General features: G+C 38.7%; 1 protein-coding gene across 1 annotated transcript; it reads right to left on the bottom strand.

Annotated features, from left to right (window-relative positions):
* Positions 1-33,666: 33,666 nt before the first annotated feature.
* On the bottom strand, positions 33,667-69,450 carry PHF6 (PHD finger protein 6). The gene is made up of 11 exons (XM_072626528.1): positions 69,197-69,450; positions 64,728-64,911; positions 64,423-64,524; positions 52,591-52,724; positions 52,283-52,326; positions 46,082-46,251; positions 45,779-45,922; positions 44,956-45,060; positions 42,056-42,189; positions 37,153-37,282; positions 33,667-36,858 (listed from the first exon to the last, which is right to left on the bottom strand). Exons 2-10 carry the CDS (start codon positions 64,863-64,865, stop codon positions 37,153-37,155), a joined length of 1,101 nt encoding a protein of 366 aa, XP_072482629.1. The 5' UTR covers positions 64,866-64,911; positions 69,197-69,450; the 3' UTR covers positions 33,667-36,858.
* Positions 69,451-72,089: the final 2,639 nt, after the last annotated feature.

The raw sequence follows: 72,089 nt of genomic DNA, 5'->3' as shown, positions 1-72,089 counted from the left end.
TTTTCTTATCTTTGCTATCCCCTTACGCTATCATCCTCTGTCTCTCCTCCTTTTTATCCACTATCACACTCCTAGAAGGGGTCATCTATACACATTGCCTTTACTTCTTCACCACCCACTCTCTTTTATACCCCTTGAAATCTGACTCCTTGCCAACTCCTATGAAACTTCTCTCTCCAAGGTTATCAACCATCCCTTAATGACTAAATCTGGTGACTTCTTTTATTTTTCTTTAGTCTTTTTGATTTCTCTATGGCTTTCGACATTGTTGATCATTCTCTTCTGGATACTTTCCCCTCTCTTAGTTTTTTTGACACCACTGTTTTCTGGTTTTCCTTCTACCTATATGACAGTTCCTTCTTAGTCTTTTCTGGGGAATCATCATCTATCTCTCTCCCCCTTGGTGTAGATATCCCACAAGGTTCTGTTTGGGGTCCTTTTCTCATCTCTCTCCCTTGGTGACCTCATCAGTGATCATTTCTATGCTTATGATTCCTATATCTATATATCCAGCCCCAATGTCACTCCTGCACACCAGTCTTATATCCCCAACTGCCTGCTGGATGTCTCCACCTAGATTGTCCTGTTGACAATGTAACAAGTTCCAAACAAAACTGGATATCTTCTGCCCCCAAATCTATCCCTCCTCCAAACTCTCCTATTTCTTTTGAGGGCCTCACTATCTTCTTTTATTCATAACCTTAGAGTCATCCTTGACTTTTTACTCTTTCTGACCCCTCCCATCCAATTAGTTATCAAGTCTTGTCACTCTACCCTTGAACTATCTCTTTAAAAATTTGAGTGGGATTTTATTTTTTCCAAATACATGTAAAGACAATTTTTAACATTCATTTTTAATAAAAATTTAACTTCCGAATTTTCTACCTTCCTACCTACCCTCTCCCTTCCCTAAGATGGTAAGCAATTTGATATAGGTTATATATGTGCAATCATGTAAAACCTATTTACATATTAGTCATATGGTGAAAGAAGAAACAGTTTGCAAAACAATTACAGTTTGCAAAAAGAAAAAACCATGAAAAAATAAAGAAAGTGAAAATAGTATATTTTGATCTGCTTTCAGACTCCATCAGTTTTTTCTCTGGATGTGGATAGCATTTTCAATCATGAATCTTTTGGAATTGTCTTAGATCATTGTAGTGTTGAGAAGGGTTATGTCAATCAAATAATGTTTATTGTATACAATGTTCTCCTGGTTCTGCTTATTTCACTGTGTATCACTTAATGTCAGTCTTGCCAGGTTTTTCTGAAATCCACCAGCTTATCATTTCTTATAGCACAGTAATATTCCATTACATTCATATGCGCTGACGTTTTCAGCCATTCCCCAATTGATGAGCATCCCCTCAATTTCCAATTCTTTCTTTGCAACATGTCTTGCAACGATTCTCTTTCCTACATTTACATGGTCCCCCACACTACTTCAGATCCTCCTCATCACTTGCCAGGACTATTTCAATAGCTCCATAATTGGCTTCCCTGTTTCCATTCCTTCACCCCTCCAATCTATCCTCTCCATAACTGCCAAAATAAGTTTTCTAAGTCATAGCTCCGGCCATATCAGTCCACTGCTCAAATATCAAGGGGCTCCCTGTCGCCTCTAGGATAAAATACCAACTCCTCAGGCTGGCATTTAAAATCCTCCACAGGACTTCATGCCAAGATAGTTGCCTGAATGGGAGGCAGTCCACTCAGCTTCCACATAGCTATTCCAGCAAAACCCTCACATTACTACCAGACAGAAAAAATGATCAGGAAATCCATGAAGAAACTGCAGATAAGTGATTTCCTCCACCCTAGAACTGAATAAAAAGCCAGTCAAAAGCCCATGGGCAATGAGAAAGTTGTCTTCAGCAAAACCAGCAGTGGAGTTGGTAAAGCAATGTCTCACAGCAGGATCAGAGAAAGCTAGAGACTTGCGTGGCTTACAAGGATCTGTGTCTTTCCCCTGTGAAAGCCACAGGGAGGTCAGAAAGACCCAGGGAGATCAGACAACCTCAAGGTGAGGATCTTGGAAGTCCCACGGGAATGGAGATGACTAGAGCAGTGTGACAGTACTCAAAACAGAAGGGCAGCCCAGGTCAAAGGACTCTGATTAGCATTATGTTCTGAGATGCCAGAGTGTTCCCTGAAGGATCCAAAACCTCAGGTTCCTTTTGATTTGGATTTCTCTTATTATTACTAGTTTGCAGCATTCCTTCATATAGTTGTTAATAGTCATTTAGTAAGCACTTACAATGTGCCAGGCACTGTGCTAAGTACTGGGCATGCAAAAGAAGCAAAAAGAGACAGTTTCTGCCCTCAGGGAGCTTACATTCCATTTGGGGAAGACAACATATAAAAGGGGAGCAGAGAAGGGGGAAAGTACTTTTAGGGATATAGTAGAGAAAGTTTTGAGAGTCAGGAGTGGAGCTGAAGTTTTTAAAATGGAAGTTCTTGGAGAACCAGTCAGAGGAAGGAGTGACCGAGGCAAAGTATATCTCTAGTTTGAGAAGGCCAGAAGAGGAGTGAACTTCAAGGCTGACCACATGCTGAGAAAATGAACAATGTTATAGCTGTCCATAATATCTTCTATCTAAGTTAGAGCCTCCTTTTAGCAGTCTGACTTTCTGATAAAACTGCACAAAAGGGTTTTATAACCTTAAAAATTTTGATTTCCGTGGGAGCAGCAGTGAGGAGGACTCAGCAGAGACAAGGGGCCTCCTTGTGTTGCCTCCCTCCCTGTTCATTCTTCTTTTGATACTGTTTATTCATATCATTTGACCACTTATCTATTGGAGAGTAGCTTTTGGTCTTATATATTTCTATTATTTGCTTCTATATCTTGGATACTAAACCCTTATTTGAGAAATTTAGTACAAAGATTTTTCCCTCTTATCTGCTTTGCTTCTTGTCCTACATGTATTGATTTTGTTGGTGCAGATGCTTCACATTTTCACACAGGGCAGGGCATTCATTGCCACCAATAACGAGACAGTCCCATACCAACGGGCTTCAGGACAGAGGTCACATTCAATTTATCTTTTGTAATTGCTTCTATCTCTTATTTTTAGGAATATGTCTCCTGCCCATAGCTGTGAAAGATATATAATCTGCTTGCTTATGGTATGACTCCAATATTCAGGTTCGATTAGCCAGTGAGCGTCTATTAAACGTCTACTGTGTGCCTGTGAGGCTGCTGACTGTGCACAGCCCTGCCTCACTTAACTCCAATTCACTTTCAAGTCAAAACGTCACTTTTCTGATGTCATTGGTCCTCTTCAAGAATGAAGGACAAGCAACTATGTGCCAGGCACTGTGCTTAGAGCTGGGAATACAACAAAAAGCAAAAGACAGCCCCTGCCCTCAGGGGGAGTGCACATGCAAGAAACTATGCACAAACAGGCTATAAGTAGGATAAATTGAAAATAATCAACAGAGGGAAGGCATTAGAATTAAAGGGGATAGGAAAAGACTTCCTATGGAGTTGAGTATACATTTTAAATTTATTGTGGAGGAATTGAGGACTTTCAAGCATTCTTGCTGAAAAAAACTAGAGTTGAGTAGGAACTTTGAAAGGCAAGTACAAATACATATTTATCTAGAAAGCTAATTTTTTTTTTAGCAATTGAAAGAACTGTATAATGATGTAGTCCTAACATTCTAATAGGGGAGAAGAAATAACTGTCCTTTCAAAACCTTAATATCTTCAATGGATAATGAATGAGTCAAATAAGAAAAAATAGAGGTGGAGGGAAGAAGGGAAAGGAATTGATTCTGACCTGAACATTTGTGGAGAGGAAAGAGAAGGGAAGGTAGAAAGAATATAGTAGTGTGAAAAGGAGGAAGGAAGGGGTGAAATATTTGTGAAATGCATAGCACAGTGTCTGATGCTTAGTAGGTGCTTAATAAAGGCTTGTTCCCTTCCACAAACTTTCTATCTCTCCCCCAGTCTTATTTTTTATAATCAGGTTACATGAGAAGAAGAGTATAGCAATATGGAGGAAGGGGTAGAGGGAACAGGAATCAGGTGGACCTCACTTATCTGAAGAGGACAAAGAAAGCTAGAATTGTTATGGAAATACATCAAACAAGCAGGGATAAAGATGAAGTACTAAGAGAAGATAATATTGGAGAGGGGATAATCACAAGCAAAACAAACTTCCTGATCCTGAAGAGGGGTGGATTAAAAGGAAAAAGAAAAAGAAAAGAACTAGATTCTAAAGGGATAGACTTAGATGGAAGAAGATCGGAAAAAATATGAGAGAATAGCTGAAAAAATTATGGTACATGAATGTAATGGAATGTTACTGAGTCATCAGAAATGATGAAAGAGATCATTTCAGAGCATTCTGAAAAAGAAAAGAAAGCACATATAGGATAGTTTGAAAGTAGTGTGTGGATTTAATATATACTTATTTATAGTAAAATATATGAAATGGAGATTTACAGTTTCACATACAGTTCTATTTTTCTGTTCTGTTGTGTACATGAAAATGCTCTTTTTATGAAAGAGGACATTTAGGTGCAGAATAAAAAGACCCTCCGCAATTTTGCTAGAATTTACTTTTCCAGCCTTATTTCATATTAGTCCCCTTTGCTAATTCTGTGAATTATTAGCTGTCTCTGAGAGTCAACATCCCATTTTCCCCTTTCCCACCTTGTGCATTCACATAAGTTATAGAATTTGCCGTCTCCTCATCTCTGCCTTTCAGAACCCTTCATCATTCAAGATGGCAGTTTGGATGCCATCCTTTGTGAAGACTTTCTTGATCCTGATGGTATCTCCCTCCCTAAATTACTTTTTATTTATCTGTGTATATGCTCTAAACCTTCCCCATTCCTACTAGAATGTAATCTCTTTGAGGAACGACATTGTTCCATTTTTAAATTTGTACTGCCAGTGCCAGTATAGGCATTGCATTTAATAGACACATAAGACATTTTGGATTGAATTGTTCAGTAGCAGAATCAGGATCCTTGGACTCCTCTTTTCCAGGGCTAATGTAAGGAAAGTGCTTTAGAAATAGGTCTGACTATTCCTAAAGATGAAGCTATTTATTTAGCCTCCTTTACTTAGGACCAAAAAAAATATAAAGGTCACTTTCACTATAAGAGATGATGGATCAGTCCCAAGTATTCCCATCCCCCTCCTAGGCAGTCAGCTGTCTCTGTCAAATCGAAGCCCTGCCAGATGTGGTCCTTGATAAAGTCACTAGATCTCTTAGCAGCTGCCACATGCATATTATTTGCCAAGTTTCATATGACACTCCTGAGACCCTAAGACCAAGCAGAATATATCAAGTAAACTGAGTAAAGAAGCCTATGGCAAATGTTCAGAAAAGTACAATTCCAAGCATGAAATACAAAATGTCTAACTGATTTTTATGTCCATTTAAACACATGTTGGACTATGAAAGACTGAAAAAGCAAAGGATCATAGATATATTCTCCATTGGTTTCTTCTCTTTTCATCTGCCATCTTGTGCATATACTGATATTCATATGCATGGAAATGTTGACAATTTCCCATAGATTCAAGTTACAGATGTTCTTAAGCTGCCTTTCTTTTCTGACCTGGATCTTCATCACCTTGTTCCGGCTCTCAATCTTGAGAAGGAAGAGTGCCACTTCAATACCAGTCTGAGTAGAAGCTATCCCACATGCTCAGTTCATAACATCTACAAAATAGATGTCTTCTGGCCCAATCTTGAACCTTTATAGCAATACCTTCTACAACACCCTTTACAGGTGATCATTCAGTCTTTGCTTGATCCCATTCAGTGATGGGGAACTCACTACTCAGTGAGGCATTCCATTTCATTGCTGAACAGTTCTTCCTTATATCTGCTTGCCTGTAATCCAGTAGTCCTAATTCTGTTTACAGGATAAGTCTAACTCCTCTTTCCTTTGAAGACCTCCCTGTAGTTGTCTTTTTGTCAGGTTACACAATTTATTCCACCATTCATCACAGGGCAAGATTTCCAGACCTCTCACCACTGGGATGCTTTCATTTGGACGTGCTTGAGGTTGTCACTTAAATACTTCAAGGATCTATGATGTTGGGGTGGGCACCCTCTCCACCAAAACAGATCACAAACCTTCTGTAACAAGGGTTTTTAACCTTTTTTTGTGACATGAACCTCTCTGTCAGTCTGCCTGGTGAAGCCTGTGGACCTCTTCTTAGAATCATGTTTTTAAATGCAGAAAATAAAATTTATAGGATTACAGAAGAAGCCAATTATATCAAAATACAGTTATCAAAATATTAAAAAAGATATGACCACAGACCTTGGGTTAAGAATCCCTGTTCTATAACCTGGTTGATGGTGTTTAGAAGCTATCATGGTTGAAAAAACCAATTTGTCTTTCATTTTTGTCTTTGGATTTCCAGAGACAGGCAGGCAACACACCTGGCCAATAGTAGGTGCTTTTTTGGGTCCTACTCTACTTGGTTCAAAGTGATATGAGTACCCTAGCTCCACTTTCTTTTTTTTTAAATTGAATTATTTTATTTGTTTTCAGTGTTCGACAATCACTTTCATATATCTTAGATTTTTTTCCACTCCCTCCCTCTTATTCCCCCCTCCTTCCCCACTCCCTCCCTGAGATGGCATACAATCTTATATAGGTTCTACACATACATTCCTATTAAATGTGTGTTGCAGAGAAGAATTAAAATGAATGGGGGAAACCATAAAACTAAACAAAACATAACATAATGCAAAAGAAAATGGTCTGTTTCTGTCTGCTATCCAATTCCATAGTTCTTTCTCTGGATATGGAAAGTGTTTTGCCTCAAGAGTCCATTGGAAATGTCTCAAGTCCATGCATTTCAATGAAGTACTAAGTCTATCAGAAAATTTCCTTGCATACTGTGGTTGTTGTTGTGTACAAAGTTCTCCTGGTTCTACTTCTTTCACTCAGCATAAGTTCATATAAGTCTTTCCAGGCTTCTCTGAAGTCTTCCTGTTCATCATTTCTTATAGCACAATAGTATTCCATGACATTCATATACCACAACTTGTTCAGTCATTCCCCAATGCATGGGCATCCCCTTGATTTCCAGTTTTTGGCCACCACAAAGAGAGCTGTTATAAATATTTTTGTACATGTGGGTCCCTTTCTCATTTCTATGATCTCTTTGGGATAGAGTCTCAGAAGTGATATTGCTGGGTCAAAGGATATGAACAGGGAATTTTCAGATTAAGAAATTAAAGCTATCTATAATCATAAGAAAAGTGCTCTAAATCACTATTCATTAGAGAGATGCAAATCAAAACAACTCTGAGGTACCACATCACATCTATCAGATTGGCTAACATGACAAAACAGGAAGATGATAAATGTTGGAGAAGATGTGGGAGAGGTGGAATACTAATTCATTGTTGGTGGAGTTGTAAGCTGATTACAAGGGTTACAAAAATGTGCATACCCTCTAGCCCCACTTTCTCTGAACAAGGCTGGCCTTGTTTGCCCTTTGGGGGCTAGGGGTGCTCATGTGGGATCAGGGTGTTTCCTTTCTAACACTATCCTCTTGAGGCCCTATTCTGATGTGTCTGCCTTATTGTTAACCACTAGTGAGTAGTGTCAGTTTCATTTGACCAATGTACTTCAAAGAAATAACAATAACAGATATACAAACACTTCTTCACCAATACTTTGGGGGTATACTCTTCCCTATACCATCTCAGTCACGAAGGACAATGTGCTCAGACTTAACATTGTTCTCATAGCACTGGTCCCACCAAAATCACATCAAAATTCAGTATTGTTGCTGGATGAGCTCTTGCCTCAGCTATCACTGGACTGGGTCCCAACATTTGTTCCTTACTCTTCAGGCCCCCAAACTAGACACACTGGCTGTAAACTCTAGTATGCACTCTAATCCTGGATCTCTCCTGACTTTTCAAAACTCGCAAGGAGGTTGTAGCCTCCAATCTCCATCTAAAAAGAACAAACACTGAGGAAAAGAGCTGTGGTCCATATTCACATGTTGGCTTAGGCTGGGGAAGGCCTTCTTCCTTTACGGTATTGCCCCTCTTTTCTCACTAGACATGAAGAAGACAGACCAAAAGGAGAGGCAGGTTCTGTTTGACTAATGTCTTTTGAATGCATCCCAGTTCTGCCTACACAACTGTACCCACTTAAAGAGGCTCCTTTTTTTTTTTTTATCACATGATTAGAGGACTGAAACGAGTTACAGAAAGTCTACTCCAAAGACCATGTGAGGAAGGACTATGCTAATGTCCAGTCCTGTTCCAAAAAGATTTCCATGATCTGACAAAAAGAACATATTCATGTTTGGTTGGCATGCATAGGTTTTATTTAAACATACGAGGAGATAGAAATGTTAGTCTCCAGATGACACTAAGCTGTAATAACTGCTCCGAAAAGCTCCCCTGGCCCTAGGACCCTTTTAAATCCCAGCTATGTTATTGTTGGTGCCAGGAATCTGCTCTACAAGGGTTGGATCTTTTATTAGAGTTGAGGAACTTGCCCTTTTGGAAGGGTATACAGCTAAATAGGGATTCTACACTAAGCATCACATGCAAAGGAGGCTTAGCTTGAGCTCAACCTGATGCAGGTGGTGTTAATCCCACAGCATTTTCTCTGCCCTGGGTTCAACTACCAGGCATGTTCTAAGGCTTGGGAAATATGGGGAAACTGCCATGGCTCCCAACCTGCACCTACTTCTACAACATCCCTTAACAGATCTTTAATTGAAGTGTTCCTTAGTGAAATAAAAAAAAAACAAGGGCCTGAAAAATTCAAGAAACATGAATTTGTGTCTTGTTTCATACCAAGGACTATAGGTTCGTCAGTTCACTTTTTAGTACCTTGGCTCTTCTGTGGAACTGGAGAGGGAGAACCTGACAAAAATGTTTTTGTGAACTGGTTTTTGATACAGAGCATTTACAAAGAGTTAACCAGGAGATTTAGGCATAAAATTGAACTGTGGAAGGACCAAGGAGAAAAGGGTTAAGGTTTTCCTACATGGAAATTTACAATATCACCTTCGCTTTTGATCATTATGTTTTGATTCTTTTTTTTCTTACTATATTCATTTGAACATATATATACGATTTATTTTTCAATTTTCAACATTCACTTCCACATGAATTTGAACTCCAAATTTTCTTCCCGTGTCTCCCCACCCCTCACCCCAGGACAGCATGTACCCCAATCCACCCCTTCTTCTAGTCTGTCCTCCTTATCACCCCCCACTTCTTCTACCCCCCTCCCCTCTATTTTTCTGTAGGGCAAAATAGATTTCTATACCCCATTGCTTGTACATCTTATTTATAAGTTGCATTCAAAAATAATTTTTTTAAAACAATTTTTAACAATCATTTTTAAAGCTTTGAGTTCCATATTCTCTCCCTTCCTCCCTCCCCAGCCACCCTCATTGAGAAAGCAAGCAATTCAATATAGGTCATGCATGTGTAGCCATGCAAAATACTTTCACAACAGCTATGCTACAAAAGACTGACCGCATTTCCCTCTGTCCTGTCCTGCCCTCCATTTATTCCATTCTCTCCTTTGAACTGTCCCCCAATAATAGTGTTTGCTTCTGATTATCCAATTATCCCCAATTTGCTGTCCCTTCTATTATCTACCCTCTCCTATCCCCTTCCGCTCTGCCTTTCTGCAGGGTAAAATAGATTTCCATACCCAACTGAGTGTGTGTTATTCCCTCTTTAAGCCAAATTCCATGAGAGTAAGACTCACTTATTCCCTTTCCTCTCCACCCTCTTCCACTCCATTGTAAAAGCACTTTCTTGCCTCTTTTATGTGAGATGATTTGCAACATTCTATCTCTCCCTTTCTCTTACTCCTAGTACATTTCACTCAACAGTAAATTTTACTTTTTAGGTATTCTCCCTTTATATTCAGCTCACCCTTTGCCCTCTGTCTATGCGTGTGTGTGTGTGTGTATACACACACACATACACATACACACATATACATATACACACATACACACCTACACATATACACATATACATACCCACATACATACATAGCTATACACACCTACACACACGCATGCACACACACACATACATATATATATATATATACATTCCCTCTAGCTTAATACTGAGAAAGGTCTCATGAGATACAAATATCATCTTTCCATGTAGGAATGTAAACAGTTCAACTTTAATGAGTTCCTTGTGGCTTCTCTTTCCTGTGTACCGTTTTATGTTTCTCTTGATTCTTGTATTTGAAAGTCAAAATTTCTATTCAGTTCTGGTCTTTTCAACAAGAATTCTTGGAAGTTCTCTATTTCATTGAAATTCCATTTTCCCCCTCAAGTATTATACTCAGTTTTGCTGGGTAGGTGATTCTTGGTTTTAATCCTACCTCCTTTGACCTCTGGAATATTATATTCCAAGCCCTTCAATCCCTTAGTGTAGAAGCTGCTAAATTCTGTATTATCCTGATTTTACTTCCACAATACTTGAATTATTTCTTTCTGGCTGCTTGTAGTATTTTCTCCTTGACCTGGGAACTCTGGAACGTGGTTACCATATTCCTAGGACTTCTCCTTTTGGGGTCTCTTTCAGGAGGTGATTGGTGGATTCTTTCCATTTCTGTTTTACCCTCTGGTTCTGGAATATCAGGGCAGTTTTCCTTGATAATTTCTTTTTCTTTTTTTAAAAAATTTATTTATTTATTTAACTTTTCAACATTCATTTCTACAAAATTTTGGGTTCCAAATTTTCTCCCCATTTCTCCCCTCCCCCACCCCAAAATGCCAAGCATTCTAATTGCCCCTATCACTAATCTGCCCTCTCTTCTAACATCCCTCCCTTCCCTTACCCCCATCTTCTCTTTTGTCCTGTAAGGCAAGATAATTTTCTATACCCCATTACCTGTATTTCTTATTTCCTAGTTGCAAGAACAATACTCAACAGTTGTTCCTAAAACTTTGACTTCCAACTTCTCCCCATCCCTCCCTCCCCACCCATTCCCTTTGGGAAGGCAGGCAATTAAATATAGGCCATATCTGTGTAGTTTTGCAAATGACTTCTATAATAGTCGTGTTGTGTATGACTAACTATAATTCCCTCCATCCTATCCTGCCCCCCATTGCTTCGATTCTCTCTTTTGATCCTGTCCCTCCCCAACAGTGCTCCCTCCTCCCACTGCCCTCCCTTCTATCATCCCCCCCCACCCTGCTGATCCCCTTCTCCCCCACTTTCCTGTATTGTAAGATTGGTTTTCATATCAAAATGAGTGTTCATTTTATTCCTTCCTTTAGTGGAATGTGATGAGAGTAAACTTCATGTTTTTCTCTCACCTCCCCTCTTTTTCCCTCCACTAAAAAGTCTTTTGTTTGCCTCTTTTATGAGAGATAATTTGCCCCATTCCATTTCTCCCTTTCTCCTCCCAATATATTTCTCTCTCACTGCTTAATTTCATTTTTTAAAGATATGATCCCATCCTATTCAATTCACCCTGTGCTCTCTCTCTCTCTCTGTCTGTGTGTATGTGTGTGTGTGTGTGTGTGTGTGTGTGTGTGTGTGTAATCCCACCAACTACCCAGATACTGAAAAAAGTTTCAAGAGTTACAAATATTGTCTTTCCATGTAGGAATGTAAACAGTTCAACTTTAGTAAGTCCCTTATGATTTCTCTTTGCTGTTTACCCTTTCACACTTTTCTTGATTCTTGTGTTTGAAGGTAAATTTTCTTTTCAGCTCTGGTCTTTTCATCAAGAATGTTTAAAAGTCCTCTATTTCATTGAAAGACCAATTTTTCCCCTGAAGTATTATACTCAGTTTTGCTGGGTAGGTGATTCTTGGTTCTAGTCCTAGTTCCTTTGACTTCTGGAATATCATATTCCATGCCCTTCGATCCCTTAATGTAGAAGCTGCTAGATCTTGTGTTATCCTGATTATACTTCCACAATACTTGAATTGTTTCTTTCTAGCTGCTTGCAATATTTTCTCCTTGACCTGGGAACTCTGGAATTTGGCCACAATGTTCCTAGGAGTTTCTCTTTTTGGATCTCTTTCAGCAGGTGATTGGTGGATTATTTCAATATTTATTTTGCCCTCTGGTTCTAGAATCTCAGAGCAGTTTTCCTTGATAATTTCATGAAAGATGATGTCTAGGCTCTTTTTTTGATCATGGCTTTCAGGTAGGCCCATAATTTTTAAATTGTCTCTCCTGGATCTATTTTCCAGGTCAGTTGTTTTTCCAATGAGATATTTCACATTATCTTCCATTTTTTCATTCTTTTGGTTTTGTTTTGTGATTTCTTGGTTTCTCATAAAGTCATTAGCCTCCATCTGTTCCATTCTAATTTTGAAAGAACTACTTTTTTCAGTGAGCTTTTGAACCTCCTTTTCCATTTGGCTAATTCTGCTTTTGAAAGCATTCTTCTCCTCATTGGCTTTTTGAACTTCTTTTGCCAATTGAGTTAGCCTATTTTTCAAGGTGTTATTTTCTTCAGCATTTTTTTGGGTCTCCTTTATCAAGGTGTTGACCTGCTTTTCATGCTTTTCTTGCATGTCTCTCATTTCTCTTCGCAGTTTTTCCTCTACCTCTCTAACTTGATTTTCAAAATCCTTTTTGAGCTCTTCCATGGCCTGAGCCCATTGAATATTTATTTTGGATGTTTGGGATACAGAAGTCTTGACTTTTATGTCTTTCCCTGATGGTAAGCATTGTTCTTCCTCATTGGAAAGGATGGGAGGAGATATCTGTTCACCAAGAAAGTAACCTTTTATGGTCTTATTTTTTTCCCCTTTTTTGGGCATTTTCCCAACCAGTTACTTGACTTTTGGGTCCTTTGTCAAGGTAGGGTATACTCTGGGGACCTGTAAGATATCAATTCTTCCAAGGTGGCACAATCAAGTATGTATTGGTCCAGGCGCAGGGAAAGATTTTTGTGCCCAGAATCTTAGCAGCATTTCCTCTCCTCCTGACCTCCTGGAGGCACCTGACCTCCAGTTCCACCAAGCTAGCACTGGGGGGGTGGGATTCAGTCAAGCTTCGGGGCAGGTCCTCCATTCAGTGCGAGACAAAGACCAGCTGCCTCAGGGTGTCTACACAGAGTTGAGGTAAGACTTAGCTCTTCAGTGCCCCCAGGGGTTTTTACAATCCAACAATGGTATCAGGCTGCTGTAGAGGCTGCCCTGAGAACTCCTGCCCTCTGCCTGATGTGAAGGCCCTTCTCCCTTCCTGGCCAGCTGAATAAATCCTGTCACTGACCTTTGGCACCTGTGGGTTGAGGGATCTGTGGACCCTCTGCTGCTGGGACTGGGGATTCTGCGACTGGAGATTCTGCGACTGGAGATTCCACCCTGGAGGGCTGTTCATGAGCCATGTGGGCCAAGGCTGGGCTGGGCTCCTCACTCTGAGCTCAGCGTTTGGTGCAACTGACGTTTCCTGTGGGTCTTTCAGGTCACCTTGGACTGGAAATCTCCTCCACTCTGCTGTCCTCCACTTCTGATGCTTCAAAATTTGTTGAGAGTCCCTCTCTACAGGTATTTTATGGGCTGTGTGGGGGCAGCCTCTGTATGTGTGTCTTTCTACTCCACCATCTTGGCTTTGCCCTTTCCTTGATAATTTCTTGAAAGATTATGTCTAGGTTCTTTTTTTTGATCATGGTTTTCAGGTAGACCAATAATTTTTAAATTGTTTCTCCTGGATCTATTTTCCAGGTCAGTTGTTTTTCCAATGAGATCTTTTACATTGTCTTCTATTTTGTTCATTCTTTTGGTTTTGTTTTACAATTTCTTGATTTCTCATGAAGTCATTAACTTCCATATGCTCCATTCTAATTTTTAAAGAACTATTTTTCTTCAGTGAGCTTTTGGACCTCCTTTTCTATCTGGCTAATTCTTATTTTTAAGGCATTCTTCTCCTCATTGGCTTTTTGGATCTCTTTTGCCATTTGGGTTAGTCTATTTTTCAAGGTGTTATTTTCTTCAGCATTTTTTTGGGTCTCCTTTAGCAAGGTGTTGACCCACTTTTCATGATTTTCTTGCATCGCTCTCATTTCTCTTCCCAATTTTTCCTCCATCACTCTTACTTGATTTTCAAAATCCTTTTTGAGGTCTTCCATGACCTGAGACCATTGCATACTTATTTTGGAGGTTTTGGATGCTGAAACCTTGACTTCCTCTGATGGTTTACATTGTTCTTCCTCATCCAAAAGGATGGAAGAAAATACCTTTTCACCAAGAGAGTAACCTTCTATAGTCTTATTTTTCCCCCTTTTTGGGCATTTTCTGAGCCAATTACTTGACTTTTCAGTCCTTTGGCAAGTGGAGGGTATACCACTCCAGGCTTCAGAGATTTTTTTGTAGCGGTTCTCTAAGATATCTCTAGGGACCTCTAAGCTCTCAGTTCCTTCAAAGTGGCATAGTCAAGGGAGAGATGTTTACTCCTCTCCTGGCCTGTGCTCTGGTCTGTGAGCAACCACAAGCACTCTTTCCTGACCTGGAACTGCGAGTAGGATTCCCTCTCCATAGCTGTCACCAGCTCTGCCATGCCAGTGCTCCTCCTCACCCCAGGACTGCTACTCAGGACTGAGTCCCAGATCAACCACTTGATTACCCCACCTTTTGTAGGTTGAGAGCTCCAGAAGTGACTGCTGCTGTGGCAGTGGTTGCAGTTGCCCTGCGGCTGGACCATACTCCCCTCTCACACAGGTGAAAGGGCTTTCTCACTGATGTTTGAAGCTGTCTTTGGTGCTTGTGGGTTGAGAAATCTGGAAACCGCAGCTGCCTGTGATTCAGCACCTTGAAACCTCTCCAGTCCTGTCTGTGCTGGTCCACTCTGAGCCTGGTGCAATTGACCCTTCCTGTCAGCCTTCCAGGTTGTCTTGGGCTGGAAATCTGTTTCACTCTGTCATTTTGTGGCTTCTGTGGCTCTAGAATTTGTTTAGAGTCATTTTTAACAGCTATTTTAAGAGCTTTTGGGGGGAGAGCTCTAGCAGGTCCATGCTTCTACTCCGCCATCTTGGTTCTGCCCCCTTGCATTATGTTTTAATTCTTAAAAAAAAGATGGCTTTCCATTTCTTAAAAAAAAATTCCCCCCCCCTAAATTTGCCACCTAGTAGCATTACATGTTGAGGAAGCACTTAGGAAATATAATTTGCCTCCAGATTTTATATGTGGTAAGTACTCAGCCTTCAAGGTCTTATGCTTTTGTCCTTTTTTGGTGAACAATTAATTGTGTTGCTGTTTGTGCCAAATTATATATATTCAGCGTTCGCTAGAATACTCAAAAGCATCTATCTGTGTCTAAGTTTGGAACCATGGTTGGGACTAAGTTCCACAGAAGAATTTTAAAACATCAATTTTCATATCAGTGATAATTTTCTTTCTTGTACAATGATGGATACTGTCTTAGGATGTCCAAAAATTAATAGCAAAGGACAAACTGTTCCAAGATGTTTACAAAACATTTCAGGGTTGAGTATCATTTTATAAAAATAAGAATAGCTCTAGCAATTTATATGGCATTTTAAGGTTTGCTGAGTACTTTACATATGTTATTTCATTCGATTCTCCCAACAACTCTATGAGGGATGAGCTATTATTATCCCACATTTTCACAGATGAAGAAACTGAGGCATAGACAGGTTTATTGACTTGCCCAGGATCACATAGGTAGTAGATGTCTGAGGCAGATTTTAACTCCAATCTTTCTGATTTGCTTTATAACTAGAGTTTCAATCCTAAAGCACAATTTAACATTTCCTATATATTTCCCTTACAAACTTTTGTTTTTTAGACAAATTTATAGAGTTGTTGTCCTAAGAGTTTTTAACCTGGGCTCCTTGAACTTGTTTAAAAAATATTTTGATGAATGTATTTTAATGTATTGTAACTGCTTTTCTTTGTAATCCTATGTGTTTTATTTTATGCAATTAGAAACCTTATTCTGAGAAGGGGTCTGGAGGCACCCCGAGACTGCCAGAGAGGGCTAAGACTCTAAAAACGGTTAAAGACCTCAGCCTTAAAACCTTAAGGGGTCAAAAGAGGGATTATTTGGTAATTTGATGTCTGTTCTTTATACTAACTGAGCAATACAGAATTTGACATTTGTTGAGCAGCTAAAATTTCCTTGAGAAGTAGGTCTACACAGATCATGTTTGTGTGTGTGTGTGTGTGTGTGTGGTTTTGTGTATCATATTTTGATTTGTTATATGATTTCTTCCATTTATTTTAGTTCGACTACATAACATGACAATAGTGAAAATGTACTCAATAGGAAAGTATATGTAGAACCTATACAGAATTGTATGCTGTCATGGGGAGGGAGGGGGGCAGTGGGGAGTAGGTGTGGGGGGGATAAAATGTTAATTTTATGGCAGTGATTGTAAAACATTAAAAAATAATAATAATAAAATAAATTTTTTTTTTTAAAAAAAGAGAAGTAGGTCTCCAAATGGAGTCTGCATTTTTATACTCCATAGGAGGAAGAGGTCACTCCCACGTGCCCCAGACTGCATATTGCAGGCATTGTCTGAGCCTCCTGTTTTTGCCCTGCATTCTCCCTATCAGAAATGAATCGAAATCTAATCTTCCTCTTTCCCACAATTGCTCTCTCAAACCCTGTCACCCCTTGGCCTGCTCCCTCCTTGCCTTTTGGACAGTGGGAAGGAGATGAAATGCCTGAGAAAAACCCTGCTAAACTGTAAGGCTTTTTGCAAGCTGTTTCTTCTTTCACAACATGATTAATATGGAAATAGGTTTTACATGATTGCACTTATATGACCTATATAAAATTGCTTACCATCTTGGGGAAGAGGGAGGGAAGGGAGAAAATTTGGAACTCAAAATTTTATAAAAATGAATGTTAAAAATTGTCTCTACATGTAATTGGAAAAAAGACAATACCATCACTCAGTGAAAAAAATTAAAAACTGTTAGAGGACTGTTGGTGAGATTTTTGAACAGAGTACAAAAATCTTAGCCCCTTTCCCAGCAAATGTTAAAAAAATACTCTTCTTTCTTCAGTTCCCTAACAAAGAATCCATGGAGACGAGGGCTCAAAGAAATGTTTTCAGTTAATGCTAAATCAAAACTCAATTTATAACCTGTGCCTGCTATGCAGAACTTAAAAATAGGCCTCTTCATTGAGGGTGTAGTGGAAAGAACACTAGCCTAACAGTCAGTCTATGGCACTTTGGATGAATTACTTGCATGCCCCAATTTCTACTTCTGAAAAATAGGCAAATAATCCTTTTATTGCTTAATGTATAAGGCTATTGCAAGAAAAGTACACTGGAAGCAAGCCCCCAAAGTGTTCTGTAAAAGTAAGCTCTATAAACTTTCTTAAAGAATGGCAATATTTGGAAATCAGCTTTTAGAGTAAGCCCACCTTTAGCCCCTATCATTTAAGAATACAGAACAGTTATACTTGGGAGATTTGTTGCTTATCACTTTAAGAAATGAAACATAAAAAAGCCACATAATCAATCAGCTCAAAAGATTTATTTTGGGGAGAATTGGGAAAAAAACAAATGCTGAATTAAGAAGGTGTGAAATTGCCTTTCAAAGTCATTCCATTATTCTTGAGTTTGAAATATGCTCACTATGGAGTGGGTATTTTGCATATAGACTTTAGTTGCTCTCTGACTTTCTTTGGGGCATTAGTCTGGTAGTAGGATTGCTGGGTCAAAAGGTTTAGACAGTTCAGTCATTTATTTTGCATATTTCCAAACAGATATCCAGAACAGTTAGACCATTTGAGAGCTCCACACACACTGTGCTAATTGCCTGTCTCCCAAAGCCTTGACAACACTGACTATTCCCATTTTTGTCTTGGCTAATTGGCAGTATGTGAAGAAGGCAAACCTCAGATTTGTTTTAATTTTCATTTCTCCTAGTCTTAGTGATTCAGAGCATGTTTTTGAATGACTCTTGTACATATAGGGTGTCCCAAAAGTCTTAGTGCAGCCGTAAGCTGACAAAGCTTAAGGTCACACTGTGACCTTTGGGACACTTTGTATGTACCAGAACCTCTGTTTATGAATAATCTGGTTTACATACGCTTCGCTGGACGAGGAAAAATTTTTCTCAAAATTTGTCTCGCAGGATGAACAAAAGTTCGAAGTACGAACATCATGTTTGGATTTGAATGGCTTGCAAAGGGATGAAGTGATCAAGAGAACGGTCAATTCTGCTTAGTGAAAACTGTGGCCCTACTGCATTCTCAAACGTGACTTTGAGGGGTTCATTCCCGAAAAGGAACCAGTTGTCGATGAAATCATGTCCTTGGGCAAGACATTGGAACTGGAGGTGGATGCTGAAGACATTCAAGAGCTGATGGAAGAACATAGCCAGGAGCTGACAACGAACTGATGGGTCTGCATCAGGAGCAACAGCGTGAGATTAGGGAGGTTTATCAGATGTGGGGAAAAAGTGCAAAATTTTGTTGAAAAACATTACCCAAATAAGGCTGTAGCAATGAGACCCACAAATATTTTTAACCATAATGCAATGTCACATTTCCGTGACATTCTGAAAAAAATGTCAAAAACAAGTGTCGTTAAATTTCTAGTCAGAAGCCAACGTAAAGGAAAAAAAATCAGCGAGTCAAAACATGAAAATGAATCTAAAAAACGAAAAATAAGTGAAGGCAGTAGTGTTAGTCTTACTTTTAGTGAAAGTAGCATAAGAAAGAACACTCCGACATTGAAATCCCCAATGTTCTCATAGAAAGAGATTGCCCTTCCAAGCAATAACCCTTTCTCCTCCTCCTCACTCTTGTTTCCCTCACGCCAGCCACGACCTTCTCAAAGGTAACATGCAGGTTAATTTATTTTATTTTCGGTTTATATTGTGTACTATTCATTGCTATTGTATTTCAGGAGCATTGGGGACAAAAAAACTTACTTAAAATTATAAATAATTAGTTTTATGTGAATATTTTTGGGGATGTGGTACCGATCATCCAACTTTACATTATTTCCTATGGGAAAATTCGCTTTGAAATGCGAACAAATCTCATGACGAACAGAATCTTGGAACGAATTAAATTTGTAAACCAAGGTTCTGCTGTATAACCAAGAGCCATTCCCTAATAGACGAGGGGGATCAAAGGACAAAAGTGGTTTTCAAAATATTGAAAACCATAATGATCATTCAAAAACGTGCTCCAAACCACTAGTAGTAAGAGAAATGCAAATTTAAACAATTCGGAGGTTTCATTTTGCACGCTGCCAATTAGCTATTAATTAGCTAAGACTTTTGGAACACCCTGTGTTTATGTCAGTTCCCTGCACATCTTGTATGTTGACTTTTTTCAGTAGAATTTGATACAAGTATTTTTCTCACTTGATAGTATGTCTTCTTATTCCATCTCCATTGAGTTTGTACATGCAAAACCTTTTAAATCTTATGTAATCATTATTTTGTCTTTTATAATCTCCATCTCTTGTTTGGTTAAGAATTCCCCTCCTCTCCCCTCCCCCATTCCCAGCTATAGCTATGAAAGCTAATTTTTAGGTGAATTTTTATGTTCAGGTTTTGTAGCCATTTTGAGTTTATTTTGGTATATAGTTTAAGAAGCTGAGTTGAACTTAATTTCTGCCAAACTTCTTTCCAGTTTTCCCAGCAGTTCTTGTCAAATGAGTCTTCTCCCCAATAATTTATGTTCTTGGGTTTATCAAACACTAGGCTACTATTTTTTATTGTTTCTGGTTTTTGCTTATCAGGTTTGTTCCACTGATCTATCTTTTTGTTTCTTATTATATGTATCAGGCTCTTGTGAAAATGTCCATTTCATCATTTCTTATGGCACAATAACATTCAATTCCATTAATATACCATACATGTTGTATGCATGTGTTTTGAAGAAATACTTTTTTTGGCAGATATCTTTGTTATCTATCTCTTCTACTTCCCCCTACTGAATAATTAAAAAAAGGAAAAAGAAAACTTCATAAGGAATGTGCACAATTCAGCAAAACTAATTCCCACATTGGCCATGTCTAAGAATGTATTCTCGTTTTTCATGTTAAGTACATCATCTCTCCGGCAGGAGGTGGGTAGGTAGTGTGTTCCATTTTCAGTCCTCTAGAATCATGATTTTTAATTGCATTCATCTAAATCTAAAGGCTTTCAATATATTTTTTAAATGCTGTTGTCATCATATAAATTGTTCCCCTACTTCTGCTCATTTCACTCTGAATTAGTTCAGACATAGTCTCAGGCTCTGGTAAAAAATGTCCATTTCTTATGGCACAATAGTATTCCACTACACTCATATACTATAATTTTTTTTAGTAATTCCCTAATAGGTAGACATCTCCTTCATTTCTAGTTTTTGCTTCTTTGAAAAGAGTTGCTATAAATAATTTTTTACATGAATCCTTTTCCATTTTTTTTTAATCTTTTGGAGGTATGGGCCTAGTGGTGATATTTCCAAGTCAAAGGGTATGGCAATTTAGAGATTTTGGGACCTAATTCCAAATTGTTTTTCAGAATGGCTGGACCAATTGATGGCTCCATTCACAATGTATTAGTGTACCTGTTTTCTTGTAGTCCTTCCAACATCCGTAATTTTCCTTTTCTCATCTTTGCTAATCTGATGGGTATAAGGAGGGACTTCAGAGTTGCCTTCATTCGTATTTCTTTAATTATTAATGATTTAGAGCATTTTTTTCATTTGGCTGTTGCAGTTCTTCCTTTGAAAACTGCCCGTTCATGTGTTTTGGCCATTTATCTGTTGGGAAAAGACTTTTATTCTTACTGACTTAAATCAGTTCCTTATATATCTTTATCAGAAAAAGTTGCTACAAAGATTTTTTTTCTCCAGTTACCTGTTAATGTCTTAATTTTAATTTCATTACTTATGTTTGTACAAAACCTTTTAAATTTTTTTTTACTTTCCTATTGAGTATATTTTCACTATAGTCATGCTATGTAGTCAGACTAGAATAAATGAAAGAAATCATATAACAAATCAAAACATGATACACAAACACATACACATACACAAACATGGTCTTCTACATTTTGTGAATGGCTTCCATATTTCTTTCTCTGAGTGTGGAAGGCATTTTGCCTTAAGAACCACCATTAGGATTTTTTTTTTTTATAAGAAGTTCTTGCGTTATTACAAAATTCCAAGTCTACCAGAAAAAACTCTCGCGCACTGTGGTCGTTGCTGTGCACAAAGTTCTCCTGGTTCTGCTCCTTTCACTCAGCATCAGGTCATATAAGTCCTTCCAGGCCTCTCTGAAGTCTTCCTGTTCATCATTTCTTATGGCACAATAGTACTCCATTACATTCATATACCATAATTTATTCAGCCATTCCCCAATTGATGGACATCCCCTTGACTTCCAGTTTTTGGCAACTACATAAGAGTGCTGCTATAAATATTTTTGTACATGTGGGACCCTTTCCCATTTTTATGATCTCTTGGGGATACAGTCCTAGTAGCGATATTGCTGGGTCAAAGGGTATGCACATTTTTGTAGCCCTTTGGGCATAGTTCCAAATTGCTCTCCAGAATGGTTGGATGCGCTCGCAGCTCCACCAACAATGAATTAGTGTTCCAACTCTCCCACATCCTCTCCAGCATTTATCATTTTCTTGTTCTGTCATGTTTGCCAATCTTATAGGTGTGATGTGGTACCTCAGAGTTGTTTTGATTTGCATCTCTCTAATCAATAGTGATTTAGAGCATTTTTTCATATGATTATAGAAAAACCTTTTAAATTTTGCACAACTTAAAACTGTCCATTTTATCTTCTGTTATTCTTTCTATTCCTTGCTTGGTCATTACTTTTCTGTTTTTTAACCAGTACAAAATAGTGCTTGGTGATTACTGCTTTAAAATATAGTTGGAGGTCTGGTACTGGTAGTTCCCTTTCATTCATACCTTTTCTAATAGTTTCCTTTGAAATTCTAGACCTTTTGTGGGATAAATTGTGTAACAGGTTCTGCCATGGAGGGGTTGGCATCATCTACCTAACTCAATCATTTGCTCCACTCCCCTCCATCAGTCACCCTGAGTAGGAGAGCAGGGCTACTTGCCCAAGGCAGGCCCTAGTTTGAACCCAGGCCCAGGCTCAGGCCGGGTCAGACCACCATTCCCCATCTCCTTTAATTCCTCACTCCTCACCTCTATCTCCCAGGTGAAGAAACAGACCTAGATCCTCTGCATCACCCCTTAGAAATTGGGAGCTTCTCTCCCCATGTGCTACCCAATATTATCCCTATTGTTCTTCCAGTTTCTCTCCTTATGACTGCAATAATTAATCATAAGCCATTTAAGAAGAAAAAAAAACTGTCTCCTGTCTCCTCCTTCTGCTCTCTCATAACCACCCCCTTCATAACCCAACCCCACTCATGTCACAATCCAACTGTGCCCACACTCTTCACTGCCCCCTGTTGGAATTCTCATTTTATGGAGAATTAATCCTTCATCTTGGGTCTCTTTCACTCATACTCTCTATTATTAGACCTCATGGAGACTGGACTCCCCTCTGAGGACCATGCATCCATGCCTATCTTCTTCAGCCCTGTCTCTGGACTTCTCTCTTTCTCCCTGCCTAATGCTGGTCCAGGAACAACATCAGAATACTCTTTACTCCCCACTATTACTCTCCCATTTTCCTTTTGTCTTGGTCAGTAATCTTTCTTCATTTGAAGTCCACAAAATTAAAATTTTCAGCCCAATTGAAATTACGGAAGTACTACACTGACCCTGGGTTGTATACCAATTCCCTTTTTTCTCAAGGAGTTCAGCATCTGACTCATCATTTTCCTCTCCTCCTCAACTCCTGCCTGTATACCAGGGGACTTTAATATTTATGTAGATGGTCCCTCAACTCCCAAACCTTCCATTTCCTTAACCTTTTAAAGCCCCATGACCTACCCCTTTATTCCACCTCAGTCACACATTGGCATGCATGGTCATACACTAGATCTGGAGCTTACTCACAAATGTTCCACTTCCCTAATTAGAAACTCTGACATTCCCCTAGCTGACTATAACCTCCTATCATTCCACCTCTCCCTATGCTTCCCTCCCCCTACACCTGTTCTCCTCTGTCATCGAGACATCTATTCTTTCCACCACTTAGTACTTTCTCATGCCATTGCCCCTGCTCTGACTTCCCTCTCCAAGCCCAAGTTAGTAGTTTGCTATTCCAACTAAACCCTCTCCTTGGCTCTTGAATCCCTTGCCCCTTCGTCCTATTATCTCTCCTTTGCCATATCTCAGCCCTGGGTTATGCCCATTGTTGACTACTTCTACTTCTACTCATGAGCCACTGAATGAAGCTGCAGGAAAGCCCGCAAACTTGTTGATCGGATACATTAGAAATTCATGTTATCCAAGCAAAATTGGGCCCTCATTGCATTCCTTGACTGCCTATTTCATTCATTCTCTACAGAAGCTGTTCCAAAGTTTCTTCCCTCCTGAAGCTCCCATATTGCCTCCTTGCTCTTTTTTTCACAACTGAAAAAACAAAAACAAAACAACAGGCCATTCAGTGTAAGCTTCCTCTTTGCCTGTTTTCTTGATCCCAAAACCCCTTGACATTCTCCTTTCTCCCAGTTGCTGACAGAAAGGTGGCCCTTTTCCTCTGCATCTATACTTCTGCCCATTCCTACCCATCTTCTCTAGATGATTGTATCCTTAGTCATCTCCCCTCCCCAGGCCTCTTGAATCTTTAGCCTCTTTCAACTGACTCCTTCTCTGCCTTCAAACATGCCCATTTCCCTCATCCTTTAAAAAAAAACCTTCATCAGGACCTTCTAAACCCCTTAAGCTTATCATCCTATCTCTCTCCTCCCTTTTTCTTTCTTTCTTTTTTTATTATTTTTAATGGCTTACAATCGCTGCCATAAAATTAAATTTTATCCCCCCCACACCTACCCCCCACTACCCCCCTCCCCCCCCACGACCGCATACAATTCTGTATAGGTTCTACATATACTTTCCTATTGAGTACATTTTCACTATAGTCATGCTATGTAGTCGAACTAAAATAAATGGAAGAAATCATATAACAAATTCTCCTCCCTTTTTCATCCAAACTCCTTGAAAAAGTTGTCCACACTCATTTTCTTTACATCCTCTCTTCTTACTCGTTCCTCAACCTTTTCCAGTCTGACTTTTAATCCAATCACATAACTGAAAATGTTCTCTCCAAAGATACCAATGATTAATTAATCTCCAAATCTGATGGCCTTTTCTCAGAACTAATCCTTATTGACCTGCCTGCACATTTGACATTGTTGACTCTTTTCCTGGATACTTTCTCCTCTCTAGGTTTTTGTGACATTGCTTTTTGCTGGTTTGCTCCTACCTGTCTGACTATGCCTCAATTTTGTTTTCTGGCTCATCATCCACACATCATGCTGTCAAATTGTGAGTGTCCCCCAAGGTTCTGTCCTTGGCTCTCTTCTCTTCATGCTTTTCTCTTAGTAACCTCATTAGCTCTCATGGGATTAAGTATCTCTATGTAGAGGACTCTCAGTTCTATATATTCAGCCCCAGTCTCTCTCCTGAGCCTTAATCTTATGTCACCAATTGTAACTGGATATTTCAAACTGGATGTCCTGGAGACACCTTAAACTCAGTGTGTCTAAAATACTCATTATCTTTGTTCCTAAACTATCCCCTCTTCCAATCTTCCCTACTTTTGTCTAAGGCACAACCATCCTTTCTGTTTCTTAGGCTTGTAATCTTGGCATTATCCTGGCCTCCTCACTGTCCTTCACCCCATATATTCATTTACTTGACAAAACTTGGTATTTCTGCCTTCATGACATCTCTTGAATCCAACCCTTTCTCTCCACTTATACATCTACCACTGTAATTCAGGCCCAAATCACCTCTCACCTAGGTTATTTCAGCAGCCTCTTATTTGATTTCTCTGCCTCAAGTCTCTTAACCACTGCAAGCACATCTCACACATTGCTATCAAGGTATTTTCCTTAAGCTCAGATCTAACTATGCAGTTCCTCCATTCAACCAACTCTAATGACTTATTGCCTCTAGGAGAAATATAAATGCCTCTGTTTAGTTTTTAAAGCCTGGCTTGAACAATCTTTCCAGCCTTAATGGACATTATGCCCCCTCTCACACTCTGTGATCCAACCAAATTGGTCTCCTCTCTAGTCCTCACACATCTCCCATCTCCCTGCATTTGCATTGGTCATCCCTTATGCCTGGAATGCAGTTCTGCATCACCTGCACTCAGGGTTTTTTTGTTCCTTTAAGACACAGCTCAGATACCACCTTTTGCATTATACTTTTCCTGATTCCCCCAAATTGCTAGTGCCCCCTCCCAAACTACCTTGTACCTAACTACTTTGTGTTTGTATAGATGTGTATTTATTAACTTTATATATGTTCTTGCTGTCTCTTCCATGGGAATGCAGGCCTCTTGCCAGTAGGAATTATTTCATTCTATATACTAGTATCTTCAGTGCCTGGAATATAAGTAGGTGCTTAATAAATGCTTCTTGATTGAAGGCAGCATTATCATTTGCTTATTTTATAAGTATATAGCTAAAACTAACTAAATAAAAGAACTTTTTTTAAAAAGGAAAATCAATGAAAATGCTACTTATAGGAAATCCATTTTTTACTCCCCTGGACACTCAGGTTAAGTCTGCTAAAAATCTTCAGCTGAAAAGTGAAAAATTTAATCAACCAGTTATTTTTTGTTAAAAAAATCAAATTCTTTTTTAAATGACCAGTTGTTAGACATAATTGTAACCTTAGGAATAAGAAACATCACCCTGAAGAGAAGGGTCATTTGATCCTTCCACCAGAACAGTACATAACACTTCAAATGTACTGAACAGTCTACCACATTTAATTTTGCACGTATGGAGCAGAGTCTATATGGGCTCAAGGAACAGCTGTTGGGCAATTTGTTCCACTTCAGAAGTGAGGGGGAAGGGAAATGCTCCAGCAGCTCCCTGCTGCCAAACCTTAAAATATTGCTGTTAATAACAAATAAGAGGGGAAAAAAACCTTTTAACCTTAACCTTTTCATAGATAGAAACTAGGGTTTCAAAAGTTTAAAATGTACTCTAGTTCCTACAGCACTGACTAGTTTGAAGGTTTAAAGCCTTTTCTTTTTCATTCCTGAAGCAGGATTATAAGCATTATATTCCTATTTAAAAAGGAGGAAACTGAGATTCAGAGTAGGGAAATAACTTCCATCTCATTCAGTTTGGCCAAATGTTCTTTCTGAATTCTAAATGTTATTTACTGTGTTCATTACTTCCAAAGCATGTATGCCCAAGGTCACACAGCTAGAAAGTTGAATCCTATTCAACTCTGAGATGTATACTGTGTACACTTAGCTTTAAAAAAATTTAGACTGAGCATCTAGGATGCCATCAATTTGCTTCAATGCTTTTTACAAGATAGGAGTCCCCTTCCACTGCCATTTTGCCAATGCCAGTGGAAAGGACACAGGATCTGGTGATATCTTGCCTTTTCTTGACGATTTTCTGAAATAGCTATTCACATCTCTAGGACATTTGTCTCATGATTGAAGGAGGGAGGAAGTGGTTCATGTTTAATGACCCTCTCCCTCTCATTTTAGGAGGTTTGGAGACGTAGTTAAATGGTCAAGCTGGGCCTTGAAGTCAAGTACTCTGACTCCACTCCACTGTACTGTTTCTCTAACACAATCACCATTAAAAAAATTTAAAAGCAGCCTACTGTGCTTGGCCCAAAAGAAACCATCTACTTCAGGGAATCTTAACCTTTTTTTGTGTCCTATACCTCTTTGGGGATAGTCTGGTGAAGCCTATGGACTCCTCAGAATAAGGTTTTTCAATAATTAAAGGAAATGCTAAATTTCAGTTAAAGGTTAATGAAAAGAAATATCTAATATATCTAATATCTAATAAAAATATCTTTTCCTCCTTCCAAGTCCATGCACCTCCTAAAGTTCATCTGTGAACTCCTGGGACCTAGAACTCCTACTTTAGTCTAAATATTTACAGGGTACTGATCACATTATTGGAAATGAAAATTTTTTAAATTAGGTACTATGAAAAAAATAGAGTTTATTCTTTTCAGTATTTGGTTAAATGAAAAGGGAGCAAGTCCTTTATATACTTTAGTAGTGAAGGTGATTTCCCTTTGTTATAGCATATGACCAGAGAGCCACGTGATAGCACATGGCAGGCAGGGTTGTAATAACAGATAAGCAGCAGAATTGAGCTGCTGACTTCTGAAGCAAAGATCTAAAGGCCACTGGTTACGTATTGTACACATGGTCATTGTAGGCAATATTCACAAAGGCTTTGAAATTTCATCAGTATGAATATTCCCTCTGCCTTTGTAGATGGTAACCCAAAAAAATTAATGGATGGTCTGTAGAGATGCTATGGCTGAAAAATTCATCCCTTTGTAGCCAACTTGGTGATGAGCTTCTCTAAAATTAATAATAGTAATAACAATATTTATATAGTGCTTATTCTGTGCCAGGCACTGTGCTAAATGCTTTTAATAATTACCTTATTTTATCTTCACAATTCCTACCAGGAAGGTAGGTGCTATTGTTATCCCCACCTTACGGATGAAAAAACTGAAGCAAACAAAAATGAAATGACTTGCCCAGGGTCACACAGCTAGAAAATGTCTGAGGCCAGATTTGTACTTAGGTCTTCCTGACTCCTGGCCCAGTACTCTATGCACTGTACCACTGGGATGAATTTGCTTAGGCTGGGTCTTTGTACCAACAGATGTTATCTGTTGCCAGGCTCATCCAGTCTAGCTTGGTAGGCCTCGTTAGAGCTTGTGCTCTACAAGCATATGCTTAAAGAACCCAAGGATGAGGCATTGAAGTAGGGTTACCTAAAAGGTAAGCCAAATCAGCACACTGGACACAATGAAAAAGCTTTTCCCCTCCTAGAGATGGACCAACTTTGAGAACTTTTCTAGGAAGCATCATCAGGCTTTTTATTAATTATAAGATGGGAGAAATGGGCTAGATGAGCTCTAAGGTCTCTTCTAGCTCTATGATGCTTTGTGCTTTTGCTTTGGAATACCCCTTATTAGGCATAGATGACTTTAAAGAAAACCAGAGCTTCAAGTAGGTCAAGTTGACAAGCATTTATTAAGTACCTATTATGTGCCAAACACTGTTCTAATTGCTAGGGATACAAAGAAAGGTAAAACAGTATCTGCTTGACAGAAATTATCTGAAAGATCTATAGTTAGGGAAAAGTTCATAACCAAAGAAAAGGAAGAGAAGGGTACAGAAGATAAGATGGATAATTTTGATTATATAAAGTTTAAAAAATTTGGTACGAACAAAACCAATGAAGCTAAAGTTAGAAGAGCAGAAAATTTTGAGAAAAAAATCTTTGCAGTCAGTTTCTCTGATAAAGGCCTCATTTCTAAAACATAGGGAACTGAGTCAAAAGTACAAGAATGAGAGCCATTCCCTAAATGATAAATGGTCAAAGGATATGAGTAGGCAGTTTTCAGAGGAAGAAATCAAAGCTATCAACAGCCAAATGAAAAAATGCTCTCAATCATTAATATTTTGAGATATGCAAATTAAAACGCTGAGGTACCATCTCACACCCGTCAGGCTACGATGACAAAAATGGAAAATGACAAATGCTGGAGGGAATATGGAAAAACAGGCATACTGATGCACTGTTGGTGGAGCTGTGAATCTGTCCAACCATTCTGGAAAAAAATTTGGAAAGGGTTATTAAACTGTGTATATCCTTTGACCCAGCAATACCATTATTTGGGTTTATACTCCAAGGAGAACAAAGAAAGAGGAAAATGACCTGTAATATACAAAAATACTTAGAGCAGCCCTATTTGAAGCAGCAAAGACTTGGAAATTGTGGGGATGTCTATCATTTGGGGATTGGCTGAACAAGCTGGGGTGTATGAATGTGAAGAAATACTATTTGGCTGTATAAAATGATGAAGGGGATGGTTTTAGAGAAACCTAAGAAGATTCATATGAACTGATGCAAAGTGAAGTGAGTAGAACCAGAACAATTTACACAGTAACAATATTGTAAAGATAATCAACTCTGAAAGACTCAGTAATTCTGATCAACATAATAACCCACTATAATTCCAAAGGACTCATGATGAAACATGCTATCCACCTCTAGACAGAGAACTGATAGGCTCAAGAATGCAAAGTGATGCATATTTTTTCCTGTTCTTTCTTTCTGAACATGATTTGGAAATCTGTTTTGCATTGTTTATACATATTTGCAATGAGTTTTGTCTTTCTTGCCTTCTCATTAGGTGGAGGAGGGGGAGGGAGAGAATCTGAAACTGGGAAAAAAAGAAAAAAAAATCTGTGCTTTATAAAGGAAAAGAATGGAGAGGGGAAGTCCCATCTGTCAAGGAGCTCACATTATAATTGGGGAAGAGTTATAACAAATAAGTACATACATATGATACAGACAGGGCAAATTTGGGATAATCAATAGAGGAAAGGCATTATTATTGAGGGAAATGTGGAAAAGACCTCTTGCAGAAAGTAGGAGTTGAGCTAGGTTTTGAAGGAAGTCAGTGAAGCCAAGGCAGATGTGGAAGGGCATCATTCCAGGTAAGGAGAGGGCAGGTAGTAAAAATGCAGAATCAGGAAAGGAACAAGGAGGCCAATATCACTGGATCGGAGTAAGAAGAGGGAAATAAAATATGAGCACTGGAAAGATGGAAAGGGGCCAGATTATGAATGAATTTAAATGCCAAACAGGATTTTACATATGATCCTGGAGGTAACAGAGAGTCACTGGAATTTATTGAGCAGGTAGAGGGTGACATGATCAGACCTGGGTTTCAGAAGGATCACTTTGGCAGCTGAATGGAGGATGAACTGGAGGAGATAGATTTGAGGCAGGGAGATCAACCAGCAGGCAAGAGCAACAGTCTAGGTGGGAAGTGATGAGTGCACCTGGGTGAAGGTGGTGGCAATATCAGAGGACAGAAGTGGGGCATATTTGAGATGTTTCAAAAGGAGAATTGATAGGGCTTGGCACAGACTGGATGTGGGTTGAAAGCAGAATTGAGAAATTGAGAACACCTAGGTTGTGACCCTGGGAGACTAGAAAGATGGTGGTGCCCTGGAAAGAAAAAGAGAAGTTTGGAAAGGGGGAGGGTTTAGTGGATAAAAGATAATGAATTCAGCTTTGGACATGTTTAGTTTAAGATGTCTGTGGGACATGCACTTAATGGATAGAAGTATATGTTGACACCCAGTGATGTCCAGTGGGTAGCTGGTGATACAGGCCCACACCTAGAAAAGAACCTTGGGGTTATATATGAAGGTATGGGAATCATCTCCCTAAGGATAATAATTCAGCCCAATGGAACTGATGAGCTCACCCAGTGAGATAGTATATAGGAACAAGACAGCTCAGGGTAAGAGGATAAGAGTCTTGGAGGACACCCATGGTTATTACTGAGTGTGACCTAGATGAATATCCAGCAAAAGAGACTGAGGAGTGATCAGTCAGGCAGGAGGAGAACCAGAAAAACACAGTGTTAACAAAAACTCGGAGAGTATCCATGAGAAAAGGGTGATAATGCCAAAGGCTGCAGGAAGGTCAAAAATGATGTGGAGGGAGAAAAGGCTATTTTGTAATTATGAGAGATCAATGATAATTTTGAAAAAGCAGTTTCAGTTACATACCAGAAGTCAGACTGAAGAATTTAGGAGGTGGTAGAGGCATGGGTTGTACAGATCTTCCTTAAGGAATTTAGCAATGAAAGGGAGGAAAAATATATAACAAAAGCTTGAGGGGAGTTTTTTAGCGATAGAAGAGAAGTTTGTTGTCAGGGAAGCAGCTAGTGATTGGAAGACAGTAAAAATGAATGAGTGGGAATGATAGAGGGAGCACTGTGCTGGAGAAAATGAGGTGGAATTGGATTAAAGGTTTATAAAGAGGGGTTTCTTTAGGATGAAAAAGTTTGGAAAAGCTGCTGTGGTGAGTAGGACAGTCAATCTATTTGGGAGGTGAAAAAGGTCAGATGAGACAGAGGTGAAGGAGGAGAGCAGGGGAAGATCTCTGGGTGATGTGAGATGAAGAGGAGGGGAGAAAAGGGAGCTGTCATATAATAGCCTCAGTTTTAAAAAGTGAAATATCAGTTATTAGCTGAAGGAAGGGGTACTATGGGAGGCTTGAGGAAGAATGAAAAGGTCTTGTAAAACCATTGTAGTGAGTAGAATGGTGAACTAGGGAGGTGATGAAGGATTGCCTTACTGCAGTGAGGTCCCAGTTGAGATTTATTTTTATAATTGTCTTTTTTAAAATTTGTTTCCAGTTTTCTATAATCACTTCCATAAATCTTAGATTTTCTCCCCCTCCTTCCCTGCTTCCTCCCTGAGATGGCATGCAATTTTATATGGGTTCTACACATACATTCTTATTAAACACATTTTCACATTGGTCATGTTATATAGAAGAATTAAAATGACTGGGAGAAACCATGAGAAAAACCAAACCAAACCAAAACATAACACAGGAGAAAACATTCTGCTTCATTCTGCAATCCAATTCCATAGTTCTTTCTCTGGATGTGGAAGGCATTTTGCCTCAAGAGTCCATTGGGAATGTTTTAGATCCTTGCATTGCTGTGAAGGGCTAAGTCTACAGTTGAGATTATTTAACAGTTTTGTAGTGGACTCAGTCAGCATGGTTTCATGATTTTTTTTTTCTATCTCCATTCAGCAGTGTGTGAACAGAATTAAAGGCAGCTGGAGGAGGGAATAGGCCAAGGCTGAGGCTTAGCAATGCATGATCAGTCAAGGTTAAGAGAACAAGGGAGTATACAGGATAGGGTAGAACTGAACATGATCACCATGGGGCTGATAAGAAAGGGGATGATACAGCGCCGAGAGTAATGGCCTGGGAAAATTGAGGGATACAGGGACTGGAGATCATGGTGAGGAGAAAGAGCATAGGGGCTATAATATGGAATAACAGATTATGATCAGATAAAGGAATTCCAGTGTTCATGAACATATAAGTGAAATACTTCTGGGCAATGGAAAGATCAAGGGCACGATCATCTCTGTGTGTAGCTGAAGTGAGGTAGAACAGTGGTCATGGAAAATGACTAAGATGAGTGACTGGCAAATGAAGGTGTGATAGAGTATCACTATATATGTTGAAGTCCCCTAGTATGAGGAGAGGAGTTTAGGTAGGGTGAAAGGCACTTGAACTCACCGAGGAAGAAAGAAAAGTGTCCTAGGATTTGGTAAGTAACAGTTACTACAATCCTGATGGGGTAATAAATATGGATTGAATGAATCTCAAAGGAAGAGAGGTCGCTGTGTGATGATGGTAGGGGGAGAACCTGAAAGTAGCAATGGAGTATTCTGACCCACCCCCGCCAAAACAACCAGAGCAACCAAAGAAAAAACAAAACCCAAGACAATCCAGTAAGTTGATAGGTATGAGTGAATTGGTACTGAAAAGGGTAGGATACTATGTCATTAAGAAGGCATGAGAACTCATTGAGTGCTGGAAGATGGAAGGATTAAGAAAGGAAAAGATTTAAGGTGAAAACAAGTTTGTTAACTGGAGCACACATGCTTCACTGGTAGGGGCAGGGAGATTTTCAGTGGGTCACTGAGGGGCTAGGGTTGAACGGGACAGGAATAAGGGAGTGGGTAGGTGATAGGAAATGGGGTTTGTGTAATGACCACTGGTGGGGTTCAGAATCACTGAGATAAAAAACCATGATGGGGTGAGAATAAGCTAACTATTGAGAAATGAGTTTAGGCACATTATCAGTGACTAGAAAAGTCCACTGAAGGAGGTAGGTAATTAGACAGTAGGCTCATTAATAGGTTAAAAAAAAAAACCCTGTTTATCTATATCTTGACTGCTCATTAAAAATATGATCAAAATAAGATTTTCACATAAAACATCAAGAAATCTTCATGCACTAGAGCATACCAACACATAGCAAAACACTTTGTCATGTTCTTGTATTAATTAGGACCTGTTTTGTATAATTTGCTGCCTTGAGCAATGGTTGCACACCTGCCTTAGGTCAGCTAGCAGGTCAGACTGGGAAAAATCAGAGGAAACATAAGTGAACATATAAACATATAAAACTCCCTATCTGAGGTATTGTCACTTTGAGCAAACATACCCTTTGCACATCGTGTCAAGGCAGCCCTAGCATCAATGGAAATTTAGAATTGGTAAGAGTGAAGTCCCCCACATTTTTTTTTAAACATTGGGAAGACTGAACTAATAGCCACCATCTAACCTGGTCAGTATCAGATTTTTACTGTGTTATAACAATTATAAGAGCAATGTCCCCATGAACACACACTCAGGTATATCTAAATCCATGTATTAATAGGTCAAGATATAATGGAGGTTGGGGCAGGGGGAGAGATGAAAGAGGGGAACTTTCACTGAATTTTCAAAAGAAATAAAAATACTTTATTTGGTCCAAAATGATTTGATTCTAATACTGAAGGATAGGGAAAGAGCATTCAATCTTTCAATAATGCTTTACATTTTTAACCTTTGCATTTTCCTTCCTGCCACAAATGGTTAGCAACCAGTTATTACACTGTAACTATTTTACCACAAAATAATGCAAGGTTAAGAGGAATTCAACACACAATGGCTCATAGAGATAACCCAGAAGCTTATCATATGCTCTCATAAAAAAGACATATGCCAATAAGAAAGTTTTAACTCATTTATTGAATATATGCAAGTATACCAATAAAAAGAAACTAATACTGCAAACTACAATTTTGGAAATAAAAGCCAACAGAACAAGAACAAAATATACATAACATAGTTGAGGGGAATGTTTTTGTTTGTTTGAAATTCCATAACACATTCCTTGTCTTAGTATTTAGTGTAGATGTACATGACAGCAAAAGCTACAGGATGTGGTCTAAACAAACTTCAGTGCTTTTCAGAAAGCACCATGCCAGGATCCTCTCTAGTTTGTTTTGAGATAAAACTATTTCGCTGATGATTATTTAATGTGCATCTATTTATGTGTACAAAGGTTGACTCAATGGAAGATCTATATTATTACTTGCCTAGTAATAGGATGCACTCCTGAGCAAGAAATAACTGAAATCTTAAAATTATTAGAGATCTTGGAAATAAATTATTTTCAGTTGTATTCTTCAAAATTGTGAAATGAAAAGTAAAACACACCCATTAAATTGTTTTCTTTTCCAGGAACAAATAGATCTTATTAAAAGTACAGAAATTCAAGTCTATCTTTCTACTATAAAGAACTTTCTTTACTAACATTTCTGGTAAGGCAGTAAATGCTCCAGAATAATCTTCAATATATGCTTGCAAAGATTACACTGTTTTGAAAAAAAAAGGAAAAAGAAAAAAAAGACACTCTTTAAAATTCCAAGCTAAAATACGCATAAAAGACAGTAATGGCAGTATTGTTTGCTTTTAAAATTATGTCGATGCTGTATACTGATCAAATAATTTTCATGCTTAATAAAAGTACAGTTAAGGACATAGGAGATGTATAGTAAATACACTGCTGAGGTACATTTTTCTAAATATTGACACCACAATGTAATTACTACCCAGAAGATGATATTGGGAACATAAGTACTGTACAATTTTTACATTGTAAGGCACTTTGACTCAGCATATGACAAAAATATGAAGAGAATTAGAATATTGTAGGTTTATGACCCAAAGTGATTTTTCATGTGACTTTAGTTTACATTTTATTACGAATGAAAAATCATTTAGCCAAATCATCACACCACAGTGAAAGAATAGGTAGCCAGCCACTTGTTCTGTCAACCAAAGGTAAAGTGCTATTCTGGTTGCTAGTGGCACAGAATGGATTGAAGAAACCCAGACACACTTAAATTTTACTAAAGACCAAATCCAGCAATTGACACCTAGAGCATTGAAAGTCCTTGTTTATACAATAATTATATTAGACTGGCCATAATACCCAAAACACCTTGCACTTTCCTTAATTCAAAGCAATACAGTAGTTGTCCAGAAATGAAGGTGTTCTGTTCCATGGGTAAGCCATGCCTGTGGCACACAATATTAAAAAAGTGATCTAGACACAGTGATTTCAAGATTTAGACTAATCCATTTTCAAGCTGTTGTAAGAAACTGAAGTACAGATCTTTTAGGGGAAAAGTCACATACCTTGGTAAACAATTATCTAGAGATCTGTCATTGCAATTCAAGTCATGTTTAATTTTGAAAATCATATTTACAAAAAAAATCAATGGCATATTTAGAACAAAAAGAAAACATTTATAACCTACAGGACAAGCTCCTCCTAAAACGACATTATCTTTCTAGAACAAAAAAAATTAAAAAAGAAAAATAGTTTGACTATAGCCATAATTGGGTCCCTTGTTTTAAGTATATGCGTGAAAATATATTTGACAAACGTGGCTTCAAAATACTAACAGTAAAAAAGCAACAAAATCTTAAGCACAGTGTAAGTTTTCACCTGTTACATAAAAAAAGAACTGTTTATATCAGCTGCAGAATAATCTTCTCAATGTACAGTCAAGTTGTCAATGTGTCTTGCTTGTCGATTTGCTTCAAATGTAGAAAATTAGAATTCCTACCTTGCTACTGAGGTGCTATGGTAGTATCAGGCAGACCACAAAGGTTTTTTGGTTTTATTAGAAAGAAATGTACTCATGTGCTTCAATAAGTAAATGCAAGAAACTATCCTTATCGCTCACTAGAAGGGCCAGTGGAAAAATACTCTTTTAAGAGAACTGAGTAGTTAGCCACTGATTAACCCCAATCTAAGGAACCACCAATCAGGAGCACACGGAGCCAGCCCTACACACACAAGATAACAGTAGGGCATCAAAATCAAAGCAATGACTCAAAAAAGTCAAAAATGTTAAATACGGTTTCTAAAATAGTGGTCACATACTCAAAAGAAATACTGCTGCTTTATGAAAAGAGTCTTTATTATTCCTATAGCACACAAGACCTACTTTCATACTTGGGACCAATATGTGAAGTGTTCCATACAACAGGGCACTTGAGAGGTGTGGGTTTCAGACACGGTGGCTAAATTCCTCAGTGAATAATGACCCTCTAAATTTCAAGGAGGTTTAATTTGCTGCTTCCATATGTTAGTATAAAGATTTCAACCATTTTTGCCCAAAGCTCTTGGTATATTTTGGAAAGAGGAAAGGTGTATGGGCAAGGCGGGGAGGCAAGGGGAGTTAGAAAAAGAAAATACACACAGCCCTTTGGCGTAAGCACTGGAGCTCACCAGTTGCTTGGAGTCCATGCTGGTAAGTGGGAACAACTTCAACTGGAACAAACTGAAAAATCTTTATTTAGCACACTTTGTGGTAAAGAAAATTCTTGTATGCATGTGCTTTCCAAGCAAAGAGAGGAAGAACAAGAGGCCATCTTCCTTTGTAGCCTCAATTGTTTGCATGTAGAGAAATCACAAAACTCATAATTAACTGTGCTGTCACCCTGGCCACGTCTGCAATGTGAAGTACAACTGGCTTCAACTTTTCCTTGATACTGAATCCACTAAACATTTTACACATTCCAGATCTTAGAATTTTATTCAGTCCAGAAATAGAGCTTAGTCCATTTCAATGTCTGCCTTCACTTTTGACACTGTACATATCATTGAGTGTTTCTATTTTTTTTCCAGACACTGCAGACTACAAACTACATAATATCAACAAGTAAAACTCTGCCACTTATTGAAGGCTCACACACATGAACATCTCAGGCAGCTCAATGAAGGATCTAATAGCGTCAGGCAGTAGAAAGTTCCTAACCCTTTCTGATTTTAGAAAACAGTGAAAAAGAATAGTAGTTATGATGTCTTATTCATTCCCAGTTTTCTAACTCTCTGTCCCTTGAACCTGTTCAAAAGATGATGAAAACAATTGTAAATTTAAAATAGAGAAAACAGAAAAAAAAAGAGTATCTTACAAATTTGACATTACAGCTACATTTATTGATAAAATGGCTCACTTGCTCTCTTTTAAAACTGTTACAAAATCAGCTAAGGTTACAGAACCTTCCTCGGGTCTATGGGGTTCTCTAACAACATGCTGTCAACTAAACACGTTAGTATTTTTGAATCTACCTGCATTTAGTCATGTCAGTAACATACTGAATGACAGGCATCTCTGTATCAGCAATAACTTCCATACCTAGTTTCCATTGAGTTGCTGCTGAGGGAAGCCACTAGGATCACTTCCTATTTTCCCCCGGCTTTTGCTTTCTCGTTCTTCATCTTCTTCATCTCGCTCATCATTTCCACTATGGTTTTTACAGTATAGTCTACAGCAATGAAAGCAACAAGGAGAAATTCATCAGAAAATAAAGTTAGATGAAATGGTAGATGACATATGATTTCTACTGTTGAGAACCTATGCTATGTTAGTATTAGTGGGTGAAGTTGGCCTGCTCTTTTACACTGTTGAGGGTAGATATGCTTATAAATGGATTATATCAATTCCAGTGGTGTTTGTGTGCCTTTTAGACAGTAATAAATGAGCTATTTCCATTATGCATATCAGTTTACCATTTGATAGAACTTAATTTCATTCTTCAGATATCAGTATGGCAATTAGTTCTGAAGCTAATTTGAACAATTATATTATTGAAAATAATTGCTAAGATGATCTGGCCTGCCTCTCATGTACCCGATGAGAAGATTACTCATTCCAATTAATACCTTTCCATCCCAAAAAGGTATAGGAATGGTCCAAATGCAGTCTTTAGGGCCAATTGCAGAAAGAAGCATAAAAAAGTATACGAATCCTTCAAGGTGGTACTATTACACAGTTCATAGAATGCCCTCTTGCAGTTATAACCCTAAGTAAGGGATGATCAAATATGATAAGCTTATAAATATAAAATCTTAGTAGGGAGGTAGAACAGAAGGAAAATGAAAAAGATTCCACATACCAAATTGCTCTGCAGGAAGTAGAACTTAGAAGTCACTTATGCTAAAGCAAATGTAAGTCAAATTTCCTCACAATTCAAGAAGATAAAGGCGGGGGGAGAGATCTGATTTAACTAGTCTGACTCATTACAACACTTTTTTCTTTAAAAATATACATACACACATAATACCTAATATGTATATGTATACAGACACATAACATATATACAAACATGCATATATATACGTGTGTACATATATATACACACACACACATGCTAGGTATTAGGTATAATAGCCACTAAGAAATCATGCCCACGAAATACTGCACCTTGGGAATGAGAAAACACTCCAAATCTTTTTTTTTTTTTATTTAACTTTTAACATTTATTTTCACAAAATTTTGGGTTACAAATTTTTTCCCCTTTTATCCCCTCCCTCCCCCCAACCCCAAGCATTCTAATTGCCCCTGTGACCAATCTGCTCTCTCTTCTATCCTCCCTCTCTGCCCTTGTCTCCGTCTTCTCTTTTGTCCTGTAGGGCCAGATAGCTTTCTTTACCCCTTAACCTGTATTTCTTATTTCCTAGTGGTAAGAACATTACAGTTGATCCTAACACTTTGAGTTCCAACTTCTTTAGCTCCCTCCCTCTCCACCCCTTCCCTTTGGAAGACAAGCAATTCAATATAGGCCAAATCTGTGTAGTTTTGCAAATGATTTCCATACTAGTTGTCTTGTATAGGACTAACTATATTTCCCTCCATCCTATCCTGTCCCCCATTACTTCTATTCTCTTATGATCCTTTCCCTCTCCATGAGTGTCGACCTCGGATTGCATTCTCCTCCCCATGCCCTCCCCTCTATCCTCCCCCCCACCCTGCTTGTGCCCTTGTCCCCCACTCTCCTGTATTGTGAGATAGGTTTTCCTATCAAAATGAGTGGGCATTTTATTCTTTCCTTTAGTGGAATGTGATGAGAGTAGACCTCATGTTTTTCTCTCGCCTCCCCTCTTTATCCCTCCACTAATAAGTCTTTTGCTTGCCTCTTTTATGAGAGATAATTTGCCCCATTCAATTTCTCCCTTTCCCCTCCCAATATTTCTCTCTCACTGCTTGATTTCATTTTTTTTTTTAAGATATGATCCCATCCTCTTCAATTCACTCTGTGCACTCTGTCTCTATGTATGTGTGCGTGTGTGCATGTGTGTGTGTGTACTCCCACCCAGTACCCAGATACTGAAATGTTTCAAGAGTTACAAATATTGTCTTTCCATGTAGGAATGTAAACAGTTCAACTTTAGTAAGTCCCTTATGACTTCTCTTTGCTGTTCACCTTTTCATGGTTCTCTTCATTCTTGTGTTTGAAAGTCAAATTTTCTTTTCAGCTCTGGTCTTTTCATCAAGAAAATTTGAAAATCCTCCATTTCATTGAAAGACCATTTTTTCTCCTGAAGTATTATACTCAGTTTTGCTGGGTAGGTGATTCTTGGTTTTAGTCCTAGTTCCTTTGACTTCTGGAATATCCTATTCCATTCCCTTCGATCCCTTAATGTAGAGGCTGCTAGATCTTGTGTTATCCTGATTGTATTTCCACAATACTTGAATTGTTTCTTTCTAGCTGCTTGCAATATTTTCTCTTTCACCTGGGAATTCTGGAATTTGGCCACAATGTTCCTAGGAGTTTCTCTTTTTGGATCTCTTTCAAGCGGTGTTCTGTGGATTCCTTGAATATTTGTTTTGCCCTCTGGTTCTAGGATCTCAGGGCAGTTTTCCTTGATTATTTCATGGAAGATGATGTCTAGGCTCTTCTTTTGATCATGGTTTTCAGGTAGTCCCAGAATTTTTACATTGTCTCTCCTGAATCTATTTTCCAGGTCAGTTGTTTTTCCAATAAGATATTTCACATTATCTTCCATTTTTCCAATCTTCTCACTATGTTCTGTGATATCTGTCTTTCTCACAAAGTCCTTAGCATCCATCTGTGCCATTCTAGTTTTGAAAGAACTATTTTCTTCAGTGAGCTTTTGAATCTCCTTTTCCATTTGGCTAATTCTGCTTTTGAAAGCATTCTTCTCCTCATTGGCTTTTTGAACCTCTTTTGCCACTTGAGTTAGTCTAGTTTTCAAGGTGTTAATTTCTTCAACATTTTTTTGGTTCTCCTTTAGCAGGGAGCTGATCTGCTTTTCATGCTTCTCTTTCATCCCTCTCATTTCTCTTCCCAGTTTTTCCTCCACCTCTCTAACTTGATTTTCAAAATTTTTTTTGAGCTCTTCCATGGCCTGAGCCCATTGGGTGGGCTGGGACACAGAAGCCTTGATTTCTGTGTCTTTGCCTGATGGTAAGCATTGTTCTTCCCCATCAGAAAGGAAGGGAGGAAATGTCTGTTCTCCACGAAAGTAGCCATCAATAGTTTTATTTCTTTTCCCTTTTCTGGGCATTCTCCCCAGCCAGTGACTTGACCTCTGAATATTCTCCTTACACCCACCTCACCTCCTTGTCCTCCCAGCCAGCGTTTGGGGACTGAGATTCAAATGCTGCTTCCCGCCTTAGGGCTTTTGGCGGGGGCAGGGCTGCTATTCAGTGTGAGAATTAAGTTCAGGTGGTCAGGTCGGGGCAGGGCCGCCTCTCAGGCTCAGTTCCCTCAGGGGGTTTATGTACAGACCTTCCACAATGGATCCAGGCTCCCGCCAGCTTGGGGAGCCCCTGTCTGCAGCCGCCTCTCAGCTTCTATCTCCCGGGGGGACCCGAGCCATGGGGGCACCCCACTCCCCTCTCGACCCGCCAAAGAGGTCACCTGTGGGTGGAGGGACCCGCGTGGCCGCTGGAGATCCCGTCCCCGTAGCCCGCTCGGATCTTTTCCTCACAGTGTCGCAGCCGCTGCAGGGCTGCCCTCTGCTCCCAGTCCCGGCGCCCAGTCCGCAGTGCGAAGGACCCCCCGCGAGAGGCCCGCAGGTCTCTCCGGAACAGAAATCTCCTTCACTCCAATATTCTGTGGCCTCTGGGTGCAGAATTCACCGTGAGTTGGTCCCCTCTAGCCGTTCTGTGGGTTGTGGGTTCAGAGCTATGTGTATGTGCGTCTTTCTACTCCGCCATCTTGGCTCCGCCCCCACTCCAAATCTTAAAATGGAGTTAGGACAAGTTTCACTTTAGGAGGTATCTCAAGACACTGCTTCATTCTTAAGGTCCTTGACGCAGATACAGAGTTATTGTCATCTCCCCTACTTAAACCTGGGTAACACCCACCCTTCTGCCCATCCTACAAAACTCCTCTTGTATCCTGGTTCTCTTCTGGGATCTAAGTATTTTCTATGAAAAACAGAATTCAGAGTACATTTAAAATAAATAGCAGGCTTCTGGAACCCAGTGTGAATGTGGGAACAAAAAAGGGGACAGGCCAATCACAATTCCTAGTGCCCAGTTTAGAAGTCAAACTGAAATAAGTCTGGCTAATCAATCCAAAGGAATCAATGTAGGTGGGACACTGTTATTTTCATAAATAATTCTAGTAGATTAGGTAAACAAAGATTATCTTCTAAGGAATAAAAATACCCAAATACATTCTAAGTTTCCATGTTGGCATATAATAAAACATTATATAAACAGATCAATTTTGTGAGCAAGAATGAGACCCTACATGGTGACCACTAACAACCTGCTTAACTGAATATCTTGCTACCTAGGCTGTCAATACTGAATAAACAGGATAGTTATAAGCCAAGCCTTTGCAAGTGAGAACATACTTGATGTTTCTCAGAAGCAAACCATCAACCAGTTTGGTCAATGAGAAGATGATAGCTAATTCTACTTTGGATAGGATAGGAGAGAAGTCAGGACAATGAATAATCCCCACTTTTCCCTATCTGTGGGCAAAGCAGCTGTGCAAAAATCTAATGGAATAGGTAGGTGGCAATGCTTCTCCAATATGGAAACCCAACACCAGTGCATAGGCCCAGCAATGTCAGAAGACCCAGAGAAAACAAGCTAATATCGTGCCCAGATGGAACTCTCTCCCCAGGCATGTAGAGCCAGAGTAGAAATGGCTTGGGCAGTCACCTGTCTTTGTGCCACCAAAGTCATGGGGAACACTGAGAGTAGTATAAGGTGAGGTGCTCTTTTGAAACACAATTATTTATGTCTAAAGGAAAAATTAAGAACTGTAGTTTCTTACTTGTAAATCCCTCGTGACATATTTTCAATATATTTAGCTTTGTCTTGCACGCCACAGTGGTAATGGTAAGTCTTCACACAAGCTTTTATTTCACATCCGATAGTAGCACCAGGCTGGCTACAAAGTGTACACTTCTGTAACCAGTGACAGAGAGGAGTACTCATGAGTAGGCTTGACAGTTCACTCCACAGTTTACACATAAAACAAATGCAGACAATAAATCACCATGTGAAAAAAGGCAGAACCCACTCATGACCAAAGAAGTCAAGACTAACTCCACTTTTAAGATGTCATTAGAAACAAGTGAAATAAATGAAAATGATAAACCTTAATGTTGAAATAAGTATGGGGACGTGGTGAGACTGCTGTCCTGGGGATGATCCTAACAGCAAATGGCAGGGGGAGACTGAAAACAACCTAATTGCTCAACAACAGGGAAATGGCTAAGAAAACTATATTAAGATGGTGAAATATTGGAAAATTAGTTTCTATAAAACAAAAGAGTGCAGTTTTATTTCTATTCACTGTCATTTTCTCATGTATATCTATACTCCTTTTTCATTTCAATGGTGTCACTTTAGGGATGTCAATGTGCAACACCAAAGAAGCACATACACTTATTCAATAAACATCCTTTCTCATAGAGTTGTAAAAAAGAGTAGGAGAACTGGGAGTGATGTCAGTAGCTTAATATTCATTAAAACTAACTTTGTAATAAATAAAACTACAAACTAAAGTCAAAATTTAAAGGCTCATATGCTCTTTTAAGAAAAAGTATGCCACAGTTTTCAGACTCAAACATTTCATTTTAATAATACAGCTGGCATCTCATTTTTTGTACAAATGAATATGGAGCACATTTTAAACTGTGCACTGCACAAATGCATTTCCATTATCTATAAGCAGAAATAGAAATAGAAGTTGAGGCAGTGTGGTGTAGTGGAAAGAGCAGGCCAAAAGTTTAGCCATCTGACCATGGATAAGTTAACTTCCTCCTTGTGCCCTTCAGTATACTCTTCGGTAAAATGGGAACAATCCTTTTGGCACTGTTTACCTTACAAAACTGTTGTGAGGACAGCACTTAGTAAAGGTTTTTGTAGGCGGAGCAGACAGAAGGGTGGTGGCTCTGGATTCAAGTCCTGTCCCTAACACAGGGTTGTCTGTGTGAACCTGGGCAAGTCCCTTCACAGCTCTGTGGCTCTAGGTAACTTACTGTCTAAGACTAGAAAGTTGCAGAGAAGGTGCTGACTTGCATTGGTAGAGAGTGTCCTCACCTGGGAATTCCCTATACTAATGAAAATTCTAGGACCAGTTCCTCCCCATTGTTACTGCTATAATTTTAAGCCATATTTCATTTTGATAAATGTCACCAACACTTTAAATTCTCCACTGACATTTCTAATAATGAAACATTTACTAAAAAGCCAGTTTCCATTAATTTCTTCCAGAAATAATACTGTCACTCCAAAGATCTGTCCCCTCAAACATCTGTCAATCAATGGCACATAGGAAAAATTAATAATATAAAGTATCATACTACATGCCCAAAAGAATACTAATCTTTATCATATAGAGACACAGACTACTTCATTATAAAGGAGGTTCATATCCACAAGATTAGATGATAAGTCACTATGGTGACCTGGTTCTAAGATGAACCAATGACAAACTTAATAATTCTCACAGAAATTCTCCTATAAAGTTCACTTTTATTTAAGAATGATTACTATTTGTTCAGGGGCAGCCTGGCAATAAGTGAAAGAAGATCAGCCTTGGAGTCAATGCAACCTGGGTTCAAGTCCTGCCAATGACAGATACTGGCAGTGCCATCACAGGAAAGGCACAAGCTCTCAGGGTCTCAAAGAATTCTTTAAGTTACAGATGTGCTGCCAATCGGCATCTGTGGAGTGACTTTTCTTACAGGGAGTTCCCTACACCAATGAAATCACCAATCCAAACCACCTTCTCTCCCACTTCTCTTTAATGTCTTTCAGTTTCTCTTTTTCTACATGTTCGTAATGGCATCTAAAGCAGGGGTTTTTAACCTTGTTTGTATTATAGCCCCTCTTTGTCAGACAGCCTGGTGAAGCTCATGGCCCCCCTTCTTAGAATCATATTTTTAAATGAATAGAATAAAATATACAGGATTATAAAGGAAACCAATTATATTGTAATAGTTACCAAAATTTTTTAAAGAAGAGTTAAAGAACCCCTGGTTAAGAATCCCTGATCTAAACCATCAATACCACAATATTTTTGAAGACAAGTCTTGGTCTGAAAAAAAAAGTGTTATCTTCTACAATTCAGAGTACCTATAAGCACTAATCGAAGTAGTAATTCGTAAACATACAGAAATTACAGATAAGAATAAGCAGGTAAACACATCCAGCATATTAGGAATTCGTTATATTTTAAAAACATGTGAAAGCATATTTCTCAAATATTAATGGCAAGGCAAAGATGGATATTTGAGAAATTAGACTATACATGTGTACTTAAAATGGATGCCTCCCTAGGAGTCACTAAACTTGTTTTACATAGCTGAAAAACAATCCTTTCTGCTTAAACAAGTTAAAAACACTTGAGATTGCAACACCGAATGTGGTAGTTCATGTCCATTGCTCACAAAATAACCTGTTATCATCAATCACAGTTCTTTCAATGATACTGCTTGGTATAGGATTTATGCTGAAAGGAAGTAGTCAGTGCCATCCACTTATCAACTCCTCAAACAGGTCAGTATCATCTATCTCCAAAAATGTACTTTGTCATAATAGGAGAGCAGCTTCATATTCAGGTTTTTCAATGCCTGGATGAATGTGAAATATGTTCTAAATATACAGCAGAAAGATAAACAGCACATACTCCTGGTATCAAAAAAGGAATAGAAAAGAACATACCATTCTTTTTCCACGCTTAATCTCTGAAAGGACAGTTTTAATATCAAAATCACCAAATTCTGCTCTTGATGTTGTTGTGAGTTGAACTGTGCCAGAAGAGAACAACTAAAGGAAGAGAAATCCAAGGACATTAAAATCCAGAATCTCTTTTTAATGAAGGGTAAGGAAGAGGGTAGAAAATACAAGCATTTTAGTATTCTCACAGGCAGGCCTGCCAAAAGGAAGACCACCGACACAAACACTAAGGCTCATTTTTGGCAATAAGTAATATTTTGATTTGGAAATATTTTTAGGTCTGAAGGCAACAACCATGTTGCTTCATGTTTTCTCAACATTTGAAAGGCTTGCCTAAATAATAACACTCTCAGCATAAATGATGTGAGTAGCTTGAAAAATATAGGATTTATGACCATGAGCCAAGTCATGATCTTTGGTCACTATAACACTCACTAAGCTGTCGACCTTTTGGGGGAGGGGCTACAGAATGATGATTACTACAAATTCTGACTAAGCAAAATAAAGAGAAATACGCTCATGAGCTCAAAGACCATTTTATTTTAGCAAGACTCCATGCTACAGAATAGCTGGTTTAAAAAAGAAAAAGAGCAGAAAAGGAAAAATTCCTTCATTTGGCAACTCACCAAAAAATTACTTGAAAATTTTATCAGAATCCCTTGAACATAAAATTTCATAGCAGTTAATACCATCGATTTGATAGAAAGTGCTAATTTCAGTAAGAATTATTTTTCCTTAGCCAAAAGATACATTTATTTAAACACTTCAAGGACATACTTACAAACCACACATAAGAAGCCATGCTTACCATGCACTTATAATGTGCAGCTGCCTTTTTGGCATTAAATATATGAAGCTTTCCTCTTGCTTCATTCTCTTCTTCACCTACATGACAAAATCCACATTTAGGCCTGGTATCACTGGGACTGCTTCTGTGTGGAGATCTCTCTCTCTGAAAGTTAACCCCCACCCCAAAAAAGAAAGCAATTTTTAGAAAATCTATGTCAGTGACTCAAGCTTTTGTTATTTCATATCAGAACATCTTCTCAATTTATAAGCCACAATATTAGAAGTCACAAAATGAGTAAGGATATACTTTCATTCCACTTACATAGGAGCTGCTTTCTATTTCATCTGTGCCATGAGAGGATGTAGATCTATTATCTTCTGATTGCCCCTTTAAAATCATTTTTCTTGGCCTTCCTTTGCGACTTTTCTTTTTGCCCATGGGTGATGAAGGCTCCAGTTCATGCTCATTGATACTTTCTTCTACGTCAGGGGCTTAAAATTTAAGGAAAAGTATACATAAATCAATTGAGCAACAATGACTATTTGTCTTTAGGGTTAAAAGTTCTTCTTTGGCATACATGTTACTTTCTAGGAAAGGTATTAACCTTGATATATTTCAAAGCATCAGAAAGTATCAAACATGCCAGAGGTATTTAACAAATGCTGGATTTTAACAAATGTGAAAGTTCTTGTCTAATCACACCCTCCTCCAGACAAACTAGATAGAAAACACATATTTATATACTCTTGTGACTTAAACACATAACTCAATATAGAGTATTTTTCAAATTCTACTACCAGTTAAGATTCTTAAAAAAGATCATACATAAATTTCTAGTTATTTTACGTTCCTAGAAAGCTTTACTTCATATTGTTTTTTCTTTATGAAATTAGATGACTTCAATTCTAACAGCATACCTACCTAGATACTAATTTATATGAAAAGAACTACATAATTCAGATGAAGGAAACATAAGTATTGATATTACTTTAACTGTAAAATAAGCTTGTCTGCCAAGGAAGTCATGTGACTGAATTTAGCAAACTAGGTTGCTTTCTTTAAAGCTCTCTTTTTATCAATCAAATCAAGCCAGCTGTTTATATACTGCATGCATTTCTGACCCACTTTGAAAGGGAAAAAGCAGTAGAAAATCTCAATTAGTAATGACTAATTAGAAACACTTAAAAAATTACATATGTAACTTTTATCTCCTTAGGCATGGGGTAAGGAATGACCTTTCCTAGGTAATTTTTCAATATTTCACAATTTTAGATCTCCCTTCTTGGACTTGGATCCATTCATTCATATATTTAGATGCCTAGCATAGGTAAGATGTTAAATTATATTGAAAAATCTTCATACATGGATACAAAAACACTTATTAACCATTTATTATGTGCAAAGTATTACACTCACTTGCCTGATATTTGGCCTATAGAAAATGCTTTTTTTAAAAAAAGAGCCTAACCATTTAAATATCAAAAAAAGAAAAAGAAGGAAAGTTTGAGAGTACTGTTACTGCAATCTTTTTCTTACCTTCCTGGTTTTTTTTTCTCCACAGGTCACTGCTAATCTCCTGTCTTACCATTTCACTGATTAATTCCTCACTAAGAAAGCACAGTGATCCCTATTCTTGCAGATGCTAATTCCTTTCCAAATATTTAAAAAATATTATGTGTCAAGAGACAGAGATCTAAGATGCTACATACAACTGGATTTGTCTAAGAGACTATATTTCTGTACCTTACTGCAGTAATAACTACTTATTCTTCACAGAAACAGACAAAAATATTGAGTTCAGAAGAATTCATCTTGCCTTCTAGAAAACAAAGGAAGTGCAATGATCTTCCAAATGCATATATTTTCACTATTTCAAGCTCTCTCAGATGCTTTGCAGTAACTAATGATATCTGTTTCATGGTTCAAGAAGGACCAATGCAGCATAATGGTTTTATAAACTATAAGAAACATGAGCTATTAAGATTATTGTCTTTAAATTTTGAACCAAATTCTTCCATTACTTACCTTTTTTGTGTGTAGGATTCCTATCAATTGAAGAAGGATCTCCTTGGGCCTGAAACATTTCAGCAACAGTTGCTCCAGGCAAAACCTCAGTAACCATGGCTACCAATTCTATGGCTTTTCCAAGGGTCAGCCACTAGAGGTACTCCCCAAAGTAGCAGCAGTCATGACTGCTTTCTTTTCAGCAGCCATGACCTGAACAACTCTAGCAGGGTGGGTGTTTTGGCCTTTTGAAGCAGTGGCTGGAGCTAGCCCAGCCGCTGCTGTGAGAGGACCCATTCCTGAGGGCTTGGCACATCCCAGGGTAACCCTCCAGAGAAGCCAGACTCCAAATTCCTAATCATCAGCTCAGTGTAAAAATTCTTAACTAGTGTCTAGGGAAGCATACAGGCCAGAGGTGCTTATACAAGTATCTGAATTGTTCTCGATACCACCTGTTACAGGGCCAAGTCCAAATGGTCATTTATTTAAGGCTTTCTTTTCCCCTGCTGCTCCCATCACTATTCCAATGACAACAGCAGTTTGGGAGGAAGCAGCATCCTTTCCTCTCCCCTCACTGGCAAAAAGCAGTGAGTCTTCTAGCTCCTTTACATGAAGGCACTATCTCTAGTAATCATTGAACACTGATCTCACACATCACATTCCACCATGTAGAGAAGGGAATTATTAAGGGGAAATAAATAATGGGAGAATTAAGCCATAAGAAAACTATACACTGGCAGAACTGATCTACATAATTCTAAATGTCATGGGAAGATAGCAGCAGCTCATATTCACCCAAGACTTGGCTTTCTTCACAATGCTCATGCAAGAGAGTTGTAGTGCAAATATCATCTCCATTTTACAGATGAGGAAACTGAGGCTCAGAGAGTTAGTAAAATGACTTGCTTAGCTAGCAAGCAGCTGAGTTAGGGCTCAAACCACACTCAGAATTCTAACAATTAAACTAATTAAGGACAGTTAAAAGGGAGCAGGGGAGAAAACAGAAATAATTGGGTGGAAAGCCTAGTTTTTCCTCTTCCAACATGACCTCCAGATCATACTCTAACTTCCATTGAGTCAGACTTCTGAATCTCAGCTAACATGCTTTTTAGTGCCCCATGGTTTTTCCTACTGAACTAGTCTGCCTGGCTCTACAGAGCTACACTGCAAACAGAATCTGTATTAACTTCCACAAGATTTAGATAACTAGAAATAAGAGATAATTCAATCATTAGTCCAACTGACTATACAGTATTTAATTCAGAATTCCTCAATACTGCCTCTTTACGCTTCTCCAGTTCCAAATAAACTGAGCCTTGTTACATGGGCACAGAGGGATTCTGGGACCAACCCAATACTTTCATCTCTTCCTGGTAATTTCTCTGAGTCTTGTTATTCCTGGCTTCCTTAAAATGAAAATGAGTGAAAATGGCAAATGTTAGTTTTCACCTGGGAACCTACATTTTGTCAGTGCCCAATGAGTGGGCTGACAATTTTTCTGTGGTTAACCTAATGCGATACTGAAGGTGAATTTAAGTGGATTCAAGTGTGTCATGGTTCTTCACATTGCGAGGATCACATAAAATGTCCTAACTTTATTAAAATATTATAAAATCACATACATGCAACTTAAATTCTGCCTATTACTTTTCAATGTAAGTCATACAGAGATCAGTAGTGATAAAGATGGGACTTCTGAAATTCTCTAAAGGTACTGTAGTTGATGGAGGTCTTAAATAGTGTAACTGAAGAGTTAAGAGTTAACACAGTGTAAAGTAGAACTTGGTTTGTGATCATGATCTATTACAAATCCCTGGGGTGGGTAGTTTAAAGAAGAGTATCTCTACAGTGGGTAACATCTTTTTTTTTCTGCCTTAACACAGGAATTATGGCACTCACCATCAGAGATGAGCAATTCATGATGTGTTCAATCTCCCTTCAATCACTAGCATAAAAGCCTGCAATTCCTATGGTGAGTGGTAGAAAATGAAAAAGGAGTGGCTATCTAACAACTGGAATAGCAGAACGCACTCATTACACAGTCAGGTTCTCTGTGTGTTGGTCCTTTGTTGCCAAAGAAGACCATGCCATCAGAGAAACAATGACATGACTTGCACTTGACTTTGTTTTGAGTGAGGGAGGGCTGTGCAGGTCACCAGCCTCACTTCTCCTCCAGAGCCATCTGAATCCAGTGACCAGATATTCATCAGGATGACTGGAGATGACCCAGGATGAGGCAATTGGGGTTAAGTGACTTGCCCAAGGTCATACAGCTAGTGAGTGTCAAGTGTCTGAGGTGAGATTTGAACTCAGGTCCTCCTGACTCCTGCAGTGGTGCTCTATCCACTGCACCACCTAATGTACGATGGTTTTTAGCACTTTAATAAAGCAGTAATTAAAAAAAAAACTGTCAATAAGATCAAATTATTGCCAAAATAATAAGGTAACACTGGCAGAAAAAACAAAAGAAACCCAAAGCTCCCAAACCACTATGATTATGCTTAAATGTTCTAGATCTCCCACACCCCCCAAAGAGCATAAAATGATGAGAAAAAGAAGTGATACCACTGGCCTGAATAGTACCTTGATCTAAATAATCTTAGTGGTACAGTGCATACTTTTGATTACCATTGCTCATTTTTAATGTTATGCATTACCATTACCACAGGCATGGTAGGCCTTTGGGGAAACTGAAATGTGGGTAAGGATGGCCTCACACTTTGGTCTTTATATCACTAGCATCTTATAAGCACTTAAATGTTTACTGAACTAAGAGATACGAGTGTGTCTTTCATGGTAATACCTGGTCACCCAGGGCCCCTCACACTCCCTCCCCGCCCAATTTCCAATCCAGAAGGGCCTTGCTTTTTTTTTTTTGCTAGCTTGTACAGGCCAGTGGGTAAAAGTAGAGGAGGGAGAGAGGTAATGATGTATGTACTCTTCAAGACTGGTCATACTGGAAGCCATCTACATAGCAGGCTGTCCCTTTGAACAGGTAACAACAAAGCAAACTAACGGCAGACCAAGCAAGTGAGTCACATACATTTAGTTTCCAAGCTTGGCATTGTAAAACATCAAGGATTAGTATCCTAGAATGGTAGCTCAAAACTATTTCCGCTACTTTAGGCTTCAAAGTTACAACTTTGAGAAAAAGATTACTTTTACAAAGTTCTTAAATATATGACTCTTGGTGACATAATTACAAAGTTTTACTATTTGAAAATTCTATTATATTAAGTGGAGAAATTAACATCATTGCATATCAAACTGACCTGATATTATAAGCTGGAATGGCCTACATACGAGCCACTTTAAGTAATGGCAAAATGTCTATCTATCTAACAGAGAGTACATGGTTATGAAGCTAGTACACAAGGCTCTAGTGCATTCCTGTTATACAGGCAGTACTTGTTCATTCATGCAATAGATCCCTGGAAACCAGACCCACAAAGTAGATTTTGTTTTCTCATAGGGACAAATGTTATGTCATGGAAACAAAGCTACATTCAAGCTAGACCTTTATCAACTTTACTGCAGCTTAGCCTTGTTCACTTTTAGGGTATACCTTGGTCCTTTTTCCTTTCAAAGATCTTATTTTAGGAATTTAGAATTTTAGGAGTGTGGTCTATACTTAGGTCAAAAAGAGAATAAAATTAAACTCCAAGTCTTATAAAACAAGCTTAACTACAGTATACATCAGCACCTCTTTTATGTTTGTGTTCTGCAGTATATATAGACTGCCTTATTTCACTACCTGAAGGATCTGTGATTTCCTCAGTGTGAATACTTCCTCTGCTAATACACATCAGATTGCCTTATTTCACTACCTCAAGGATATGTGATATCATAAGTATGAAGTCCCCAAAATCAAAGTGCTAAGAATAAAATTAAATAAAACCCCTGATTAAACTTAAGAGCATTTTATGTTGACAATATAGAATGAATCAAAGCTGTTGCTTTCCATGCTTTCCAAAAATCACGTGCAATTTGCCTAAGTACACAGAAATTTGACTATCCACCTTTATATAAACTTAAAATGGGAAATTCAGTATATATTGTAAGTTTACTCATTTTCTGCTGGATCATGCTGCTGGTTAGAATGCTTTGTAAAAAAGTATCATACTGTGATTTTTAATTTAATAGGTTTGACAATCACAGAAACTATTAATCTTCTGAATCGCAACACATTCTACAATGATTGAAATATTATGGTCAAACAATAATCTTAATTACTACTTTAAAAACCTACCAACTCACTTACCTGCACATATAAATCATCTACCAAAAACTTTTTTCCTACAGAATAGCATATCACCTTTAACAAGAACCTTAGGACGTATACTTATTTGAGAATTCTCATCATTTCACTCTGTATATTCAATTTATCCTAATGCTTTACTTAATTCTTCCAACTCCATTTAGGATTTTCAAATATTTCTTAATAATATGTATTAGTTCAATCCAATTCACTCAATTAATGCATCTTCTTGAAACTAGAAAATGATTGAACAGTTTTACCTTCAGAGTTATGTGGAGTTTTCTTGTGTTTTCGGCAATAGACCCTGTAAAATGAAGCAGTTAAAAATGATCAAGTAAGCAAATGATATTAAGCTCATTTTCAATGAATAAAACTAGCAAGATGCTGCACTCTTCACAACCATGAGAAACTGGGTTAAGAGCTCAGTATATCAAAATTCCTACAGTTCTCCTCTGCAGTAAATTCCATATAGTTAAAGTACCTCCAGAGGATATGTTTGCCTATAGAGAAAACTTGCAGATTTTTGGAGATTTCTTTACAAAGAGGGTAAATATGAAAAAATGATTACATGTAAATTCCTTGTGAAGGTTTCTCTCGTATTTGAGCTTTGTCATGCAATGCGCAGTGGTAATGGTATGTCCTGCGACATGTTTTCACATCACAGCCAATTGTTGCTCCTGGACAATGGCATAAAGAGCACATCTACAGCAAAACACACAAAAAACACCCCCCCATGAATATTATTAGTATGTAAGAATTCATTTAGACCATGACATGATTAAACTAGCTCCATGTCAATTTCCACCAAGGAAAACAGGTGAGTCAATACAATATTCAAACTAATAATGTTATTTTCTTTCTTGGTCCTTCCCTCCTGGAAATAATTTCCAATTAATCTCAATTGTAAAGTCATTTTCTGCTTTCTAGTTAACAACTGACAAAGTCTACACTGTTATTATTTATGAAGCCTCATATGGAAAGCTATGTAGCCAAAATAATAATGATTACAAAAGGGGTTCATGACCCCCCCCCCAAATGTCTTGCAAGCAAGGATTCCTTTAGATTAGAAGTTAACCGTTTTGTGCTATGGACCCCTTTAGCAGGCTCATAAAGTCCATGAAACTCTCCTCAGAATAATGTTTTTAAATGTGTAATATAAAATACATAGGATTATTTTATACAAAGGAAACTAATTAAACTGAAATAGTGAAATATTTTAAAAAATTACACAAGTTCCAAGGTCCTAGGTAAGGAAACTCTAGATGAACAAAACTACATAAAACAAACATGCAAGGAAAACTACCCTTTATCATAAAAATAACTTTTCTCATAGAAGAGCACAAACTTATTCCTATCTTTGGGCAAAAACTACTACTAAAGTTAGGGAGTTTTCAGAAGACATCATAAAGGACGTGGAAATCTAGTAAGCTATCAATTTTCAGGGTGGCTATAGGGGAATTGGTTTAATATTTAACACCTCAAAGATATCTGGAGTTTAGTTAGCTGCAAATATAATGAAACTTCTTCAATTTCAACAGTCTACAATACTTCATGTTCACTTCCTATATTAAGGTCAAATGCATATAAGTTTACATGGTTAATAACACCTCATCTTTGGATTGCTCCCATGAATAGTTAGCTTCTAACTGCCCCACTTTTTAAAAAGTGTATTTTTTTTTAAAGAGTAAAAAAATTTCATTACAATTAAGTAAGTATTTTTGAACTTTGTTTTTTTCCTGAGGATTTTTTTGACTAGATGAGATTGTAGGCCATTAAATGAATTTGCGAATACTTCCTTTCTTCTTTGTTTTTGTCTTTGATAGTAATATTCCTAGCTCGGAAAGTTCCTTCTATTCCTTTTCCTTAATTCTAATGTAAAGAACATGTCCATGAATATTGCTGCCAAAGTGGCAGCTAGGTGGCACAATGGATAAAGCACTAGGCCTGGAGTCAGGAAGACCTGAGTTCAAATCCAGCTGCAGACACTAACTAGCTGTGTGACCCTGGCCAAGTCACTTAACCTTTGCTTGCCACAGTTGAGGATCCTCATCTATAAAATGAAGATGATAACACCTGCCTCTCAGGGTGGTCGTGAAGATCAAATGAGATAATAGTTGTAAAGTGCTTAGCTCAGTGCCTGGCCCTTAGTAAGCGCTATATAAATGTCAGCTATTATATTGTATTTCAAGAAACTACTCCCTTAAGTCATTCTTGTGAACTAGAGATGATTATGCATTCAGTAAAGCTTGTTTTCCAACCTTTCCAACTCTTATCTACCATTTTAAAACACATTAATGTGTTAATATATGCTATAACAAAACAATTCCTTATTATAGGTGAACCTTGGACATTTGGGAACCACTGTATTAATGTTATATTAGGCCCAATATTCAGGAAATGCTCTGTTTGCCAAAATACTTGCAGGAGTTACTTCAGGAATTCCCATGGGGGGAAAAAGCCATTATAATATGATTCCTGATGGTTTCTTCAGTAGGCAACTTGTGAGTGAGGTATTCAAATTGGTTTAGTCACGGTGTCTCAGAGGATCACAGAATTAAGAACTAGTAGAATCATCAAGGTCATCCAGTCTAAAGACATTTTAGAGAGGGGGAAACTGAGGCCTATTGAGTATAAATGACTTGCCCAAAGGTAGTAATAGCAGAGATACTGCTATTGCCCATATAAATAATGTGACTTATTGAGGTATAATCACTCTGAAAAAATAAATTATTTTGTTGACATGCAAAAATAGGGAGAACAACACAAAAACATGGCAAATACTTTGAGTACTCATCTCTGTTGAAAATAATAAAAAAGAAGAGACAGTCTAAAATGTGCTAAAAGATTTCAGGCAGAGTTATGCACCTAAACTTGCCACAATTAAATGGCTTAAATTACTTGAAGAGAATGAAAAATTTGCTGCTTTTATTTGCTCTTAGTTTACCTTCTGGGGTGAGGATGATAATGATTTTGTTGAAAGCACTGGCATATAGCTAAACAGAAATTTTATTCAACCAGTGTTCAGGAGCAGTATCCACAGTCAACTCAAGAGTGGTGAAGAGACTGGAGAGCATACCAAATAATTTTCTAAGCTATCTAGCCTGCCCACAGCTGTATAAAAGAAACAAAACAGCCAAAGGAAAATGAAATTTAAATTTCCAATTTACATCTGCCGAAATAGATGCAAACGTGTTACAGAAGAGTTATTGAGATCTGTATAAATGTATTCCCAGTAAGTCATTTTACCCTGTTCAAAAGTCTGAATTCAGCTACTATGATGGTAATTTGTGACAAGATCAAGCCTTAACTCCTTAGCCTGAGATTCAAAGCCCTCATCGAGCTCCAGTCTTAATTCTGACTACTCAACTAATAAAAGCCAATGCTCCACCTCAACTGCTCTACTCACTGTGCCCCAAATCTACCTTACACTCTGCTTGGCAATGGCAATGTCTAAGAATACATCAGACGTACCCATATTCAATGACATACCCTCCTCCCCCACCCGGTAAAGCATACTTTCCTTCCCAAGAAGTATTTGTGCAATGTAAATGCTAGTTACTATTATTTTTGGATTCTAAATGCCATTGAGTTGACTTCCATTAAGCAGAAATAACTGAGAACTCAGTATAGATGACTACAAGGTATCAATTTCATGTGAAAATTATCTATGAGATTCCAAGAATCAGATAAACTGGGTTCAGATCCTAGCTTTGTCACTTAATATGTGTGTGACCTCACGTAAATCACTTATCCTCTCTGGGCCTCAGTTTCTTCACTGTTAAATGAGAGGGGTGAACTAGATGGCCTATAAGATCCCTTCTTGCTCTTACATGGGGAAGCTAAGTGGCACTGCAGTGGATATAGAGTGTAAGGCCTGGAGGCAGGAAGATTCATCTTTATGATGAATCAGACACTACCAGACCCTGGATAAGTCACTTTACCCTGTTTGCCTCAGTTTCCTCATCTGGTAAACTGAGCTGGAGAAGGAAATGGCAAACCACTCCCGTACCTTTGCCAAGAAAACTCTAAAAGGGGTCACAAAGAGTCAGATACAACTAAACAAGAAAAGTTCTTAAGTGTATAATCATATGAGTTATAAGATTTTTTAAAAAGATAATGAAGAAAGTATATATGTTAGCCAGTGATAATCAATGACCCAGTTTTTATTCTCATTGGACCTCTCAAAACTCTTGTCTCTGCTTTCCTAGCTATTCCTTCTAAATTATCTTCAGAAATCATAAAGGAATGTATCTTTTAGCATAGATAAGCAAAACACCTGCATTAAAAATGTATGTTAAAGTCAAAGTAAGAAAAGCTCCATTTGATGCTATATAATCTAAACTAAGTAAACTGATCATAAATTACGCCTGTCCTAAAAACTCACTTTCCAATGTACTTTTTAAGACCTAATTAGTTAACTTAAAAAATATGTAGTCCAAAACAATAATCAAAGAGTTTGTAAGAGGGACCAGAGGGACTTCTGATGACTCTGTATAAAAAAACGGTGAATGCTTACTAAATGAACATGGGATGAGTTCAGTTATTTACAAACCTGCAAACCCTTCGGTTTCCAACATTCGGCCCTCAAAAATGCCCCCCACCCCATTTCCTTCTACTTACTAACTTTGCTTCTTTTTCAAATTTCTCAAGCATGTAACTCATAGGAAAACTGAACTAATTAGAATCTTTAGTTAGCTGGAATAGTCAATGGTAAAAAGGGGGAAAATTACAAGGAAAACTGATTTCCAGAATATACAGTGGATATATTCAGGTCAATTTCCTATACCTTATATGACTAAAGCTACAGTAATAGCAATGAGATGTAATGTTAAAAATGATGAGGCCAAGGAGCTTCATGATTCTCAGCTAGATAAAAAATTCACTGCAACATACTTATTAGGGTAGGAATATAGACGAACATTTCTTAGAAAGACTTGCAACAGGGTTAAAACACAAAAGGGTCTGTGCTGAACCCTCAGTTAACCAGAACACAGTACTACTACTCTATCCATGCAACTCATGTCTTCCTCTATGTCTTGCTTTTCAATAGGAAGCATCCTCAGTGTGGCCCCAACTAATTGGTTTTCCTGCCTCCAGTCTTCTCCTGTCTTCAACACATCCTTCTCATAGATGCCAAAATAATCTTCCTAGCACGTAGGGTCTGATCATATTGCACCTTTGCTCCAAACCTTTAGTTATACTAATATTGGCATTCAAAGTCCCTCATTATAAGACTCCCAACCTACCTTTCCAGACTTAATTGCAGACTCCTCAGTATGTAATCTATGTTTCAGCCAAACATGGCTACTCATCAGTTCTGCTATCTCATTCTTTCCTTTCTTGCCTCTGTACCTTAGCCATGCTGTATCCATGCCTAGAATAGCCTATGTCCCATATTTTGTCTTTTTCTCAAGGCCCATCTCAGGTATCACCTCTTCTATAAATTCTTCCCAAGTCACTTCTAGGTCTAAGTAATCACTCGCTTCTGGAACTTCTCATGACAATCTGTTTGTCCTTTTATGCACTTCTGATGTATTAACTGGGATTCGTAAATTGCATATTTGTTTTATTCCTCCCACCCATCCCCCCATCCCAATTAGACCATAAGCTCTGTCAGGAAAGGGCCTATGTCTGATTTCATCTTTGCAATCCTAGCGCCCAGCACAATCCGGTGCACACAGAAGATGCTTAATACTCAGTAAACAGCTATAAATTACAGAGAGAAAGAGTTATTTAGGTTATACATAACATGAAGCTTCCATATAATGAAGAATATTAGATTCTGGGAAAATAACAATCTCACTTCCCAGAAATATTTAAGAATGCCATAGACAATAATTTTATCAAGATCTGATCAATCCAATTTATGCCTAGAAGCAAAGGGGCAGAACTGAATCAACTTCTCTGTTACTCTCTGTTCTTGGATTCTAAGGTTCTGTGCTTTTTCTCATCTTGATAACCAGTTTGTCATTTATATAAGGTAAACATAATAATGATCCTATCACTTAGCTTCATCTACGGAAAAATGTACTTCTGACAGAATATGTTTTACTATCTTTCTCTGCAAGCCACATTTCTTAGCCAGGGTCAATGTCCAAGCCAAAAACCCCATTCAGTGTTTCTAGGCGACTGCTGCCACAGCTAGAGAATAATATGAAGAATGTCCAACTTACCAACAAGTTGCATTCTGAAAGTTTCTAAGTCCACTGTTTGGAACTTAGAATGAATTTCCCCAGCAAAACAATGTTGGCAAGGTAAGGTAAGGATTCCAGACAAGCTCACAAAGTTCATTTATTCCAGAGCATCTGATATATTTTCAATTAGTCTGGACCCATGATTTCACTTGTATGGGCAATTTCTGGCGTGGAAAATGCTTTCAGTGATACCAATAAGCAACACACTGGTCACTTTGAGCCAGTGTTCCCTGGAACACTGAGAGGTTAAATGAATTGCCCAGGAGCTCTCCAGTCAGTGTAGTTCAAGAGCACTAATAAGCCCTTGCAGAAAGGTAATAGTAACAGCTCAGCATTTTTATTTTTCAGGAACTCAGTGACTCTATTTGACACTCCCCTCCCCCTTTGCCCCCATCTCCTACGCAGTAGGATAAGGCACTATCCTGGGGCAGCTGAGTGGCCAGAGTGAGGAAGACCGATCTCAGATTCATACTAGCTGTGTGACCCTGGGCAAGTCACTTACCTATGGGGTATAATGGGGATGATAATACCACTGACCTTCCAGGGTTGTTGTGAGGATCAAATGAAATAATATCAATAAAGTACTAAGCCTAGTGCCTGACATGTAGTAGGGACTTAATAAATGCTTGCTCCCTTCTTCCCTTCTCTTTAGCTCCGAATCACTGCTGCCAGAATTCATGGCCTGAGTCAGCATAGGGCAGTATGGATACAGAATACAGAGAATACAGTAAAGTAGTGGGGGTTCCCACTGTAAACCTACCTTGGACTGACTCTACCAGCACTTTTTATTCTGAGTGCCTTTGGGATTGGCCCGTTTGCTTTGCCCTCTACTGTCAGAAATATACTTAGGTGAGATATACCTTTGAATAGACAAAAGATCACCTACATTTTCAAGACAGTACCAAATTCAGAGGGTTTCCTAGGGTAGCTGGGGATCTTAAGTAACAGTCATGTTACTTAATACTCAGTAAGTATCCTAGCTTTAGAAGGGATCTTAGGAAATCACCTAGTCTACAGGTTAACATGGGCTCTATGAACTTGTTTTATCAATATCTTGCTATATTTCAACATAGTTGGTTTCCTTTGTTATCCTATGTATTTTATGCATTTAAAAACTTTCTGAGGAGTCTACAGGCTTCATCAGACTGCCAAAGGGTTCCATGACACATACAAAAGTTTAGAACCCCCAATCTAGTCCAAACCCCTTATTTCATATAGATCAGGAAACTGAGGCCTTGAGAAGTGAAACATTTTTTTACAAGGTCACACAGTGACAGAACTGGGGCTAAAAGCAAGGCCTGTCAAATCCTAGTCTGATGATCTTTTTACTCCATGGCTGCTCCCTAAGAGATCACCACTAGGCTCTACCAGTGACATTGGTGCTGTGGAACAGGGAGAATGTAGAGTAGAGAAGTCTTGCCTCACTATTTATTCTTTTCCCTTTGCCTGTCCTGAAGAGCCTAACCTGAAATGAGTACCAGATACCACAGTGTACTGGAAGGAGTGCTAGATTTGGAATCAGAGGACCAGTATTCAAACTTGGCTTCTGTCACTTTCTACTTCTGTGACCCTTATGAAGCAATTTAACCTCTCATCTGTAAAATACGGGGGTTGGATAGGTGAACTCTAAGGTCCCTTCCAGTTAAAAATCTATAATCCTAAGAAGCAGGGTCTGGAATAACACAGAAGGCAGATGAGGACATCCCAAGTATCAGCAGCTGAGAAGAAGTTATTATGGGGACACCCATTCTTAAGAGGCAGACACAACTCAGGGTCTCTGCTCCTCTTAAGCTTTGGCTGCTTTCTCCACTCTGGATACCCATCTATCTTCTTCCTTTCCCAAAGGTGCCTGAGCAATACCAGGTGCAGGCCGTTTTAGAAAGCAGCTAAGCTCAAAAGCCTTTGTTCTTTTCCAGAGGTAATTGCTTTCAACTGGCACCCATGCGCCTAGAAACACAGATGAACAGACAGCCTGCTGTGCTGACAATAGATATGAGATGAACAGGCAGCCTGCTGTGCTGACAATAGACATGCTCACATGGTGAAATGTCTCACACAAAAAAGTCAACTTGGGGGACTGGGGGAAGAGGAAGCTGCTATTTATCCAGTTGATCAATTACACAGATGCTCTGTACTTCTGACTGATTTTGGCCTTTTTATTGCTCACTGAAGACTAAACAAAACAACTGTACTTTGTCAATTTTGCTACTTGCCAGCACTTCAAGGTTTGGTGGAAGTAAAGAGACTTTAAATTATATGTGGAGTTTAGTTATCTGGGCTATTCCCTGGTTCCTTATAACAGATACTTGAGAAATGAGTATTCTAATTACTATGGGAAGGGGGTGAGAGGGTGAGAGAGAGAGACAGAGAAAGAGAAAGAGACAGAGACTGTGTGTGTGTGTGTGTGTGTGTGTAGGAATAATATTTTATTCTTACCACATATGGGATCAACAGTATTCTCACTAATATTCAGTAGCTACTAGTGGCAACACATAAGCATCAACTAACAAGCATTTATTAAGCACCTACTACATGCCAGACACTGTTAGGGGCTGAGGTTGCAAAGACAAAAACCAAATAGTCCCTTGCCCTTAAGATGCTTCCATTGAGAGGAAACAAGTACAATTCAGTAAATACCATGTAACTGGGGTAGGGAAGATTAGCAGATGGAGGAGGGGGAATAGGTGAAAATCAAGAAAGGACTTAGGTAGGAAGGGTTATTTGAGTTGAGCTTTGAAGGAACCCAGTGAGAGATTCTAAGAGGCAGAAGTGAGGAGTACATCCGAGGCAAGAGGGATCACCTACACAAAGGCACAGAAAGATGTAGGAAATTGAGTGTTGTGTTTGAAGAATGGTAATTAGGCCACTTTGGCTGGATTGTAGAGTGCATAAAGGGAGTACTAAGCATAAGACTGGAAAGCTGGAGGAAAACTGGACTGGGAAGGGCTTTAAATGCCAAACAAAGGAATTCACATTTGACCCTGGAGGCAATAGGGAGCCACTGTTGTTTTCTGAGCAGGGGAATCAGGTTTTTGCTTCAGAAATATTATTTTTTGAAGAATGGATTGAAGAGGGGAGAGCTTAGAGGCAGGAGACTATTGTAACAGCCTAGAGGAGAGGAAATGAGGGCATGGACTATGGTTGTGGCTGTGCAAGTGGAGAGAAATGGGTGGATGCTAGAGATACTGTGGAAGTAGAATCAATAAGATCTGAAAACCAGAATAGCATTTAAAAGGTAATACCTTGTCTTTTATGCCACACCAAATTATTCGGCACCACAATATACTTGTTTAGTAGGCAGTGGTCAGTCAGTCAACAAACATTTATTAAGCACTTACTGTGTGCTAGGTACTGGAAATACAAAGAAAGGCAGACAGTCCCTGCTCCCAAGGAGTTCACAGTCTAACGGGGGGAAGACAACATGCAAAATATGTACAAAAAAAAATGTATGTGATAAATTAGAAATAATCTCAGAGTAAAGGATGCCTTGTAGAAGGTGTGATTTTATCTGAGCCTTGAAGGAAGCCAGGAGGCAGAGATGAGGAAGGAGAGAGTTGCAGGCATACATAACATGCTGGGAGTCAGAAAATGGAGTATGTTATTGTGCAAAGAGCAAAGAGGCCAGTGTCACCAGACTGCAGAGTATGTGGAAGGGAGTAAAGTGTAAGACTGGAACGGGAAGAAAAGACCAGGTAATGAAGAGTTTTAAAAACAAGAGGATTTTATATTTCTTCCTGGAGGGAGCAGGGAGCCACTGAAGTTTATTGAGTAGAAGTGTGTGATATGGTTAGTATTATCCTCAATTTACCCTCAAAACATAGAAGTTTAATGACTTATGCAAGGTTATAAAGCAAGTCAGGAACTAAGCTAATATTAGAACCCAGACCTCTTGAAGAATGCGCAGAACAAGGACTTCCTTAGCCTGTGACAACCACATCCCCAAAATCATGAAGTCATGATTTTCTTCCTTTTATCTCATGAAAAGATAAAGTGATTTAAAAAATGATTTATGGGCCACTCTACTAGGAGCCTGCAGCCCCAATAATTTCTTATGGTATAATGTCAAGGCCCTTATACTGATTCACACCATTTACAAGATTGTAGCTATGCTGTCCTTAAGAACCTCTGATGTCCCCTTCACATAGAGAGGTCCAAGTAGCTAAAATTCTCATTAAACTTAACTGGAGTGAAAAAATGTGGTGCCTCAGTTAACAATGATAGGAATACAATGCCTACTGCAGCGACTTAAGGGTTCCTGAAGTTAAATAAAGTTGTGGCTACTTAGTCCTGGTGATGGAGAATAAGTCATCCCAAGTCATCTTTGAGTTAACTTGTAGTGAAAGTCACTACAAAAACCCGAAATATGGGACTTTCCAATGAACTCTAAAGTTCAAAGGGGGCATGAGAGAGACTTCAGTCTTTTAATGTTCTCTATTTTCAAAAATGAAATCAGATTATAGAAAATGTTTTGCTTTTTGAATACTCAGGACTATTAGTATCTGTATTCTGATCCTAACAGGAGGGACTAAGGAGAAAAGACCTACCACCATTCTCTCCACCAAAAGTAACTTCCTTTGACTACATCTCTTAAAATTGCTATTTCCTAATCCCTCAATAGGGTATTTTTCTTGCCTCATCAAAATACCTGGCTGATCATTATCGTGATTATCTCTCTCCTTCCATCATCATTTCATTTTATGTCTATTTGTTTGGATTCTGAAACAGACCTTAGATGACAAACTAGACCACGCTTCTATGTAGTTAACTCTGTCTTTAAAACAGTGAGATGACAGCAAGCTAGAAAAGTGCCTTCAATAATTCAATGAGCAGAAGGGATGCAAAAAATGAGATGAAACTGCCCTCAAGGAGCTTACATTCCACTGGAGAACAAAACATGTACACAGATAAATTAATGTGAAGCAGTGTCACAGGGTGGGGGAATAATAACTAGGCAGACTCAGAAAGGCCTTGGGTAGGAGGTGGCACTGGAGTTAAGCCCCGAAGGGAGCCAAGGATCCCAAAGGGCCGAGGGGGAGGAGGGAGCATTCCAAAAAGGAGGGCCAGCCTGTGCAAAGGCACCAGAGTGGGAAAGATGGAATGTCATGTACAGGATATAGCAACAGGCCAGTCTGGTTGGAACCCAGGGTGTGTAGGGGGGAGTAATGTGAAATCAGGCTGTAAAGGAAGGCTGGAGTCAGCCCATGAAGGGCTTTAAATGTCAGAGGATCTGGTGTTTTATCCTAAAGGCAACAGGAAACCACTGAAGTTTCTGGGGCAGGGGAATGCCATGGGCAGATCACTGCCATGGGCAGACTGGAACTTCAGGAACACCAATCTGGCAGCTGTGTCTAAGATAGACTGGAGAGGGACACTGGAAAGGCACATTCAATCAATCAATTTACTTTCAAAAAACATATTTTGCTAAACAGACTAAAACCAAGAAATACTCAAATGGGAGAAAAATCTTTTGAGTAAAATTTTCAAGATTAAAATAGAAATGACTTGGAAACATTTCATCATTTCAGAAATTTTAAATGAGATAACACTACTTTCCTACAACAATGGGTAACAGCAACTTCCCAGTCATCTTACTGTCAGCAGAACTGCTAATTTATTACACTAGTATGGCTTCAGTGAAATTTCCACAAAGTTCCCCAGAAGTTATTAAAATCTTAAACAGCTAACTTCACAAATATTACCTGATATCCTTCACCAGAAAATCATGCTTTTTTGTTCAATGATAAACATCTTCTTAGTAAAACTATATTATCTTTCTCATTTGTGTTGGTCACAATAATTTTATGAGATCAAAATACATCAGCATTACATGATGGGGAAAAAGAAATCACACACAGACCACTTGTTTAATATAAAAAATTTTGAACATTACATCAAACTAATCAGTTGGCTAATTTTTAAGTATACTTAGTCTATCCCCAAATTCTTATTGTTTCTGTGAACATGGGAACACTATACCCATGTGAATAAGCCATATGTACATATATATACACACACATATACATATAAATACATATATAATATATATATGCAAAAATCTTTTGCACTGCATTTGGTTATTTACCATATCGTGGGTTTCAATGGCCCATAAAAAGGCTGAATTTTTAAAGGGCACACCATAACAAGCAAATAATTTCATACACTATGCAATGAGTAAATTTCATCTTTGACAGTCCATACTGACTTACCAGCTTAGTGCCTCTTTTTATTTCCTTTTGAACATCTTCAATAGAAAATCCACCAAGACTCTCATTATCAGAGTGTGAGGTCACCAATGCAGACGAAAAAAGCTATAAGTTATACAAAAGACAACATTTTAAAATATTCTTATATTAAAGCATTACAGTAAAACCCAACATGGGAACATTTCTAATCAAAACGGTGTGTTGTCAGTTATATATGATTTCCATAAAGAGTTAGTTGAGATTTTAACACTAATTAATATTTTCGTAGTCTAATGAATGACTTCTTTTTGTATTTTTACTGTACTTACCATACATTTGTGATGTGCTGCCACCTTCTGGTTTTCAGATATCAATAACTGTCCACATTCTTTGTCTCTATTAGATTTACAAAAGCCACATTTGCGCTGTCTTGTAGACCCTTTTTTCTGTCCAACTGAGCTTGACATGATTTTTAAATTGCCTTTAGAATGCCACTTTAAGTCTCAAAAAATGCTACAGAGAATAAAAAAAGGCAACAATTGTTCATTTCATCTTAAAATTGCCTCCTTGTTTAAATTCTTTTGTATTTGCCATATAATTAAAAAAAGACACTCATTTTGAGAAATCTGTCTAATAAATTCATATCGAAACACAAGATGCAACCACAATCAAAAAGCACTACGTATGAACACTTCCCAGATAAAGTTGACAGAAATAGCTCCTGAACTACAATTCTAGAATCTTAAAATCTGGAGGAGGACCTATCACTTAGCCCAATGGAAAATAGAAAATATTATAAATGTGTGCACAACATCTCTACTTGACCTATATGTGTATGATAGAAAAAAAATAAGTCAGTGTCTTTTGACAGAAATATAATTTTTAAAAAAAGCAAATTTAGGTGCCCCTGGGGGAAAAAAAGAACTACAGGTCATACTATACAATGACAACCAAAAAAAGTATAATTGACTAACATTCTGTATTCATAATAGTCAGAAGAGAGTTAAGGTTCATGTCTCAATAAAACAATGAAAATGAAATAAATTTATCTTTTCTTTATATAGGCTTTCAAAGACAAGGAAGCAAGTCACAGTAACGTTAATTAGAAACTATTTTTAAAAGGTGTGAGGGGAAATGGTACAAAGATGCAGATCTATAATTTTATAGGCAGAGAGACCAGCAGAGCCTTCACTTACAATCATATTGTAAAAAAGGGATTAATGGTAAACATCTCATTACTCCTTTTCCCAAAAAGGGCCCTCATTACACTATGATTATTACACGGTTACTAATCATAACAACTTTCCTGCAATTGCTTTTTAATAACTCAAATTTTCATTTCTAAAAAAATATATTGAATATTTATTTTGCAATTACTTTTACATCACTGTATTTCTTTTTTATGGTAAAGTAAAATTTAAGTTAACAATATTACACTAAAAAATTTAGGATTTTAGAACTTGCTGATTTATACATCAATACTGTAATCTCTTTCAGTGACTCACAGCTTTGTTGTTAATTAGGTAGGCCTTAGGGGTAAAATATGACAGTGACCTAAATGAAGAAACCTCAACAGTAATAAGTGGAAAAATTTTCCAAATGAATCTTAATTTTAATTAAAAGAAAATAATGATAGTAAATGGCATAGAGACAAAGGGAAGAAGGGAAAAGTATCCCATTTAGAGCCCCAACTTCATTGTGGAGAAAGCATTCAAGATAAGTCATGACTTTGAATTACATTAATTTTCTACAATCTCAAATCCAAAAGCATGTATAATTTTACATTTAGTTGAACAGTTCAGGGTCCACGGCTTGCTGAATACATAGCATATCCTATGTAACTTCATTCAAGAATTTTGTTTTTAAAATAATCACCATTACTATATCTTATCTTTTGTTGAAAGGCACTTGTCCACCTATGATTACAAGACAGTTGTATTTTTTGGGGGGGGGGGGGAGAGTGGCAAATTTACTTTAATAAACTGCATTTTCCATCAATATCACAAATTAAAATATTATATCAAATGGTAAAGTATGCCAGAAACAAATTTTTTTATGTTTTATTTGTAGTTTTCTTTTAAATTTAAAACTTGAACTAATAGTTTCTGTTTTAAGAGCTTTAAATCTAACTCACTGCCATCATAATTTTTAAAATGGCATTCCTAATGATTTATAAAAAATGTTTTATTCATGGCACCATGATATACTTTGAAACTGATGGAAATCAATCCTAAAATAAAAAAGAATTTAAAAGAGAAACTAAAGATGTATTTTCACATTTGCTCATGCAAGTACGTGTACAGCTGCTTTACCCTGTTTATGTATAGCTGCCAAAATCTTTAAATTATCTATCGTTGACAAATATACAAAACATCAAAATTTAGAAACTACTTCAAGATTTTCTACCTAATGATCAAATTCTAAATCAATTTTTTTGATCCCAAGCAATCATTCTAAAACCACCATCCTATATTCTCCATATTCACCTCCCAAAGAAAGAATGCTACATTACAGATAGGCTTAATCTGTATAATAGACATTTTTGTTGAATTTAATTTTTAAAGTAGTTTCTATAAGTTCCCATCACTGGTCATAAAATGGCGTATGGCAAATAAAAACTTATTTTGGGTTGTGAGGAAGAAGATCTGGAACTGGAAACAAGTGACTACCTTTTATTCTCAAAAAGGTAACTCGTATCTAGTTTTGAAGTCAATTTCATGACTTATGAGTTAATTTCATCGTCATAATCTAGATAGCCTGCTGCTCTTTGTATCAAAGACGACAAAATCTGAAATAGTAAACTGATGGCACAAATTCAACTGATATAAAAATATTGATAGATTAAAAAAGCACAAAACTAGTTTAGATTCACAAGGAGAAAAATAGGCAAAGTATGGATCAAATGAATTAAGTTATTTTACTGAAATATGAAATAAGTGGGATTTTCCACCCTAACTTGAATACTTATGTGTGCAGATTTCATTAAAATTTTTGTAGCCACCATGTAAAACCTGGAAAGAAGTTTATTGAGGAAACAACGACTCCCCAGCAATATGCCATAAAATACAGATTTTGAGCTCATAGTGCTACATTTGTGATCTCTACCTAGGAAGATTTGGGGGTTTGCCAAGAACCTATATTAAGGGGTTCACAGCCAGATGGAAATTTATTTTTGGTCTGTAAAGCTTTTGTGTATGTGTGCATATGAAGCTCAAAGTTAGATGCTCTCACCAGGCGATTGAACATTTTTCCTTAAAAGTTTTATTCTTCAATGTCCTTTTAACTGTTTGCCTTACAACTGTTTACTGCAAAACATCTTTTAAATGTCTGGAACATAATTAAGAGCTAGATCAGTTACAGTAAAGCAAACCAATGCTTTTGTGATTTCCCTAGATCACTGTGTAGCACCCTGGTACCGCAAGTAAACCAAACATCAAGGAGAGCATTCAGGAGCACAGCATCAGCTTCAAGAGCAGAGAATCAGTTCATTCAGTGCCCGAGAATCACATTCAGTCTAATATTTATTTTCAGTGCAATTAAACAAACATTTATTGGACTTTTACCATATGATTTTTTGGATTCAGATGAATTAGAAATCTCATGAAAAATAAAACTGTAGGGCAGATAGGTAAAAGCAACATGTAAATGTGATTGTAAGATCTGCAGCTACGGGGAAGCTGAATTCGGAGAAAACTTGTGGGTTCGAAAAAATGTGCTAAATGAATAAAATGTACCGGAAGGGCCTTTGAATTTGGAGGGCTGGTTAGTATCAGATTTTTCTTTACTGTTTTCTGCAGTTGCTCAGAGGGCAAGTGGGAGGATTTTCCAGTTAGGAACCCAGAAATACAAAGGGAGTCCGCAGCAGCCCCAAATGCATGACTGAGGGAGGGAGAGGGAGAGGGAGAGGGAGAGGGAGAGGGAGAGGGAGAGGGAGAGGGAGAGGGAGAGGGAGAGGGAGAGGGAGAGGGAGAGAGAGTGTGTGCGCGTGTGATTTTTTCGGAGGAGACAACAATTACAACGTCTCACATTACAGGCGTTCGATAGTTATTTTTTGCCCGGCTGCTCCACTCCTGGACAAAAAGAGACGCTCAAAAGCACAAGGATCCCAAATCAGGCGCCTTTCACTCGATGCTACTTACCTGAATAGCGGCCCCTTTTCACTAATTACACCTCTTCCCACATTAGGGCCTCGAGGAACTCACGAAGACTTGCTGTGAATCCGGACAGAAGGATCCCCCTCCCCCAGCACCCTGCTCCAGTTCCCCCTTTTCCCCTAGCTTCCCTCCAACTCCCCTAAAACGTGGGATGATCCCTGAACGCTTAGCATTAGTCAGGACCTCTTCGATTCACCTATGAAACTAGAACCTTCCCCCCAATAGTTTCTTTTCATTTCTCCTTCCCCCGGGCCGGCCCCTCCCCCACCCGCCCCCCTACCCCCCGCTCACTCCCCGCAGCCTGGGACCCTCCCCTTCCCAAGCGTCCAGAGCGCCCCAGGTTCTCCCTCCAAAAAGGCGAGCACCCCTCAACCTGGCCACCCGTCCTCCCCACTCCCCCGAAACGCCCCCTTCTCTGTTCCCCCTACCCCTGGCTGGGCCCCTCCTGCAAGAGGCCGCTAAAGCTCGGTCCCGGGGTCCTGCACAATGCGGCGGAGCCCACCCAGAGTCCCTCCGCAGCAGGGGCAGGGGCGGCGGCCGCCATCTCCTTCTCCTCCAACTCCCGGGAGCGGGACTTGGGGCCTCGGGGTAGCCACTGCCGGGGCGCGAGCGGGTCGGGGGGCAGGCGCGCGCGGTCAACTCACCGACTGGGCCCAGGAACGAAGCAGGGCCGGCGGAGCGGGCGGAAGCGAGCGGGAGCTGGCTAGGGCGGCGGGGCTTCTGCGGCGGCGACTCGGGAGCAGTTCGAAGCCGCCGGAGGTTGTTTCCTTTCATTCGAGGAGAGACGGGGCTCCAGCCGAGCACCCTGACGTCGCCCCCCCTCCCCTCGCACGCAGCCGACCCCGAGTAGCGTAGGCACGTTCCCGGCGCGCCGGGAGCCCCGATTGGTCGCTGAGGCACCTCCTCCGGGGCCGAGTGGCGCGGCGGCGCATGCGCGGGAGGCGCGGCTCGGGCGGAGGCAGGGCTCGCGCCCCCCTTTTCTGCCGCTCGGCTGCCGCCGCGGCGCCTAGCTTGGGCCCGGGGGCGTTGCTTTGAGATGGGGCCCGGGAAGAGAGAGGAGAAAGGGAGGGAAAGCGAACCCTTCCTCATTGGCGGCGGGAGGTGGGGGAAGAAAGCCAGGGTTGGGGCTGTAAACCGTGTGGGGCGGAGGCGGGCCCTATCATTCAAAACACTTTCCCTTCCATTTTGTCCTTCTTCTCACACAGCATCTCTGCGGGGCCTCTTTTTTTGGGGCCGCCTCCCGCTGGGGAAATCGTCTTGCTTCAGGCTGTCCCACAGTTGAGGGTAGAATCCAGGTGGCCCAGGCTCCCCGTAGGACCCATTGCTTTAGGGATCAGCCCAGGGGCCCCACAGGTTGAGACTTAAAGCCAGAGAAAGCCTCACAATGTCTTGTGTCTCTAAAGATGGCAGGAAGGAAAAGGCTTTGAGGTTTTGGGGGGTTGGTTTGATTTCCTAGTAGTACAGGAGTGGGTTTGCCCTGGTAATATCTCGTGTATCTGTTCTATATTTTCCTTATTCCCCAGTTTTGACGTTTAAGATTAAACTCCCAGAAGAGAAGATCTATGCTCTTTAAATCATGTCGTACAGTATTTGAGATTAGATTAAGTAGCAGCGAGGGTTTAGGATTTTAGAATTTGGGAACTGGAAAGAACTAAAGAGCTGTTGATTAACAAGTATTAATTAAGATCTGCTGATTAACAAGTGTTAATTAAGGGCCTACTATGTGCCAGGCACTGGGATGCTGGGGATACAAAAACAAAAGTGAAACAGCCTCTGCCCTTCAGAGAGCTTTAAAGGAGGGAACTGGGAGGCAAAGAAGAAGATTCATGGGATAATAGATTTGGATAAGAAAGGAACCTCAGAGGCCATCTAGAACAACCACTTCATTTTACTCGGGCTCGAAGTTTAATTGACTTGCCAAGTCACACATTAAGTAATAAGTAGCACAGTCGGGATTTGAATTCGGGTATCCTAGGCTCCAAATACACATACTGCTTAAAGGAACTGGAAGAAGTCAAACAACTCTGCTGACAGATTCCACTACAAAATCACGTTATCTAATCTTAACTGGGGCTCTACTACAACAAAACAATCCCCTTTCTCTTCCCTAATTGGGTCTTTATCACACTCCCGGCCATGGCTATTCGAAAACATTTCCACCTCAGACTTCCCTCCACCAACCCAGTTGAAGACCTCAAATTATACTTTATGGAGAAAATACAGGTCATTCATTATGAGTTTTCCTCTTCTCTCTTCTTCCTTCTTTTTCCTTCTTCTACATCTCAAAACCCTTTGACATCATCCCCCATTCTCCTTTTCTCCAGTCTTTGATGAAAATGACTCAACCACACAACAAATTCCTTTATGTACTTTTGATCACCTCCCTTTCAGAAATTTTCAGCAAATTGCCCCCTTCTAATCTTCAATCCCTTCCTATTTACTGGTTCCTTTCTTGAACCTTACAAATAATCCCAGGTCTCCTCCATTCATAAGAAACCCTCACTTGACCCTACTATCTTTTCAAGTTACTGGCCTATATCTTTCTTCCCTGTCACAGCCAAATTCCTAGCTGTCTCCTCTCCTTACTTCTACTTCTCTCATTCACTTCCCCATCCTTTGTAATCTGGCTTCCAACCTCATCACTAAATGAAACTGGTTTTTCCTAAATTACCAGTAATCATAACTGCCAAATATGATGGCCTTTTCTCAAATCTTTATCCTTCTCAACCTCTTGTAGCATTTGGCGTTGCTAACCATCTTTTCCTAGATACTCTTTCCTCTCTGCGTTTTCCTGACACTATTTTCTCTCTGCTTTTTGGTAGTGAGATCAAACCTGAGTTATAACACTGCTCTAGCAAGTAAGGCTGCAAAGTCTTTAATAAAAAGACTAGAACATGTCTGTATTCAAAACATTTATAGTACATTTGAAAACAGATTCAAAATATCTGTCCCTAAGTGGCAATATCCACCAAATTTTCACCCATGTGCCAATTTTGTGGTGGTGATGGCAGAATGCCTGAAGAGTTATGGTACCCATGAAATGAATCACCTTTTTGATTTCTATGAAATTTTTGTTTGCTTATAGCTTGAATACTTTTATTCATTCTTTTGTTTTGTAGTGTGAGCCAGTATTGCATAGAGAACCAAAATTGCAGTCAGGAAGTAAGGCAAGAGACATTAAGCATCTATTATGTACCAGCACTTTGCAAATATCGTCTCATTTTATCCTCACAACAATCCTGGGAGGGAGATACTATTATTTTACCCATCTACTAGTTGAGCTAATTGAGGTAAACTTGTCCAGTCACACAGTTAATAACTGTCTGAGGCTTTATTTGAGCTCATCTTCCTTATTCCAGACTCAGTGCCCTATCTACTTCAGTGTCTAGCTGCCTCTGTCATAAATAATCTGTATGATCATAAGAAAGTCTTTTGGTGTCCTTGGCAACTCTCTAAGATTTTCAGTTGCAAAGGAGTTGCCAATCTGCACCATTGGACGTTGATTCTACACCACAGTTCTTCCACATTGATAACATC

Source organism: Notamacropus eugenii, chromosome X, assembly GCF_028372415.1.
Source record: "Notamacropus eugenii isolate mMacEug1 chromosome X, mMacEug1.pri_v2, whole genome shotgun sequence".
Classification (NCBI taxonomy): domain Eukaryota; kingdom Metazoa; phylum Chordata; class Mammalia; order Diprotodontia; family Macropodidae; genus Notamacropus; species Notamacropus eugenii.
The sequence above is the reverse complement of the archived record's forward strand: the minus strand, read 5'-3'. Positions and strand labels throughout refer to the sequence as shown.

Excerpts from the sequence above, each read along its gene's own strand:
- PHF6 (XM_072626528.1), bottom strand. The coding sequence starts at position 64,865 with ATGTCAAGCTCAGTTGGACAGAAAAAAGGGTCTACAAGACAGCGCAAA. Across the intron at positions 42,190-44,955 it reads TTAAGCGTGGAAAAAGAATG|AAGTGTACACTTTGTAGCCA; the intron begins GTATGTTCTTTT and ends CACTGGTTACAG. Across the intron at positions 37,283-42,055 it reads ATGTCACGAGGGATTTACAA|ACTATACTGTAAAAACCATA; the intron begins GTAAGAAACTAC and ends TCATTGCTGTAG.